Below are 70507 nucleotides of genomic sequence, written 5' to 3'. Positions count from 1 at the left end.
CGTAGTATTGGGCTGTCTCATCGGGTGCTATGCGAGCTTAGGTCACCCACCAAGGGCTGTCCCTTGGCCCTGGTGATGATGGAAGATCCCGATGTATGATTCCTGTTTATAATAAAATTCACCTCGATTGAATGTCCGATTATTGCCTCGATGCGTTTCTTTCTTTCTCGATGTGGATATGCCTTGTTGTGTGTGTATACTTGAGATTGACCTCGATATATTGTGTCTTATTATGAATGCTTAAGACTAATCATGATTTATGATTATTTGTTTAGATATCGATCTATTAAAGGTTAACTTGAGTGAAAACGTTCATTCAAGTACCATACAACCTAATGATTGTTGAAAAAAAGCTTAATCCGTAACACTTACCTTGTATCTTGTTTCAAGGCAGAGGTAGAAGCAGCCAATACCCAGTAGATCCACCACCACCAGGTTCAATGATTTTACTTCAGCCTTTGCCTCTTTGGTAAAAGTGAAAGCTTTGTTAACGTACAAATATCCCAAAACAGAATAAGAAAAAATAAAAACTTAAAACTGTGAGAGTAGAGACAAAACCCTGGCAAAGACGACAGCAGCAATAGTAAAAGGTTAGATCTAGACGCGAGGTGTGAGTGTGAAGGTGGTTTGGGCACAGAGCCTATGGTTTTGTAATGGGGGAGCTACTCGGTAGAGCCCAAAATGGTCCCACAATGACCAGTGACCAGCCATGACAACCCTGTCCCAACCGTCACTCTCCCGGCCACAGCTTAGCTTCCCTTTCTTTTTCCCTGTTTTTTATCTATTCATTTCTTTAATTCAATCGGTTGTGCTCGTGCATTTTATAATTGGTGATGGGTGACGAGTCATGATGTCGCATTGGCACCCAACGGCTGTCTCGTCTCTCGCTCTTCCCAGATGGCATGACAAATTTCCTAATGTGCAATCTTCCAATTTACAATTTGCAATCCAATACTATAAAAATATGGTAACAGAAAATCCGTATTAGGTAGAACTTCAATTTAATCAACTAGGCCAACTCGCATTTTTATAAACCCAATTTTATGTCAATGCTTGTAACATGATCCATGAATTACAAGCATTGTTCAAGTTTAATTTGTCTAAACAGCTGGAAAGTAATTTTATAGATAGATCAAAATTATACCATATAAATAAAATTAAAAATATACATTATGTGATCTGTTGATAGGTTATTTAATTTTTAATTTTTTGTAATTATAATAGTCAAATATCCATAACAAATTTGATAGTGAAAAATATATATATAAGGTAAAAGGGATTCAACTTTTAATTTTAAGTTAAATCCTTTCAAAGACGAGTAACAACTAATTAACAAAACCCAACTATATTTTAATTAAGAAAGAATCCTATGTTTGGAAGAAGTGTGAAGATTATGCTTCCCAGCATTTGTGGAATTAATTTGTTAAAGTGTTTGTCATCACTTTTAGCATGTTTTTTAAAAGGCTCCCAATTTGTGAATCATGTTCTTTACTAATCTGAACTTAATTTTTATAAGTATTGATTAAACTCGCGGATGAATTTTTTTTTTTTTAAGTTAATGTTTGATGCACTTAAAAATATGAGTATTATAGACTGTTGATAATTTTATAATAATACTTTATTAATGAATTAAAAGTAATCAGGCTCTTAAAAATAAATATTAAAATTTTTATTTAATTTTAATTAATTAATAAAGTAATTTATTTTTAATTAAAGACTTGATTGTAAGATTATTAAAAATGTATAACACTCGTGTATACCGTCAGTGCATCAATTATTAATTTTTTAAATATGGGTTATAATTGTATTATTATATTGAATATAGTCTTATATAATTGAAGCAATCACATGTACGTAACATGATTTTTAAGCTTATTTACCTATTCCAAAAATGTTTCACTAACAAGTTTAAAATTTAAATTTCATTATTTACAATCTTTTTTGATTTAAACTGCAACTTTTCTTTTTTTATGTTAACAAAATTGTTTCACTGGCTGTTGAATTAATGTTAATTAACTTTCTTCATTAAAATTTACTTGTATATGAGATAAAAGTTATTGATTTAATGATCAGGATATTTTACCTTTTAAAAATCAAAGTTTCAACCATCATTTTATAACACAAAAAAAAAGGGTACACAATCATTTTTAATTTTATTTAATTACGTCATTTTTTTTTGTTTAATAATATGAATTTAGAAGCATAATTTTGGGGTTAATTTGTTAAAGAAAATCATGAATAAAAATTAGGAGCATTTTAATATACTTTACGATATAATGGGGCACTGAACTCAAAATTTATTAGTGTTTTTTTTTATTTATTTATTTAAGAATTTCTAACTGAATATTGTAAGAGAATATATAAATTTATTTAAGAATTTCAAACGGAATTTTTTTTTTTTTTTTGTCAAAAGCTTGATTTATAGGCAACAAACAAAAACAGCTATGGAGATACTTTTGCAATCAAAACCTGAAATTATTGAAAAATTACAATTTTATCTTTATAGTTTTATTTTTTTTTATATTTTAGTTGATTATAGTATTTTTTTCACTAAAAATTTCAAATATTTAAAGCCTTCAAAACACTTTTCTTCATCACAATTTCGAACACATTTTTTTTCAATTTTATTTTTTTAACACTTTTTTTTTTACCAACGAAGTAATGCTAATCTAAAAGATTAAACCATAGTTTGAAATAAGAAAGATACATGAAGAAAGAAGTAGGGATCATTGGTGCAAGAAAGTTTACTCTGAGAGTGGGTCCGTACGAGGTGCTTGATGTTAGCTATAAGGCTGCCATCCACTTTTGGGTGAAGGGTCCTGATCTCATCTCCTCGTCTTATTAATTTTATGTTCAAAGGGCCCAATTTTTATTATTATTTTTTGGCTCTTTTACGTTACTTACATGATTGAAACATCATGCAATCCAAAATCCAATGCACAAAAAAAAAAAAAAACGAAATTCCATCTCATAAATTTATCCCAATATTTTTTTTGAAGTTTTAATATTTACCCTTCCCCAACCAAAAGGAGAAAAATAAAGAAAAAAATATTTTTTGTTTTAAAGAAAGGAAAAGCCGATTAAGCACGCAATGCCCGAATTTAAAAAATGTTTCTTCCGTAGCCATAACTGCATTGCGTTCATTGGCAATATTCGTTGGATACACGATGTCGTTTTCATTGCCTTGTATTGTTCGAGTCAGATATTCCCTTTGCCATAGGAAACTTCTTTCCAATCATAAATATCTATTTTTCTACATTTGCTCCATAATTATTGTAATTTTGACAATTATATACTTTTAATTTCAATTCAACGACTAAATCAAACACCTGTTTTTCCCTCACTTAAATATAATAATTTTAATTAGGAAATTATTATTTATGTACAATAAGTTCACAGATTTCATGCACACGTAATAACATAAAAACTAAATTAAAAAAAAAAAATGCTCCATACCCATATTTCATACATATCACATTTTTTTCTTTTAAATTTTATTTTTTTTCAATTTAGTTCTCTAATAATCAAATTTTTATGTATGTGTATGCAATATTCTTCAATAAAAAGTAATATATATGCATATAATTTATGTATATGAAAAGTGTTTATATATATATTTTGCAATACTCTTTGCTAGCCCAGACAGACCATCCTAATGTATAATGACGTGGAAGTTATAGTTTTGTAAAAAGATAGAGAAAAGTCATAAAAAATAATTTTTTTTGGTACATTTTTTTTTTTAATTGTAAAGATCTATACCTAAAAAAAATTACACATGTATTACACGTAGATCACACTTTTTTTTATAAGTATGCCAAAAGTCAAATGCACCCAATTGTAATTATTTTCTTTTTTACTAAACCTTTACTCTAATTTTTATCTACCTAATTTATAAAAAAATATTATGCTCAGAAATCCTTTTTAATTTATAATCTTTTGAGAAATTATTTGATATATTGTTAATGAAAATTTTTTTAATTTCATAAGTAAAATTTATATGATGACACATGTCTATTTTTTTAATTAAATATTTTATTTTTTAAATATATTTTAAGAGTATATGTTACTTTATTAATTTCGCTTATAAAAATAAAAAATTATACTGATAATATATTAATAATTTTTTAATTTTTAAAAATCTAAACAACATACTATTTAAGTAATTAAGCTAACACTCATTTTCACACATAATAATAATTATTATATAATATATACATATTATTATTATTAAAATGTACGTAAAAAGATATATATTTATATGATTGCACGTCATTCCAATGTGTCAATCCAATCCAAATATGAAGAAGAATGTTTCAACGGAATTTTTTTAATATACATAATACAGTATTAATTAATATTATTTTCTATTTTCCAAAATCACCAGTATCCATTTTCAAAACAAATGTGCTAAAGTATTTGACATTATTTGTTCTAATTTGCCTTTATATATAAATTTAGATACTCAAATCAAATACTCAAATGCATGACTTTTTTTTTTTTTTTACAAAATGCATGAACTCTAATTTTAAAACAAAATATGTATGCATCATTAAATCCAATACTAAAATTTAAAATAATTTATTATTTTCTATTTTACACGTACATTTTAATCATCTTATCCAAAAATAATTAACATATTCTTTAAATAAAACAGACACATTACCAAAAAAAATGTAATTCCTAACTTTTTGTTGATTTAAATAATATAAAATTTTGTATTTGATTCACAAAATATAAGATTATTTATAAAATATTTTATCAAATTATTTTTTATAACAAGTGACATTTATAATACTGAAATATCGTCTTTTAAACAAAGGTGAATTTTTTAAATTAGTGTTCTCATCTCTTTTCATTTTTATCTATAGGAAAATTAATTTTTATGAATACTAAAATATCATAGATGAACTATATAATTATTTTATAACAGAAATTAAAATCATAGTTATTTATCAATAAAATGCTAATAATCTCAATTATAAAAAAGAATTATACAATTATTTCCAAGAATAGTTTGAAAAAAAAAAGTTGTCAATGTTATTTATCAATAAAATGCTAAATTTTTAATTTTAATAAACATTATTTAATTATAAATAATCTTAATTATAAAAAAGAATTATATAATTATTTCAAAGAATAGTTTGAGAAAAAAAAAGTTGTCAATATGTTTTTTTTTACATTTCCAAATAAAAATTGAACTGGTAAAACTTTTTTCCTAAATTATTTATTAGTTAAATTCCCTATCTGACCCCAAAAAAAAAAAAGTAAAAAACAATACTTATTTGCGGTAAACGGTCGCTGTAAAACTTTTTTTGTCTCTCTCACACCGTATTTGTCTTGCCCCACCACCAACTCAACAGATCTGATTCTTCCATTTCTAATAATTAAAAGAAAAGCGAAAAAAAAAAATTATTTTCACAATTTTTTTTTAGTTTTCCACCGCAAACTTTACCTGTATATAAGCAACTCTCATTTCTCCCCATTTTCCTCTCATTGACAAGAGCTCTCTCTCTCTCCCTCGTCAGTCGTGGCTTGCATTTCGTGGCCTTTGGAAGGGTGGTTAATATGGGGGCTTCGATTTTGCCAGATCTCGGAGCCGAGATCCTGATCCCGGTTTGCGCCGTGATTGGAATTGCTTTTTCTCTCGTACAATGGGTTCTCGTTTCCAAGGTGAGGCTCTCTCCGGGTCGAGACTCGGGTTCTCCCGTGAACAATGGTGCGGGTGGGAAAAACGGCTACGCGGATTACCTAATTGAAGAAGAAGAAGGTCTTAATGACCATAATGTTGTTCTTAAATGTGCTGAAATTCAAAGCGCCATCTCTGACGGTTGTTGCCCTTTTCACTTTTTTTTTTTCTTTTTGGTTTTTGAGATTTGGGTTTTCGCAAAGTCTATACTTTAGTTCTTATTTTAATTTTTTGATGTTGGGATGCCTTGATTTTTTTTTATTGTTTTTGTTCTTTTGCATGCCTGAATTACTTTAAATGGTTTTTGAAGAGCGAGGTTTTACTTGTAAACTTTTTTGGTTTTTATGTTCTGAAAGTTTAGATCTTTTGTTTTTCGTTGTGGTTTTTTGTATGTTTGGTTGGTGGAGTTTTTTGGTTTGTCTGCATAAATTTTTGTGTTGTTTTGTGAATTATTACAGGGAAGAAGGAAGAGTTTTGGAGCACGAGGCTTGTGTTTCTTTATGTTTTCCTATGTTAAAGTGTTTTTATTTTCTTTTTAAACTGTCGGATATTTAATTTTTATATTGAAAAGCCATGAAAGACTACAGCATGTGCAAGCTGTCTTAATATAAAATATGTGCTTCTATGAATGTTTTCTTCAGATCGAAGTGTATGGTGATGGGGGCAATCTGGAGTTTGGACCCACGTGTATTTATTAATTATATGTCTCAAGCAACATTGATTTAGGTTGTTGTGTTATTTTTTTCTTTTTGCAATTGAGAACATAATTGAGATCTGGGCTTTTTTTTTATTTTAGGTTTTTAATTTTAAGTTTTGTAGCACATGAAGTATGCATAATGGCATTGAAAGACTTTGGACATTTCCTTATAATTTCATTCTTACTATGTGAAAATTTTATTCCTACTGATTAATCTGTAGATTTGGAATATATGGAAAAGTGAATGTTGATGCTTCCCAGATTGGATTGTTGTTGTTTCTATAGACAAGATCTTGTACCCTTTTTGTTGAATTTGTACCAGATCTGGAAGTCTTGCTTTACATTCCAGTGGCCAGAACTCTTCAATTTGTTTACTGTGGAAGCCATACTTAACAAAGACATAAAAGTTGGATGATTTAATTACTTAGTCTGAAATAATTGTTTAGATTCTTTTTTTTTTTTTTTACTGCTTCCCTAAAATTTAAGTCGTATCATACGTGAATGACTGACATGGTAAAAGCCAATTTGAGCATATGATGCACTATTTCATGATATGATATGCTTAACCCTTTATTTCACTTTTGGAAAGTGAGATGGTTTTGAATCATTTCTATGCTTTAACATACTGGGCTATTTTTTGGTGGACCATTTCCTTGTTCGTTTCTGCTTTTTGAGAAATTTAATTGCTTAATACATTTTTTTTTTTTGTATTTTTAATATTACTGTTGTTGAAATGCAAAAATATATTTAGATCTAATACTTTTTAATTTGCTGTCAACAATATGTTATATTACAAAATGCTATTACTTTTCTGTTGAGATGAATTATTTCAATTCTATCTGTTCTGTAATTGTTTGTGATAATTTCTTGAAGAATCGAGTGAGGACTGTAATAAGGACACTCAAGCTTGTTCGATAGACAATGTTCATGACAATATGCTTTGTTACCAAGATTACTAGTTTATATATAGTTGCTCTGTTTGTTGCCTTTTCTCGTAGTGATTTTCGGAAAGACTTTCCCAGTTAGCTAATTTTTGGATTTATGAGCTTACAGGAGCAACCTCATTTCTTTTCACCGAGTACCAGTATGTTGGCATTTTCATGGTTGCTTTTGCAATCTTGATTTTCCTTTTCCTTGGCTCAGTAGAGGGTTTCAGCACAAAGAGCCAGCCTTGCATGTATGACCAATCTAAGATGTGCAAGCCTGCTCTTGCAACTGCTGCATTCAGCACAATATCTTTCTTGCTCGGTGCTGTCACTTCAGTTGTTTCTGGCTTTCTTGGGATGAAAATTGCTACCTATGCAAATGCTAGAACCACCCTGGAGGCTAGAAAGGGAGTTGGAAAAGCATTTATCACTGCATTTAGGTCTGGTGCTGTCATGGGCTTTCTTCTTGCTGCAAATGGCCTTTTGGTGCTTTATATTGCCATCAACTTATTCAAGCTCTACTATGGTGATGATTGGGGTGGTCTTTTTGAGGCTATCACTGGTTATGGGCTTGGAGGTTCATCCATGGCTCTTTTCGGCAGAGTTGGTGGAGGTATCTATACTAAAGCTGCTGATGTGGGCGCTGATCTTGTAGGCAAGGTGGAAAGGAACATTCCTGAGGATGACCCTAGAAACCCAGCTGTAAGTAACGTGCATCTACGAATATATTATAGCACTTTGAATATTGAAACTGAGTTGTGGTTCCTCCTCCTGGGTTGTCACTGAGTTGCTTCCATGTTTTCAGGTGATTGCTGACAATGTTGGGGATAATGTTGGTGATATAGCTGGAATGGGATCTGATCTTTTTGGGTCCTATGCTGAATCATCATGTGCTGCACTAGTTGTTGCTTCCATCTCTTCTTTTGGCATAAATCATGAGTTGACTCCAATGTTATTTCCTCTCATCATCAGTTCCGTTGGTATCATTGTTTGTTTAATTACCACCTTGTTTGCAACTGATTTCTTTGAGATCAAGGCTGTTAAGGAAATTGAGCCATCATTGAAGAGGCAACTTATCATCTCTACTGTTCTTATGACTATTGGAATTGGGGTTGTTAGTTGGATAGCTCTTCCATCTTCCTTCACCATTTTCAACTTTGGAGATCAGAAAGCTGTGAAGAACTGGTAAGCTCTTGATGGTTCTTTTATTGAGAAATATCAAGAGTCGTATGTTTGCATTAGATTGAGTGCTTAACATTAAATTTCTTCTGCAGGCAACTGTTCTTATGTGTTGCTGTTGGACTTTGGGCTGGCCTAATTATTGGTTTTGTAACTGAGTACTATACTAGCAATGCGTACAGGTAACTAATCTTGATGGCATTATTTTTCTCCTTGACTCATCCTTTATTATCATTGATTTTAACACTTTCTGTACTTTCTGCAGCCCTGTACAAGATGTTGCTGATTCCTGCAGGACTGGAGCTGCAACTAATGTTATTTTCGGCCTTGCATTGGGTTACAAGTCTTGCATTATTCCTATTTTTGCTATTGCAGTCAGTATTTTTGTTAGTTTTAGCTTTGCTGCTATGTATGGCATTGCTGTTGCTGCCCTTGGAATGCTGAGCACCATAGCTACTGGATTGGCTATTGATGCTTATGGTCCCATCAGTGATAATGCCGGAGGCATTGCTGAGATGGCTGGCATGAGCCACAGAATACGAGAGAGAACTGATGCTCTTGATGCTGCAGGAAACACCACTGCTGCTATTGGAAAGGTTTGATTTGTTTTTTCTTAGGCATGGAGCTTACTTTTTCTCCTTTTATCTGATTTATGGCATCTCTGTGTTGGTTCAGCATAACAAGTTCTAATGCAGGTTTTAGTGTTTTGGTTGGCACTGATGTCTGTGGTAAAATGTTGCATTGGTCCATTGAAGCAGCTCATATTTGCTTTTCTAAGTCCTAATATTTTGACTTTAATGTAAATTCAATTTTAAGAGTTATTCAGTATCTTGATTACATACTTTTTTTCAATGAATCCTTTTTTTCAATAAATCCTGTCTCCTTTAAAATTATTTGCACCATGCTTAATTTTACTCATTGACCAGCTTTGGTTTTTTCTATAGTTTGTACCTTTGAGAAGCAGTTTTCGTACTAAGGCTCCAAGTGTAGTTGCAATTTTGCTAGATGTAGCATTTATGTGTTTGCTTGAAAGATTGTAATCTGTATTGCTGCATTAGTGAGTTAATAGGTATTCATTTGAACATTCTGCATTTATTTCCAGGGTTTCGCCATTGGTTCAGCAGCCCTTGTGTCCCTTGCCCTCTTTGGTGCCTTTGTGAGCCGTGCTGCTATTTCAACTGTTGATGTATTGACCCCTAAAGTTTTTATTGGTTTGCTTGTCGGGGCAATGCTTCCTTACTGGTTCTCTGCTATGACCATGAAGAGCGTGGGAAGTGCAGCTTTAAAGATGGTTGAGGAAGTGCGCAGGCAATTCAACACGATCCCAGGTCTTATGGAGGGCAATGCTAAGCCTGATTATGCTACCTGTGTTAAGATTTCTACTGATGCTTCCATCAAAGAAATGATCCCACCTGGTGCCCTTGTTATGCTCACACCCCTTGTTGTTGGTATCTTTTTTGGTGTGGAAACTCTCTCTGGTGTCCTTGCTGGGTCCCTTGTCTCTGGTGTCCAGGTAATGTTAACAGGTCTTAATATTGTGTATTACCAAACCTTATGATTTGGAATTGCATGTTAAATTCTTGGGATACTGCTTGAGATGTTTCCTATAGAAGGTTCATCTTAATGTTGTTTCTGTCTTGGTAATTTTTGCAGATTGCTATCTCTGCATCCAACACAGGGGGTGCTTGGGATAATGCCAAGAAGTATATTGAGGTATCCATGGTTTGACTGACTTCTATGAGCCACTCTTATGATTGACGTTTCGAAAGTAACGGTTTTGTTGTGGAATGCAGGCTGGTGCTTCAGAACATGCAAGAACTCTTGGTCCCAAAGGATCAGATCCACATAAGGCAGCTGTTATCGGTGACACCATTGGGGACCCTCTAAAGGATACATCTGGGCCATCACTGAACATTCTCATCAAGCTAATGGCTGTTGAATCACTTGTCTTTGCTCCTTTCTTTGCTACACATGGTGGACTGCTTTTTAAGATATTTTAAGTGAAGACAAACATCGGCTAATGGTCCAGCAATTCCAGCAACTGCTGGTTCGTCTCCTCTGATTCTCCTTTTGAAGTGTATTCGGTTTGTAGCACGTTTTGACTGTAGAGACCATATCCTCTTAGGGTCAAATCGACAGTGAAAATCTTCCCAATGTAAAGGGTCAACAATGACATTGATGATGATGATAATGGTCAACCTAGATAAGAGTTAAGACTGCATTGTTACTATTATTACTTTTTGTTCTATGAAGAATGTTTTTGTTGCACTTGCCCAACTCTGCTGCATCGCTCTGAAATTCTATCTTGAGCGGTTTTAGGCAAAATTTTGGACCATAAGTGATCAAGCATCGATTATTGAACATTGCAGGAAAAAGGGTGCTCTCTTGATTAGTAATTATATTAGCACTGAATGTTCAAGCAAGGGGTAGGAAGAACTGGAGTTGTCTGGCAGCAAGCCAGCAAGAGCTTTAAGCTCTCTGCAGTTCCTCAATAGGACCATGGCACTCAGCTAACCAGTTTTCATACTTTTTAACACAACAGCAGTCTTTACCCACCAGTTATCATGGCCAATGAGGGATTTACTTGCACAAAAATTGTTGGAAAATTAACATTTAGCTCCGACATAGGTGGAGCTAAAACTATATTTGGTGTAAAATATAGTTAAACAGTCCCACCCATCTCACTAGAAATCTCAGCCATCAGCAGAAATAACAATAATATGATTTGTAGAACTCAAACGTGTTACGCATCAACATTTGCTTCAATTATAAGTGCATTTGCTTTAATGGGATGTGCCTGTATGTTTCGTTTACGCAAGTATTTGGCTTATTTCCTCGACTTTCATAGAATTTCTTTATAAAAAATAATAATAATGATAAATACATGTAATTTTCTCTTATTTCTCTTGACTTTTCGAAACTTGAATTTTATTTTTAAGAGTTTTTCTTTTAAATAATTAAGGTTCACTTATTTCTTGAAATACATAGTTGTTCTTTATTTCTCAAAAATAAACATCCACTTATATTAATATAATTCATATATATATTTTATTTTTGAATCAAATTAAATTTATAACTCATTTGAATCAAAATAATATTTTTAAATTTAATAATTTTGATTCAAAAATATAAAATATAAAATTTGCGTCGATGTAAATAGATCCTTCCTCTTTAAAAAAAAAAAAGGTAAATTTTAGACATGTGTTTGGATTGTACAATTAGTTAAATGATAGAATTAAGCATGGATAAATCTAGGGGAACCCTTTTCCCTTAAAATGTCAGGCTTTTGCTTTGGGCTACCATATATATTCAATCATGGAAAAAAGGGCCTTTGTTAGGCATCGTCAACCGCATTAAAAAAAAATCTTTTTAATCTTTGTTTTTTCTCCAAGAAATAAGCTTAGCCCACCAGAATAATTAAAAAAAAAAAAACAGTAACACAAATAGAAAAGTAAGAAAAGAGCTATTGAAATGAGGGTTGACATTTACCAAAGGTGGAAAATATGAAATTCATGGTCTACCATATATTTCAATTTGAATTTCATATATATATATATATATATAATTTGTTCAAGCCATATAAATGATAGAAGTCTAAGAGAAGTACATCTACACAATTAAACAATTTCACAATAATGTAAAATGGTCGAATTACATTTGAATCAAATACAAATTATTAAGATATAAAAGAGTTCAAAGGTACAAATAAGGATAAATATTTATCTAAGTATAGTTACGTATAAAATGATATAGTAGTAAAATTTTTTTTGTAAGTCGATCTTCAACTACTTTTTGGTACATATTTGATCCTCAAATTGGGTTTAATTTAAAAAGCTTCAAAAATAAAATCAAACCGAATTTTTTCTATTCAAATTTAAATTAATTGAAACAAATTAAATTAGCATGTTTTTTAGCACATAAGAGAAAATGTGGAAGTGTTTTAATTCTTTGAAACTTTATAACCAAAAAAAAAATTTAAAAATTAAATTATAAAAAAAAACATCCTTTAATTATTTTTAATATGAACAAAAATTCATTTACTTTCTCATGATATAAATATACATATCATAACACTAAATGGAATAGGTAGAACATTTGTTCTTTATAAATTTGTTTCATAGTATTAGAGTGGCACCTTTTTTTTTTTTTTCATCTTTAATTCTGATACAAATATTTATCTTCTTCTCACATTTAAAACAATTACTTTTTATTATTTTACTCCAACAATTTTTTTTATAATATATTATTTCTTAAACTTTCTAATGGCTTTTAACAACCAATCCTCTTTCATATTGTCTTTTTTCTTTCCCAATATTTTTAACCTTATCTTCATTAACTGGAACTCAAAAAATTATTTGCTTTGGCATGATCAGATAACATTTTTTTTTATTATGCAGTAATTTAATGAAGCATGTTGATGATACCATTGCACCTCCTCCTAAAACAATAACCAAAGATAATGAAACCTCATCCAATTCTTCATATACAGAGTGGGTGAAGAAGAATAAATTTGTTCTCTCCTATTTGAAGGCAATATTGTCTCCAAGTGCACAAGCACAGGTTCTGAGTTTGTCATCTTCTCACTAGGTTTGGATAACTATAGAAACTATTTTTCATTACCAATGTCAAGCAAAGTTAGATCTGTTACGTGTTGAGTTGTAGAGTTTGAGTAAAGGAACTATGTCTATTGAAGAATATCTTACCAAGAACAAATCTATTTATAATAATTTAATAGCCATAAATCATCTTATCTCTGATTTAGAATTGGTCACTCGTACTTTGAATGGACTATCAAATTTCTTTGAATATCAACTAGTTGTTTTTGCTATTGAAAATAGAGAGAATCTCATTTTCTTTAATGATTTAAAAGCACGATTATTAGTTCATGAGTAACGCTTGAAAATAATACAAGTATTGTTATCATAACCTATGAATGCCATTTTTAGTTCCCATGAGACAGTCATGGTAACTCACCCAAATAGTTGAGGTCAGCGCTTTAATAATCCTTAACATGATTTTAAATGCACTGGACAGATTAATCAAAGGTATGATTATTGTGATTCTCGATCTTTTCCTCACATAAATTATATGCCTCAACAAGACTTTCAATCAAATAACCAAGATAATGGGAACTTTTCATGTTCTCAACATGTAACCGTGTCATAAAGTGACAAATTTGTCACCAATTCAACCATACTGCTGTAACATATCAATGTCGCTGCAATAAATTTGACCATAGTTTGAACAGTTCTTTTACTGGTTTTTATCTTTTTACTACTACTTCAAATGATTCTCCATTGAATACTCCAATGGACAATGACAATGATGCCTATTGGCTAACAGATTCAGCTGCTACTAGTCACATGACTTTCATTCCATCATTGGTACATCAGTCCACTCCTTATGCTGGCAATGAATGTGTTTTTATTAGTGATGGTAATTCTCTAAACATCACTAGTATTGGTGATTTCACTATATGTCTTGGTTCTACAAAATTAGCATTGAAAAATATTCTATTACTAAGCTAACCAGAGATAATAACTATGGTTTCTATTATTTTTCTTAGGGTTTTGTTATTAAAGATCTTCGCATGGGAAATGTATTTTTGGATAGACCATTTAAAGGCAACCTTTACATGATTTCTATAAGAGATATGGAGTGATTCATTAGTGTAAGGCAATGCAACCAACAAGCTTTATTCAATGGCAGTTCTTTTTTAGTTTATGGAATAATTTGGCATCGATGACTTGGACATCCAGCTAACAAGATTATAGCACAAACTAAATCTAATAAGTTTATCTACTTAAGGATTTTTTTTTTAACTTAACTTGTATAGCTTGTCAAGCAGAAAAAAGTAAACGTTTGCTTTTTGCTTTATCTACTAAGATAACTTTTAATGTTATTGAATCAATTCATTTTGATTTTTGGGGGCTATTGCCCACTGCTACTATTATTGGTTTTTGCTATTATTTATTTTTATAGGTGATTTCAGTCGTTATACTTGGTTTTATCCATTGAAATACCATTCTGATAGTGTTACTTATTTTAAGAATTTTAAAACTATGGCTGAAAATTAATTTGGCAATAAAATCAAAATTTTTCAATGTGATGGAGCTAATAAGCTTGTTAAGGGTGATTTTAAAAATCTTATTAATCACTATGATATTTCTCTTTGAATTTCTTATCCATATATCCATGAACAAAATAGTTTAGTAGAACGAAAACATAGACATATTGAAAAAATGGGCTTGACTCTATTGTTTCAAGCTTCTTTACCATGATCTCTTTGGCTTAAGGCATTTTCTATAGCTGTTTATCTTATCAATCGGCTTTTTACATTAGTTTTAGGTAATCATTCTCCTTTTGAGGTGTTATTTAACTCTGTGTCATACTATAATTATTTGAGAGTTTTTGGATGTGCTTGTTATCTTTATTTAGTTCCTTATAAAAAAAATAAGCTTTCCTCAAAATCCACTCGTTGTATCTTCTTAGGTTATAGTTTAGTCCATAAAAGATATCGTTGTTTAGACCTCTTTAATGGTTGGGTTTATATCTCATAGCATGTTGTCTTTAATGAAAATTACTTTTTTTTTTTGTAAAATGTTTTGTTTCTACAGCTCTTGAGATTTTTTCTCATCCCATTGACTTTTTTATATCTCCTGAGGTATTTCTACCTATACCTCATACTACAATTATGTAAGAACCATTACTAAATGCTTTAATTCCAAACACAACTGTTTCTTAACTTGATACAACTGTGTTGGCATCTTCTGCTCAATTATCATATGAACTTTCCACTTTTTCTAGTTTTAGAACTATACATTCTATGGTTATAAGAGATCAAGATTGTACTTGAGGGCCCAAAATACCATACTCTTTATATGCTACAAATTATCCATCTTTTGAGCCAAGATCTTTAAAAGAAGCATGTCAAGATGAAAAATAGATTTTAGCTATGAATGATAAATATTCTATTTTGATGCAAAATAATACTTGGTATTTAGTGTCTTGTAATTCATCCATGAATGTTGTTGGTTGTCATTGGATCTATAAAATCAAAAAGTGAGCTGATAGTACCATTGAGCGATATAAAGTAAAATTAGTTGCCAAAAGCTTCACACAATTAAAAAATATTGACTTTGACACCACCTTTAGCCTTGTTGTTAAGGCCATCACTATTCGAATTGTTCTTTTTATTGCTATTAGTAGAGGATGGTCCATCAAGTAATTAGATGTTAAAAATGTATTTTTACATGGCAAGTTGCATGAAGAAGTTTATATGGCATAAACACCAGAGTTTGTGGACCCTAATCATCTTCATCATGTTTGTAAATTACATTACTCTCTTTATGGTCTTTGCCAAGCTCTACAAGCTTGGTTTCAAAGATTTAGTTTTGTTTTTCATGCCTTTGGTTTAAAAAAGTAAAATAGATCCTTTTATATTCATATGGCATTTTCATCTGACATGTTATTACTTTTATTTTATGCGGATGACATCATTCTCATTGGCTCTTAATTAAGTGTTATTCATTCATTTCATAGCTTTCTTCATAATTTTTAATGAAAGATCTCAGTGATCTTCATTATTTTCTTGGAATAGAGGCACATTGTACACCTAAATATTTGTTTTTGACACACACAAAATATGTGTTGTCTCTACTTTTACGTTTGGGTATGAAAAATTGTAAACCTACTTCTACATTAGTAGCTGCTGATAAAAAGCTTTTTTTCTATGATGAAACTTTACTTTCAGACCTATCACAATATCATATTATTGTTGAAGCTTTGCAATATCTTACCTTTACTAGACCTGACATTACCTCTGCTATGTAACAAATTTGTCAATTTATGTATGCGTCTTGTGATATTCATTTTTAGGCAATGAAACAAATCTTAAGATATCTTAAAGGAACTATTAATTGTGATATTTGTTTACTTCCTTACACCATACCAAATTTGGTATGCTATGTTGATGCTGATTGGATTGTTTGTCTAGACACTAGATAGTTGACAATGGGTCACTGAATTTTTTTAGGTTCCAATTTTGTTTCTTAGTGTACTAAAAAGCAAGTTTCTGTTACTCAAACTAGTACTAAAATAGAGTATATGGCTATTTCTATTGCTTTTTAAGATATACTTTGAATTTCTTATATATTGAATAAGGTTGGATTTTCTTTTACACTACCTTGTTCTGTATATTCTGACAATATGGGTTCTACTAATTGCTGTCAATCTAGTCTTTCATGTTCGCATAAAATATATAGAGACCTCTTATTACTTTGTTCGAGATCTTGTTTGAAAACATTTTCTTCAAGTCTCTTTTGTTTGTTTTCAATCACAACTAGTTGATATATTTATCAAAAGACTTTCTTTCTTAATTTTCATCCATTTAAGAATAAGTTTTTGTGGAGTTCTCCCCGATTGCTTGAGGGGGTGTATTAGAATATGTTATCAATAGTTGTATATTTAGTTATGTGTAAATGTACTTATACTCTCTCATGATATTAATATACATGCTATAACTTTAAATAGGATAAGATAGAATATTTTTTCCTTATGAATTCATTTCATTTACATTTTTTCAAGTCAGGTGTTTTTCCTCCTCATTCGCATTGATTTTAGAACCTACCCATGACCCTGCTTGACTAATTGCTACTCTTAATCCAACCCATAAGATTGTCATCATAGGCTTTGGCATCTATGGCTAGTACCTGGCTAAAACCTTAGTAGCTCAAGGTCACACGATTTTAACCCACTTGAGATCCTACTATTCCCATATTAGAGTTTTTTTTTCGAACCTCAATGACCTTTATGAATAACACCCAGATGTCATCCTCCTATGTATTTCCATTGTCTCTATCGAACAAGTCCTAAAATCTCTTCTTTTATAAAGACTGAAGTGACCCATATTGTTTGTCGATGTTTTATCCCTTAAAAAGTTCATCGAAAACCTCCTCCTCGATGTCTTGCCTAATGAAATTTCCACATCATTTGTTCTCATCCCATGTTTGGACCACAAAGTGTCAAACAAAGATGAAAAAATCTCTTTTTTAATTTGTCTATGAAAAGTTTAGATTTGGAAGTGAATCATTCAGGTTCCATAGATGTAAAGATTTTCTATCAATATTTGAAAGAAAAAGGGTGTAGAATGGTGGAAATGAGGTGTCAAGAGCTCGACAAGTTGGCGGCTATATGGTCACAAGCAAAGTTTTCAATTTTGGACATGCTGGGGCTGGAGTAAGGCTGTAAATGATACATTAGTACTCGTAAGCTACTCGGATTCGATTCGATTAAAACTCAAATTTGATTTGATAATTATCGAGTCAAGCTCGAGCTCGAGTTGCTCGATTTATCGAACGAGTCGAATTTGAGTATGTTAATACCCAGCTCGAATAAGTCATGAGCTTAATCGAGCTTTTCTATTATATATATTTTTTTATTATTTTATTTATAAAATTACTATTTTACCCTTAACCTAAAAAACCCAAAAATTTTATTTTCTTCTTTCCCTCTTTTCATACCCCCTTTCTCCTTGTCTCTCTCATTTCATGCGACACCTTTTCCTCCTACTCTCTTTCAATATTTCGAAGCTAGTTGCTAGAGTCAACTCAAATCTAAGACAAATTAAAGTTAAAAAATTCAAGATAGATAAAAGTTGGAGCAAGTTGCTACCTTTTTGCATAACTGTAAAAGGATTTTTCATTGTAAGTGAACTTTATAGATGTAGCCATAGTTCTTTCTTGTGTTTGATTATGTAGTAATCCATGCAATTTTGTACAAAAAATGATGATGAGAAAGTCTTTGAGCGTGATCCACTTGCTCTGTTTGTCTTATAGTTTTCTAATAGTCATCCAACCCCTTGTTGACGTTGTTTGATTTTTGTTGATTTCATATGCCCTTCTGCCATTATTTCAGTGAATCACAGAGCTTTCTTCAGCTCAATATTTTTAGTTCTTGAGAATGGTTACCACCTCTCCCAAGAACAAAATGATTATCCCTGCCTGATGGGTCTACATCTATCCCTGAATGTCATAAGGTACTATTCACTTCCCTACCATTCTTGTAACCATCACTTGTAATCTGCGCAGATCCATCACACAAAAAGTCAACTATGAACCAAAACAAAATAAAAAAATAATTAAAAATTACTTTCATTCAGCTCAACTCAGCATTAAACTTCCCATCAGAATGTCTAGGGGACGTAATGTTCGATTATGAATCATAATCAGACCTGTGAATTGGGTCTCAAAAAATCAGCCCATTTGTTAATTTAGTATTTCTTTAAGTTTATAGGCTTGACCTATCCACTAGAAATATAAATACAGTTTGGCCATGCATTAGATTGTAAACTTGTCCATAGAAAAATGAATCAATTTTAGGAAATGTCCACTGCATAATTTCCTTGAAAAAAAATTCATTTTGCTGTATTCCAAATAGCTTGTTACATATGCCTATCCTAATAGACAAACCTTGATGGACTCTTTTTCATTTCTTATCAATGTTATTCATATAGGGTGCTTGCTGACTAAAGGATACATTGAAACTGATTTGGTTTATTCTATCTATGCTTTGTCTGTATACATCATTGCATTTCTTTCCATCTAGCACTTGTGATCAAGAAATTATAAGACATTGTAATAACAATTGTCATATCTGGCAAAAACTATGTATATTATTGCAATTCCCATATATGGTTATCATTTACTGCTAAATTTCATACTCATCTAATAGCTTGTTTCTCGCAACTTGTTTGGTATGTTTCTCGTAAAAGAATTTATCGCACATGTTTCTAACAATTTGTTTGATATTATTGTTTGATCCCAAAATTGAATTATTATTTTGATTTATCTTTTTTTTTTGTTATAGAGAACTAAACATGTCATCAATCATATCAAATATCTTCTCTGTACCAGTTCAACTAATGACAATGATGGCAACACAGATAAAACATCAATAATTGATACCAATGATAGAGAATGTGATGATGCTGACCCTGAAGAGTGTGAGAAAGGTAATAAGAAAAAGAGGCAAAAGACATTTGTTATTTGATTGGAGTTCAAAGAAGTCACTCTTTCTGATGGTTCTAAAAAAGGAGAGTGTGTCCATTACAAGAAAAAGTTAGCAATAAATGCAAGTAAAAGTATAACTCAATTTAAGAGACACTTGATAACTTGTGTTAAGTGAAAAATTTTTTAGAATCAACAACAAATGATCAATTTTCAGTCAGTAGAGACATATGGTGATGCACAGATACTACCTGCTCTCACAGATCATAAGTTTGATATGGTAAAAATGAAAGAGGCAACTGTACATTGGATACTCATGCACAAGCATCTTTTTTCAATTATAAAAGAAGAAAGTTTTAACATGATGCAAAAACATGGGATGTAAAAACATGGGATGCCTGAATGGGAAAATGTATCACAGTACTATTAAAAAAGATTGCATGCAAGTGTATGAAGCAGAAAAAAAAAGTTAAAGGCATTGTTGAAGACTGTCAGCAAGATTAGTTTGATGACAGATTTGTGAAAATCAAGTAATCAAAAGATTAAGTACATGGTTCTTATAGCACACTTTATAGATTCTAATTAGAGTTACAAAAGTGTGTTATTAGCTTTGTTCACATACCTCCTTCTCATCACGGTGTTGAGATTATCGATTGTATTTTTAAGTGTCTAAAGGAATGGGAAATTGAAAATAAGGTGTTTACAATTTCTGTAGACAATGCTTCAAGCAATAATGTGGCTATTAGAATTTTTAAAGATATTTTTTCAAGAAATAAAAGGTTACTTTGTGAAAGAAAATTATTTCATGTTTGGTGTTGTGCACACATCTTAAATCTCATGGTTCAAGATGGTCTTTCTGATATTAAGAATATAATTGATGATGTTCATGAAAGTGTCAATTTTATTAATCAGAATGAGGCAAGACTTAACTAATTTTCTGACATAGTATAGCAGTTACAGTTGTTTGATAGGAAACTCATTCTTGATTATAAAACATGTTGGAATTCAACATTCGAGATATTATCCACTGTAATCAAATTCAAAGAAGTGTTTCCAAGACTTAAAGAATAAAAATATCATTATGAATGTTGTCAAAGTCATGAAGATTGAGAAAAGGTAGAGAAAGTTTATGAAATTTTAGAAGTTTTTAATTTAGTCACTAAAATCATCTCTGGGAGTGATTATCCAACTTCAAACCTATTTCTAAATAAAGTTTATCGTGTGAAAGTGTTGTTGGATAAAAAGATGAATGATGAAAATAAATTTGTTCAAGCAATAGTTCGCAAGATGAAGAGTAAATTTGATAAGTATTGGAGAGAATGTAATTTGTTAATGGCTATAGCAGCTATCTTGGACCCAAGGTGCAAAATGAGGGTGGTTGAGTTTTACTTTCCTCGAATGTACCTTGATAGAGAAGCAAGAGAAAATATTGCTAGAGTTCGAGATGTTCTTTATGAGATTTATGAAAAACATGTTCTTGAGTATCAATTTAGCAATAAGCATGTGCTAAAACTCAAGTGCATGATAATGGTATTAGTGGTATGAATATAGAAACTTCTTTTTTTGGTTGGTTTAAATTTGTAAATTATATAAAATCAGTTGAAACTATTCAACCACAATAATCTGATCTAGATGTCTACATAGTTGAAGGTTGCTTTATCTGTAAAGAAGATTCCACTAAGTTTGATGCTTTAGAATGGTGAAAAGCGAGCATTTTGAAGTGTCATATTCTATCCAAGATGGCTCGAGATATACTTGCTATTCCTATCACTACAGTGGTTTCAGAAGCTACTTTTAGTATGAGAGGTAGAGTTATTGATACTTATTGTGCTTATTTAGCTCCTGACACAGTGCAAGCATTATTTTGTGAAAGAGATTGGTGTCGAAATCTTCATGAAGTGAAGAAGAATAACAAAGTGAGTTTTTTTTTTATTATTTTGTTATTGGGTGATTATCATTATTTTAATCTAATTTTTAACTATTATTTTTCTTTACATTATCTAAATAGAAAGAGAAGAAATCTATTGAGATTGCACTCAAAATCTCCTAAAATAAAGATATCTAATGTCTTCTATATAGGTATGAAATATTATTGCTAAATACCTTTAATTTGTTACAACATTACTAAAGAAAAATATGTGGTAGCTAGTCTAGATTGAGTTTTTTGCATTATAGTTTACGAACTATAGGTTAACTAATGATAGATACTCATGTTATGGTAATTGACAAGATAATATCCATATTTTCTGCTTTGATTATAAGGCAATTGACAAGATACAATCCATGTTAATGTTAATGTTAATGTTAAAATTTTAAAGTTATTGATCATTGCAATGATATCACAATCTCTTTTTTACATGGGTGCTTCTACTAGTATTCTTATTGTTAATTATAATTTGTTTGTTTTGTAATTATTCTTTTGTGTAAGTTTGTTGAAAAACAATATGAGCCCAATGTTCATTTGAAGACATAATATTATGAAGGCAGCATATGTATTGTTGTTGGTTTGTTGTAACTTATTTGTGGACTTATTTGCTTGGATATTTAATTTCTTTCAATTAGGACTTTAGTTTCTAAGTTTCATTATGTCTTTTATTTGTATGTTGTATTTGAATCATTTGATGAGACTTTTATTTGTTTGAATTTAGTTGTTGTGTAAGTTATTATTATTATTATTGTTGCTATTATTATTGTTATTATCTTGAAAGTATAATATTTATTAGGTTTGATTAAAAACAGTTATAAAAGATCTTGAACTCGAGCTCGAGCTCAAACTCGAGCACCAATAATTAAGTTTTTATCAAATATATGAATCGAGTCTTATCAAGTGAGCTCAAGTAGCTTGATTTTGATCACGAATCAAGCTCGAGCTAGGAAAATGAAACTCAATCGAGTTCGAGCTAAGTATCGAGCCACGAGTTGGGAGTCAAGCTTGAGCTTTCACTGTATTGGCTCGACTCGACTCAATTACACCCCTAGGTTGGAGTTAAGGCCAATCAATACAAAGAGTTATAAAACATTACTGGAATTGATGGAGAATACTTAAGGGGACAGCTTTGATTTTTATATATTACGTGCTTTTAGTATATAAATAGGTGCTTTGGAAATACTGGAGAAGTAGGATTTGGGTTTTGATGAGCTGAGGATTGAGCTTTCTTGTAGATTACATGATGTAATGAAAAAGCAATTGTTTCAAAAAGCTATGAAGGGATATAATTTGCAAGATAAACCCTTCCAAAATGGTGCTGCAATGGTGTCAACCTTAAACTCCTTGAGGTAAAATGTTACAATTCATTAGAATTTCAATTGGTTTGGATTTTCGAAATTAAGTTGACTTGGTTCATATTGCTAACAAATCTTACAAACTTTTTTTTCTTTCAGTTCATAGTTTAGATTTGGATTTTAATTTTTATTTAATACAAACTCTTCTAATTTGATTTAAAGAATTTAACTAAGTTTTACTTTACATTTATAATCTTATTTATGAAATCTATTATTATTGTTATTATTATTATTAAAAAATAAATTATTTATTAAATGTTAGTTTCCCACTTTGGTTAGAGAACCTTAGAATAAAACATGCATGCCAAAAAATAATAAGAAAGGCAAAATGAGGTATCCTAACCACTCTTTATACTTTTTTGACAATAGATGTCCTAACTTAAATTTAATTAAAACAAGTAGATTGTTGTTATTTTTTAATAAGAAAAAAAAAACAGAGTATTACTATAGTAAAGGCAAATGGAAATTGAGAGCAATGTATTTTGGAGCAAAAAAAACTTAATTTCACTTAACATAAGAAACATTACAATATAAAGCTTAATTAATAATGACTTACTAAAATTATGGTCCTAAGATTACGCCATTACCACAAACATGAATAACAAAAAATTAACTAACATAAAAAAACAGGAACAATTTAAAACATTCAAGTAAACAACATTTATGAATCTATATTAACAGTCCTAAACACATCTTTTAACACTCTTCCTTACTTTAGGAGCTGCAAACATCAAGTTTTATCCTTAGAAATTCGAACTTGCTAACGACAGTGGCTTGGTGAAAACATCTGTAACATGATCTTCTATTTTGCAATAGACAAGAACAACTCTATCTTTCTATACTTCTATTAAGAAGAATAACTTAATATTTAAATGCTTAGTTTTTCAGTGAAACACAGGATTTTAAGAGATAGCAATAGCAACTTAGTTGTCAATAAGAATCTCCATGTTTTTCTTCTGCTCTAAGTTAAGATCGATTAAAGTTAAGATTAATTAAAATCTTTCTCAGCTACAAAGCTTGATTAACAGCAGCTGTTGTAGTAACAAACTCTGCTTCAGCTGTGGATTAAGCTATAATTTCTTATTTTTTTGAGCTTTATGAGAAAATACTAAAACTAAGAGTGAAACAGTGACCTGAAGTGCTCTTCATATCTTTAATAAAACCCTTTCAATCACTATTTAAGAAACCAACCGACTTGAATTCTTTGCCCTTTGTGTATTTAATGCCAAAATCACATGTGCTTTTCACATATCTAAGCACCCTCTTTGTAGCTTTGAGACGCCATTCATTTGCATAGTGCATAAACTGAGACAAAATGCTTATAACATTCAAAATATCAAGCTGAGTTACTATGAGATACATTAAGTAACCAATTAAGCTTCTAAAATATGCTTGATTAATCTTTTCTGTTTCATCTTTTTTATAGAGCTTTTCTTTTGAATTAATTGGTGAGCTCATTTTTTTACATTCTTCAAGTTTAAACTTCTTCAAAATCTCATTGACATATATTTTTTTTTATAGATGAAGACTTTATGTTCATTCTATTTAATTTCCATTTTAAGAAAAAAGATCATTAATCTGAGATCTATCATCTCAAAAAACTCTATCATCTCTTGTTTAAACTTTTCCACAATACTTATATTATTTTTTGTCACAAGCAAGTCATCCACATATAGTGAGATAATAATAATGTCAGCTCTATTGTGCTAGATATATAATGTTGATTTAGATAAGCTTTTAATAAATCCCAAGTTTTGCAAATGTTTATCAATCTTGTTGTACCAAGCTCTTAGAGCTTGCTTCAATCCGTAAGTGCCTTTTTAAAAAGATAGACCTTGTCTTCTTCTTTTTGTTTTACATAGCTTTTTTGTTGGTCTACATAAATCTTCTCTAGCAGAAAACCATTTAAGAACATTGACTTGACATTTAACTAGTATACCTTTCAATTCTTTGACGCTGCAATGATAAGTAAGAGCCTGATGGTGTTAAGTTTAGCAATTGGTGCGAAGGTATCTAAGTAGTATGCACTGAGTATTTGAGCATATCATTTGATCATGAATCTAGCTTTATACTTATTGATTGAGCCATTAGCATTAAGGTTGGTTTTGTACACCCACTTGACTTAAATTACCTTTTTGTTTTAGGGTCGTTCAACCAACTCCCATGTTTTATTCCTTTCAATCATGAACAGTTCCTCTTTCATTATAGCAATCCAATTTTGATCCATCTTAGGTTTTTCATAATTTGTAGGTTCACACACAACAATATTGCATCTTTGATAAACATCAGAAAGTAGTCTTATGCCTCTGATAGGACTGTCATCCATCATTTTATTCTCTCAATCTCTAATACTATGTTTTGCTATGTCTAAAACAAAAAACTTGAGCTTGGGCTCTTTTGATGTTGGATCCATGTTCTTTGCATCATCCCAGTTCCACTCTTCGTCTTTCATAATGTGTACATCCCTACTTATAATATTTTTTTTAGTTTATGACTGAAAAACTTTATAAGCTTTTGCAATCGAGCTATAACAAATGAAGATGCCTAAAAAATATTTTTTTATCTAGTTTATCTCTCTTAATCTATGAAACATGAATGAAACATAAACATTCAAATATTTTAAGGAAATTCAAAGATGGTTTACAACCATACCATGCCTTAAAAGGTGTTTGATCTTTTACTGTTCTTATGAGAAGCTTGTTTTGTAAAAAAATAACAGTGTTTGCTATTTCAACCCATAATTGCTTTGGCAGGTTCTTCTTATGTAGCATACATCGTGTCATCTCCAATATGAATCTATTCTATCTTTTTACTTACTTTATTTTATTGTGGAGTGTATGGCGCGGTTAATTGATGTTGGATGCCTGCCTCTTTACAAAAATGATTGAATGCTTTAGAGGTGTATTCCTTGCCATTGTCTAATTTGAGAGTTTGAATTTTATAGCCATTCTCACTTTCAACTTTAGCTTTAAAGTTCTAGAAGACTTGAGCCACCTTTGACTTGTGCTTTAAAAAGAAGATCTAACACATATGGGTGAAATTGTCAATGAATGCAACGTAATAAAGACTACCTTTCAGAGAAGGCATTTTTTGTGGGCCTACAATGTTAGTATGAATTAATTATAGTTTCTTTGATGCTCTTTATGTTGTCTTGAGAAATGGTTTCCTATTTTGCTTTTGAAACTGATATGCTTTGCAGTTTGGAATATGATCATCAAGTTTTGAAAAATCATTTGCTATCTTCTTAGATTTCATCTGTAGTAGCCTCTGATGGTGATAGTGTTGAGCCTCTTATGCCATACTTCAATGATATATTCTTTGATTGGAAAAGCAGTTTGCTCATTCTCTAATGGATTTAGAGCAAAGCTTTTTCCTTTCATTTTTACTTTAAAAATATCTTGGCCAACTGTATCTTTAATCAAGCAACTTTTACTTCAAACATAACTTTATAACCCACATAAATTAGTTATCCAACACTTAACAAGTTTTGATCAATTTCAGGGACATACAACACATAAAAAATGACTTTGTACCTTAATAGGTTGAAATTGTAACTGTTCCTTTTCATTTCACAATTATGTACTTGCCATTACCAACTCGAACTTTCGATGAGTTTACATTGCTTAGTTTCTTGAATAGATCTTTGTCATGTGTCATATGGTTAGTACAACCACTGTTTATAAGCTAACTCTCACTTGATTCGATGCCAGAGAAACATGTAGCAATGAACAGGTGATCCTCATCTTCTTGATTAGTAATTTTTACCTCTTCACTTTGTTGTTGATTTTTATTTTTACAGATAACAGTTTCATGCCCTATCTGATTTCATTTAGTGCATTTAGCATCAGGTTTTCTCTAGTATCTAAATGGAGGATGACCTTTTTTTTCTGCAGTGTTGGCAAAGTGGATCGAATTTCTTTTGATTTTCATTCTTTTCTTTTGCATTGGCTGATGATGTACTTACCCTAAGTCTTTCAAAATCATTCTTTTTCTTCTTTTTGTTTTTGGCCACGTTTTGATGCTTGGCTGTCAAAGCTCCTTCGATTGTCCTCCTTCATCAGTCTCTTTTGTTTTTGTGCTTGCAATGTGTTAAGCAATTCTACTAAAAAAATTTTGATAGATCCTTGGTATTTTTCCAAGGTAGTGATGGTTGCTTCATATCTTTCAGGTACTGTAACAAGAATTTTTTTTACAATTCTTGAGTCAGTAAATTCAGATGCAAAAAGCCTCACTTTGTTTGCTATACTAAAAAGCCTGTCAGAGTAATCTTTAATCATCTTGGAGTCTTTCATTCTTTGAAGTTCAAATTTTTTGATCAAGTTCAAGACTTGCATCCTTTTAATTCTTTCATCTCCTTCATATTTGTTCTTGAGATAATCCCATATCTCTTTTGCTGACTTCAGAGACATGATACGAGTGAAGATGGTGGATGAGACTGCAGCAAACAAGCAAGCCTTTGCTTTTGATTTTTTTTGTCTTTCTTTTCTTTCTACTCTTTCATCTGTGCCATGGTGGGATTGTTCAAAAGTGCAAGAATTTGATGGTCTTCTTCCACTACTTCCCAAAGATCCAAAGCTTCAAAGTATATCTTCATATGTACTATCCAAATCTAGTAGTTGTCTCAATTGATCACCAACGGAGTAATTGCAAAGAGACTGACTTCGGCTTTCATGATGTGTCAAATTCACACACAGATCCCTTAAAAAGAGAGCTCTGATACCAAATGTTGTTATTTTTTAAGAAGAAAAGAAAAACAGAGTATTACTATAGTAAAGGCAAATGAAATTGAGAGCAACGTATTTTGAAATAAAGAAAACTTAATTTCACTTAACATAAAAAATATTACAATTTAAAGCTTAATTAATAACGACCCATTAAAATCATGGTCCTAAGATTACGTCATGACCACAAACAAGAACAACAAAAAAATAACTAATACCAAAAAATAGGAACAATTTGACACATTTAACTAAGCAACGTTTATGAATCCACATCAATAGTCCTAAACACGTCTTCTAACGTAGATCATAAAATAATAAAAACAATGTTTACATTGTTACAAGAATTGCAAAAAACTACTTGGATAGAGTGCAAGTTTTGATACAAATATAATAACCACTAAGCAAAATCCAATTAGACATATTTAGAAAATTTTCTTGCAATTTTTAGATCTCAAAATGCTATTTATGTTAGGTTAAAAAACCTCAATCCAATCATATCAATGAAAGCAAAATCAAACAATTAATCAAGCATACAAGAGATAAGAATTTAACGTAATTCGACCCAAACAACTTATGTCCACAAATGAGAAAAAAATCCATTAGTTGTAAAAAATTATAAACATACAACTCATATCAATCAACACTCAATAATCAATACCTATAGGCATTTTCAATCTCTTCTAGTCTTATGGAGTATAAACAACTCAAACAAACACATATCTATACATCATACCTATGTAGACCCTTTTAATTTTCTCTAATCCACTCACAAATATTCACACCACCATACTTATGTGGATCATCTCATTCTCTTCTAATATGCTTAAATATATACACCTATAAGAGGTTAATTCTCAGTAATTTTATAAGGTGTCTATCTCAGCTTGAAGTACTTCCAGAAAGGGGAAATCAATTGGTGGAAATGCAGCGAATCAGTTGTGCCGAATGGGGCTGCAATGCTTGCATCTCCAGAAAAGAAGTTCCAAATTTTGTTGGAGAAATCGGTACTGACAGGCACAGCCCCAGAAAAGAAGCTTGAAATTTTTAAGGAGAAGTCTGTTGGGAGAAATGGTGCTGCAATTGCATCTTCTCAAGAAAGTCTCAATTAGAATCAATTAAAGTCAGGGTTCTTCAATTTCTAAGTTGGATAGCTACTGCTTAAATTCTTAACAGCAGAACCAAGATCAACATGGAATGGACGTGGTCATGACCAAGAACCACAATCAACATATTCTAATAATTAAGTTTGAATCAGAGCTGATCGATACCATTTGTAATATAATAAACGCATGTAATTCATAAATACTAGCTTAAACCAAACTCAAACTGATAAATAGGAAAAACTTGCATCCTTTAATAGGAAACAAATTGCTTGAATTATCCCCCTACTTTTGCAACGTGTGCAATGGATTGTTTATTGCAGTCGGTTGCCATTTGCTTCCTTTGACCATCCTCTAATTCCCTCTTCCAATGTTTCTTTTAAAATTACTTCTTTTTTCGGAAATTTGTGATTGAGGGATCAATTAGTCAACGTAAATGGTAGAGCAGACAGCTTGTGCCAATTACTTTCTTTTTTACTTTTGTTGCTTGAGAAGCTGTTGGAACCTCAGTTACCAGATTTAAGACCTTAATCTGACAAGCAAATTTTATATGCTTTTCACTTTGTGAATCCTTTGTCGGTGAATAATATATACTTCCATGCACAATAGAAATGACAGGGAATGAGACATGTCAAGCACCACAAACAAAAAAACAAACAAAAATAAAACATCAATAATTTTATGTTTCTTAAGTTGAAAATATTGGTGCACCATCCATATTTGATTCAATTATAAATGTTTATACGGTTTGCCTAAAGGACACTTTTGATTTAGATTTCATTAGTTGTCGGTGGACTGATGTTTAATCAGTTGATATAATATCGAAATTTGCACTTCAAAAAAATTTATGCCTGTAATGTTTTCTAATAAATATAAATGTAAGAGATTTAAAATTACAAAAAAATCTAAAAAAGTTTAGCCGATTTCACTCTTGTCATAATTTCATTTAACATGAATAAATAATAGATATTTATAAAATAATATTTTACGTGAACAAATAAAAAAATTTCATTTAATCAAAACTCAATTGATGCATAAATTAAAAATTAAAAATTAATTTCTTATAATACAAACCGATAACTTATACCTTTACAACATGTTCAAACATGAAAAAAAAAATAAGATTAAGATATAATAATATGAATTTAATTTATAAATATTTATACTATTCAATATATATGTTAAGCTTAAATTACACAAACAATTAAATACATTTATTTACAATTAATTAAATTTATAAATGCCATAAATTCATAAATAGATAAATTTATGAATAGTTATATTCACGTAATTTAAATTTAATTCATAATTATTTATATTATTCAATGAATGATATATATGAATATAGAATCAAAATATTAAATTTAAATGAAACTAATCTCGAAATACATGCATCCACAAAACATAGCCTCGTTGGGTGATGGAATCTATTTGTCCAACCGCGGAATGTCCGTTCGACTAATGTATCTCCATACGGTTGGATTTGGCGTAACTGCATTGGAGGGCTGGAAGCTCTAGTCAGCCCACCGCACTGGAGCTTTCCTTTAATGCCCCTGATTTTTTTTTCAGCTTTGTCCTTGCTAGTCTACAATATTACAATAGAGCCCCCTCTTGATATTAAAATTTTGTGGATTTGTTTTGTCCATACCATTTTTTTTTCTCATTTTTAATCTTATTAATTATTGTAAATAAAAAATTACAAAACCAAAGCCCTATCTTATATAAATAAATATTATATAAGCAAGTCAAGTTTTTTGTTTAAGGAAATAAATAAATGAAACTTATGTTAATTATTAATTATTTGATTAACAAAAATATGTAACCTTTTACTAATTTTTAATATGTACAAATATAGAAATTATTTTTTAATTATTTTTTCTTTATGCTTATCAAATGTAGTATAAATGCAATACACATTAAAGTTTGAAGAATTATATTCAACTCAATAATTAAATTTTGAATTAAATCTAAGAGATTTAAAATTTAAGTATTATAAAAAAGAGAGGTAACAATCATGAAGTAAGAGATAATTTTCTTTATATATATTAGCTCAATAAAAAATTATAATGAAATAATTATTTGATAAATATGATTCAATTAATTTATATAATCATATTTTAAAAAATAACATCTAATAAATTTCACTACTTTCCACTTTGTCACTTATTCCCGGTATGCATTATCTTTTATAAAAGAAAAAAAAAAACCCTAAACAATAATAAGATTATTAATGTAAAATGAATCAAATTAAAGTTTCAAAAAAATATTTGACAAGGAAAAAAAAACACAAAACCATACAATTGATTAATAGAACTCAATCAAATTGTGTGCAAAAATTCTCCTCCCGTGCAACTTCGGAAATAGTAAACATAACATGCATTTCGTTTTTTTTTTTTTTTTTTAATTTACAAGTATAAAAAAATTATAATCATATTATAATTATAATAAGATGTTTTATTTACATATATATAATTATTAAATAATCAATTAAGAATATAATTAGATAATTTTAATATAAAATCGAATTAAAATTATACATAATAAAATTTAAATCTAAAACTTCTTTTTTATTGAGTCAACATTTCATTCAGTTTCATTTTTTAATACTACTTATTGAAATGATAAAATAATAAAAAAAAAAGTTCTAAGAAAATCCTTGTTCACAAGAATGATAAAAAAATATTAATTAATTTAAAATTATAGTGTTCGATTTAATTTAAATCGATTTTTTATTTTATTTAAAATAAATTTAAATATAAAATATATATATAAAATTTACATCAACTTTCAAATCGAAAAAAAAAAAATCAAATCAAATTAAATTATATATTTTTATTAATTTTATATATATTTTAAATTTTTATAAAATAAAAATAATTATTTTATACTTACATTTATTTAAATATATTAAAATAATATATAAAAAAACAAAAAAATTAAAAATTGATTAACCAAAATGAAACCAAATCAATAAAACTCAAATCACATAAAAATTATATTTAAATTCAAATCAAATTTTAAAAATTTATAATATTATCCATATAAAAAATTGAAATTAAATTCGATTCCATTGGATCCATTGTCACTCTAATATTCATTCTGTCCCTCGTGTTCGTTTTCAAAGACGCAAGAAAGGGCAAAGGTTTCCGCAGCCGATTGCTATTTATGCCTCAATAACCAGAGAATTCCTCTCTGCAAAACTCCCAATGATCTCTCTTCCTTCTTTCCATCATTCTCTTTCAAAGCCCTCCCTTTTCCTTCTTTCCTCTTCCTTTCCACCTTTCCTTCAATCTATTTCGTTTGCCCCAACAGCACCACCAAAATCCATCTTCCTTCACGCCTCTAAACCACTCCATGTCAATTGTTCCTCGACCGCCCCCACGCCAACATCGGAACTCGACCCAAACCATACCCGACCCCTTTCCACCCTCAAGATTGCCATCATTGGCTTTGGAAACTACGGCCAATTCCTAGCTAAAACTCTTGTATCTCGAGGCCACAATGTTATAGCCCACTCGAGATCCGACTATTCTCACTTAGCCAAAAGACAGGGAGTTTCCTTCTTTCTGAACCCACACGACTTGTGTGAACAACACCCAGATGTTATCATCCTTTGTACTTCAATTATCTCAACCGAACATGTCTTGGAATCTCTTCCTTTACAAAGACTGAAACGATCCACATTGTTTGTTGATGTTTTATCCGTCAAAGAGTTCGCCAAGAATCTCCTCCTAGATGTCTTGCCCCCTGATTTCGACATCATTTGTTCCCATCCCATGTTCGGACCTCAAAGCGGCAAACGAAGCTGGAAAGACCTCTTCTTTGTCTACGAAAAAGTTAGAATCGGTAATGAATCCTCCAGAGTTCGAAGATGTGAAGAATTTCTTGGAATATTTCAAAGTGAAGGGTGTAAAATGGTGCAAATGAGCTGTCTGGAGCACGACAAGTTTGCGGCGGGGTCACAGTTTATGACTCACACTGTTGGAAGAGTGTTGGACATGTTGGGATTGGAGTCAACGCCGATTAATACAAAGGGTTATGAGACTTTATTGGATTTGGTTGATAATACTTGCGGGGATAGCTTTGATTTGTATTATGGCTTGTTTCTGTATAATAAGAGTGCTCTGGAGATGGTGGAGAGGTTGCATTTGGCTTTTGATGCTTTGAGGAATGAGCTTTTTGGCAGGTTGCATCATGTTGTAAGGAAACAATTGTTTGAGAATGGAGGGAAGGGGAAGAATTTGCAAGAGATTAGTTACCAAAATGGTGCTGTTTTGGCTTCAAGCTCAAATACTTCGAGGTAATTCTTGAATATTACTTTTGTTATTTTAATTGTTCATTCAATTCAACTTTCCTCTTAGCTCTCAAAGACTAAAGACTTTGCGTTTCAATTGAAGGTAAATATGAAAAATTATCGAAATAGAATTTAGAATCTTTCATCGTTTTACTAGTTGTTTATGTTTAATCCTTTTCCTTTGAAAGTTGTTTAATATTAAATTTGTAGAATTTGTTTAGCAGTAGAGATAATTTATTTTTCCAATTTAGTTATTGGAGTAAATGTTGCTTTAGGAATACTTATCAAGATCATGGTCTGAGTTGTTGGGAAGGAAGGATTTCAATATCAATTTTTTCCATAACTTGTTTAATATCAGATTTAATTCATAATCTTTGGAAAGTTTATCATAGATCTAGGATTAGCAGACCTCTAAAACTGCTTGGGAGAGAGTAAGTTGAGATTGCTGTGCTGCAAAATCTATTCGAATAATATATTTACAGGCTCTTACTGGAACTTTCAGATCTGAAGATTATATTATACCTTATGAATTCAAAGGAAAGATATCCGAAAGTGTTGATGACAGTTCAAAGCTCAAGATTGCAATTGTTGGATTTGGAAATTTTGGCCAGTTCCTTGCAAAAACCCTGGTTCGACAGGGCCACTTACTTTTAGCTTATTCAAGAACTGATTACAGAGATGTGGCTCAGAAATTGGGGGTTTCTTTCTTCTCTGATGCTCATGACCTCTGTGAAGAGCATCCAGAAGTTATTCTTCTGTGTACCTCAATTCTTTCAACAGAAAAAGTTCTCAAGTCATTGCCCTTTCAGAGATTGAGGAGAAGTACTCTGTTTGTTGATGTACTATCTGTGAAAGAGTTCCCAAGGCATTTGTTTCTTCAACATTTACCATCAGATTTTGATATTTTGTGCACGCATCCAATGTTTGGACCAGAAAGTGGTAAAAATGGGTGGAATGGGCTTCCATTTGTTTTTGATAAGGTGAGGGTTGGAAGTGATGAAAGACGAGTAGCTCGGTGTAATAGGTTCCTTGATATTTTTGCACGAGAAGGATGCCGAATGGTGGAGATGACTTGTGCAGAACATGATCAGCATGCGGCAGGTTCACAGTTCATTACCCACACGATGGGCAGGGTTTTGGAGAAGCTAGAATTGGAGTCTACACCAATTAACACAAAAGGGTATGAGACTTTGTTGAGGCTGGTGGAGAATACAGCTGGAGACAGCTTTGAACTTTATTATGGGCTGTTCATGTACAATGTAAATTCAATGGAACAGCTTGAGAAAATGGATTTTGCCATTGAGTCATTGAAGAAGCAGCTCTTTGGTAGATTGCATGGTGTTCTTCGAAAGGAACTGTTTGGAGATTCAGAGAAGTTTGAGGTTTTGCAAGAGAAATCTGTTGAGCGAAATGGTGCAGCTCTTTCATCTTCTGTGGAGAGTGTTAAAATCCATTAGCTCAATGTTTTTGTTTTATCTGTAAGTTGTATGGCTAATTATTTCTATATCTTATTGTAGGTTGCACAATTTTTTGGCCATTATAATAGTTATTTAATTGTCAAAAGCTCAAAAGGCTTTTTATGCCAAAAGTTCTAAAATCAAGGCTTTAATGTTGATGCTTAAAGATTATGCTTGCTGGAGGGCATGGTGGGTTTGCACTTGGCAACTGTTTGAGTTTGCAACTATTTTCTTTTCATATACATGAGATTAATAATTTTTTTGTCTGTTGCACCAATTGCATCATTTGAATCTGATAATTCAGGATTTTTACTAGGACACAAATATTTTATGCACTATTGCAGACTAATCTTGTTTGCTTCATTACAGCTATACTGTGAGTTGCTAAACAATAAATTTTGCCCCATTAACTTAATTTCTTTCTCTCTCTCCCCTTTTAATTAGTATAATTCTGATTGATATAATGTATACATATGTATCTACGTATGTGTGTAATATTTATATATGTTAATTAATTTATTTATATATCTGTCTATCATTCTGATATTGATTTGGCATTGTTTGGTTATTCTTGTGAAGGATTTCACTTGATGTCTTTTTTCTACATTATGGTGATTGGATCTCCCGCAGTTCTCTAAAATCAGCAGTGAAGAATATCGGTAGTGTGCCAACCTCGTGCACATCGTCATGGCTGCAAAATTTTATGTTCTTTGGGAACCGAATTCCAACATAAGGTTCTTTTTGCCATTCGGTTCCTTTTCTGAATAAATTAGAAGGAAAGTGTAGACTAAAAAATAACATGAGCACTGAGATAGGACAAGAGAAATTGTCACAAGCAGTGGCCTGAGGAAATTATTTGATTTTCTGATTCTGAGTAGTTCCTTTGGTTTTCAGATTTCATGACTTGTTAGAGTATGTTGTATCGGTTTGCTTTTTTGTTTTTTTTATTCTTCGGAAGGGAGATGGGCGATTGTTGTATCATTTATTCTGTAGCAATTTTTGGTTCTCCATTTGTTGATGGTAGGTGCTTCAAATAATTGTCCACATCTGATTGTTGGCATTATCATACACGAGAAATGCGTTGATCCGGTCTGCTTTTCACTCAAAATACGTGCACAACCTATCTGAATCAGCAATTCTCTTCAGAACCTTGCGATTTCCAGTCTTAAAACCGCCGGTCAAGGTCTCATTTAAAGTCAGTTATGCTCTTCTCCTCTCTTCATCTTTCATGCCGTGTCATTGATTGGTTGTTGCAATGAAGCATTGGCATTCAGTAGGCATACGCTAGGACCCCTCTTTAAAATTATTCTTATAGTAGCATTTCTAATCTGCGGCAATGTCTGATCATATCTTTACTGGAACTGGTTGAAGCAATGGACTAATGTGACTTGTAGACAGAGGCGAACCCAGGGATATTGGAAAGGTCCCTATTTAAAGGGATTAATCTGACCATTTAGATAGTAAGGAGCCTCTGCCCTACAATTTATAAGCAGTATCCTGGACCTGGAAAAGAAAAAAAGGACAAAGGGCAATGTGAAGTTCCTTTGTTTCCTTAAAATTTCACCCATATTGGCTTTAATTCTCAATGTTTTGGATGCCACTTCCAAGTGCAAGCCAAAAAAACAAAAAAGAAATGCCAAGAACATCAAACTAGCGCTGCTACTATAGGTCTTCTTCCTTGATGGATGTAATGAAAGTAGTGACTGACATAATCTTTCACTTTCTTGTATAATCTGGGACTTGTTTCATTGATGAGCTCTTCCACTGGCTGAATCTCTTGATCAGGATATGGAAGGCAGAAAACAGCCAGAGTAATCCTCTCCCTCTGAGAGTTTGTCACCACTCGGTGTACTGGGCTCTTGAATATTCCATTACTCAATTATCTGTGTGAAGTTCATATATGGAACCACTAATGTAAGTCACATTTCAATTATCCCTATATTCTTGATTTATAGCATCAAATTTATGCAGCAGAAACTGACATATCTTTTACAAAAGAACTTCAAATTGATAGACTAACTAAGTGGTACTGATCATTCCATTCTTATAGAGGGTTTATTATTAGATCATTGGGGCGATTACCTCTACTTGATCACATACATTGATCAGGAAGGCATGAGGAATTATTGGAACCTTAAACCATTGATCATCTTCCAGGATTTGAAGACCTTCTTGCAACAGTATGGTGATTCCTGAACCATCTGCGTGAGGTTTGACCCCAAGAACTAGATTAAGCCTTGGACATATAGGATGGAAGCTGAATCTTGCATGTATTGTTGGTTGGTCTCCGTATTGGTGCAAGAAGTGGTTCTCCTCCAAGTTTAGTAACCTTGCCATTGCCTTTTAAGAGGACTTCAGCGACCACTTTGTAATTTCATTGTATGTTCATGTAAAATTCCCGTGACAGATATGTCAAATATATTTAAGTTGAATAATTGCTGACATTCACCTTGGTGTGTTTTTTTTTTTTTTTTTAGGCAGCAAAATAGTGTGCAAGATTGGAAATTTGGATCCTGGGGACATATAGAACAAGAACAAGAATACCTAAAAGGTTCAGGGTTTTCAGGCCAGAACTTGAGTGTTCGCTTATCTTCTGGGCTCAGCGTAAGATACAATCGATCAGTCCAATCAAGTATCTGATGCTTCCAGAGGATCCTGTCATTCCCGTACCCTTCAATGCTGCCAATTTCTCTGGAGTATTTCTTCTTTTCTTCCGTTGGAAGAGCTAAGAATTGCTGAGCAACTTCTCGCACTTTGTCCAGAAATTCACTTGTAATTCCATGATTGATTGCCTGAAACTCGCAAAAAAAAAAAAACAGTTTCGAAGTAAACTAATTTTTTTTTCTTACCCTTACTTTGGGGTGAGTATTCCCTGCATTCTGAGATTGCTAATGCTTTAAGGAGTTGATGATCGAGTTTTAAAAAGATGCCATAACCAGCTCAAATCAGGTGCTTAATTTTAATCATTCTCTCAAAGCTTTATGATTTAAATATATGTAAAAGTCAGAATTGTATGTTTATTGGACTAAGTTGTCTTGAAGAGATTTATGCACTGAAGTTGCAAAACAGCAAAATTGACTGTCATCTGAAAGTCATGGAGTTTGACAGGTAACTTTTTACGTAAGAGTGTGAAAAAATCCAAACCTGAATGCAACCACACGAGGTGAGAGCTGATCTAAGTTTCTCGAATTCTTCTCCACTGGCGGATGAAGATGCAAGGAGATCAAGATCAATAGTTGGTACGTCAAACACGGGAAAAGAAGCATCAAGGGCTCCAGTATTATTACCTTTATGGATGTATCTTTCTTGGGACTTCTTTACTGTTGATAGCAGCCAGTTCCTGCACAGTTTTGGCTTGTCGTTGAAGCTCGATAGAAGGGAGAGATTCAGCCATATTTCCTCAGAAAGTAGCTGGGAATTAAAGACCCTTTTCAGTTGCTGTAATGTTGATGGTGTTACCTAAAGGGAGCAGGCAAAGCAAAGGCCCGAGGAATTTGCTAGTTCAAGAGCCTGCCGGAGCCTTTTTTTTTTTTGTTCAAATCTTTGCTGCAATATATATATATATATATATATATATATTGAGAATTAACTGCACTTCTATACCTTATTTGGAATTTATCAAATTATATAATTGATCCTCTACTTATCCAAAATAGTAAATTCTGTCCCTCTACATACTTCTTTGGTAAAGAGTCAACAAAATTCATTAAATAAGCAAAAAAGGTTAGCACATTATCACATGAAGACAAAGAAAATAAAACATGAAAGGCCTTAAGATAAGAGACACGTCAAAAAAGTTTTCTATCTATGAAAATTTGCCGAAAATTGTGAATAGTGATATTTCATAAACTTTATGGATTAAATTATAAAAGTTTTAAAATTGAATTGTCAAGAAAAAATAAAAACTTTTAAAAATTTATGTGACAAAGTAAAATTTTTTTTATTTTTGATTTCTAATTTTTTTCAAAATTTATAATATTAATTTAATAATGTCATATGTCAGATGATGGAACAATGACATATGGTGATAGATGATATGATATTGTTAAAGATTTTCGGTCGATGATAAAAAAGTTATATATATTAGTGATTAAATACTAATTTTTCAAAATTCAATGACAAATAAAAAATCAACTAAAGTTTGGTGACTAACGTATAATTTACCCTTCCATTTATCGGAAGTCTTCTATCTTCAGTTTATTTTAAAAGTCTTCTCTGCTTTTGTAGTTTCTGCCTCACGTCATTCATGACTCTAAAATTGTTTTATGAAAATTTCTTTTGGACTAGAATTATGATTGTCCGCAAAGGGTTTGGGTAGCTTCATTATATAATAAGCCTCTATCCCCCCATTAAGGCTATTCATACTCTGCAGAGATTTGAAGCTTGGTTTCCTCTATTGGCTTTGACAGCTACAATTGGCAGGGGATAAAAGATTACAACATGGATCTAAACCAATTAAATATTGGGAACTATAATCCAAATTAGTGTTCCCTATTTATAATAACGTCAAGGTTATCTAAATGAGGTTTGTCGGTTTAGCTGCATATATACCTTATATCTATATGAGGTTTTCTTGTTTTATCTGAACTCGGATGGTATTTTTGCAAGCAGATGATCGAAATATATTTGAATCTTGCACGCAGTTTCAAGCCTATACGAGCCAACTATTGTCTGCATACACCTCATGCTTATAGACGACGAAAAACAAAATCTCTCGACCTCCTTTTCTATCACAATTTTGATTAATAGTAACAGGTATCCTTCTGTGCTGAAAAGTCTCCTCAGAATTAACATGAGGTGGTAGCAGTGGCTGAAATTTAAGGTGACAATGCTTAATGGACTTAGGTTCTCTAATTTTTGCAACGGGACAGTTAAGAGTTTGAAAAAAAAAAAAAGGCCAAGATAGCAGTTTGCTGTATCAAGGGTATTTGTTGTATCAATAAGAATAATTTTGCTTTGGGCATATCACTTTTTTTTTGTCGTATCCTTTATTTTAGATAGCAGTTTTGAGAACCTCATTTTGTTGACTGGAAATTTTTTATCTCAAATCTTCCTGTTATCATTGACATGATGAATAAAAGAAACTGCAGTAATTTTTATCTCTAATGTTCCCCCCTTTTTTTTTTTTTTCTATATATTGAAAATATTGTATTTAATCATTTGCTTCAACTGATTTCTGCAATGAGCCATCTACTTTCTTTTGGCATCCATTTAAGTATTCTAAGGATAATCAGGAACCTCTTCATATTGAATTGAACGGTTTCGTGTTGAATAAAGATGATAAGAGGGACTGAACGACCTTTTCTGAAAATGATAGAAGGGTTGCTGAGAACAGAGACATCCTTGATCTGACTAATTATGGATTGCTAAGGTGGAAAACGCTTAGCAGGGGGAATTGAATTAGACACCAGCTCGAAGTTGCAGCCATGTATTTGGACAGCCTGTGGCATAATTCAGACTAGCTATGTTTATATCTTAAACAATTAAACTAGGGATGATGGTGACATGAAGACTTGATGTCTATCATTTAAAGGGCTTAATCTGACTAATTTGATAGTGGGGAGCCATTGCCCTAGAAATTGTTCTCAGTATTCCGGACCTGCAAAGAGAAAAAAAAAAAAAAACAAACAAACGGCAAAGTGAAGTTTCTTTATATCCTTAAAATCTCACCCTTATTGGTTCCAATTCTCAATGCTTTGGATGCCATTTCTGAGTACAAGCCAAAAGCGAAAAGGAAATGTCAGGAAATATCAAATTAGTGCTGCTTCTATAGGTCTCCTTCCTTGCTGGTAGTATTGGAAGTATAGACTGACATAATCTTTCACTTTCTTGTATAATTTGGGCCTTGTCTCATTGATGAGCTCTTCCGCTGGTTGAATCTCTTGATCCGGATGTGGAATGCAGAAAACAGCGAGGGTAGTCCTCTCCCTTTCCGAGTTTGTCGACACCCGGTGTACTGGGCTCTTGAATATTCCATTAGTCATTATCTATGTGCAGTTCATGGAACCACTAATGTCAGTCACATGTCAATTATCCCTATATTCTTGATTTATAGCATCAAATTTATACAGCGGAAACTGAAATATCTTTTACAAAAGAACTTCTAATTGATGGATTATCTAATTGATGGATTATCTAAGTGGTACTGATCAGTCTATTCTTATAGAGTGCTTATTATGAGATCATTGGGGCCATTACCTCTACTTGATCACCTACATTGATCAGGAGGGCATGAGGAATGATTGGAACTTTAAACCATTGATCATCTTTCAGGATTTGAAGACCTTCTACTTCTTTGTCTTGCAATAGTATGGTGATTGCTGAACCATCTGCATGAGGTTTGACCCCAAGAACAAGATCAGGCCTTGGACATATAGGATATAAATTGAATCTTGCTTGCATTATTGCTTGGTCTCCATATTGGTGCAAGAAGAGGTTCTCCTCCAAGTTTAGTGACCTTGCCATTGCCTTTAAGAGGACTTCGGTGACCACTTGCAGTTTAATCGTATATTCATGTAAAATTCCCCTGCAACAGATATGACAAATATGGTTAAGTTTTATAATTGCTAACCTTCCTTCTTGGTGTTTTATTTTCTTGTTGTATAGGTAGCAAAGTAGTTCATAGATTGGATGTTTTAGGTTACGGGGAAGTAAGGGCAAGATCAAAATACCTTAAAGGTTCAGGATTTTCGGGCCAGAATTTGAGTGTTCGCTTATCTTCTGGGCTCAGCGTAAGATACAATCGATCAGTCCAATCAAGTATCTGATGCTCCCAGAGGATCATGTCATTCCCGTACCCTTCAATTCTGCCAATTTCTCTGGAGCATTTCTTCTTTTCTTCCGTTGGAAGAGCAAAGAATTGCTGAGCAACTTCTCGCACTTTGTCCAGAAATTCACTTGTAATTCCATGATTGATTGCCTGAAACTCTCAAAATAATTCTCAGGTTTGAAGTTAGAGTGGTGGAAGTTGTTTTATTTGTGACTATTCATGTATTCTGAGATTACTAATTGATGATAAAGTTTTAAAAGATGCCTTAAACCAGATCAGATCAGATGCTTAATTATACTCATTCTTTCAATGCTTTATGGTTTAAATATAGACTGATGTCAAAGTCATAAAAAATTTTGTTTGATGAGCTATTGAATCCCCAAGAAATTTGAGCTACTCTTAGTATTTTATGTTGTTGGACTATGTTGTCTTGAAGAGCTTTACGAACTGAAGTTAAAATACAGTAAAATCGACTATGTTCTGAAAGTCACGGAGTTTGAAAGGTAATTTTCTCCAGAATAGTGCCAAGAACCAGACCTGAATGCAACCACAGGAGCTGAGTGCTGATCTAAGTTTCTCAAGTTCTTCTCCACTTGTAGATGAAGATGAAAGGAGATCAAGATCGATAGTTGGAACGTCAAACACGGGAAAAGAAGCATGAGGGGCTCCACTGTTATCCCCTTTACGGATGTATCTTTCTGGGACCTCTTTACAGTCGATAGCCGCCAGTTCCTGCACAGTTTTGGCTTGGGGTTGAAGCTCGATAGGAGGGAGAGGTTCAGCCATATTGCCTCAGAAAGTAGCTGGGGATGTATAGACCCTTTCAGTTTTCGGGTTGAGCTGCTGTTATGATGTCTGTTACCAGAAGGGGTTTTTATTAGGGCAAAGCAAAGCCTAAGGATTCTGCTAGTTCAAGCCTGCTAGAGAGATGGAAATCAAGGTTAGATTCTTGAGCTGGCGCATAGACTTGACCAGATACACAAAGGGGTAAAGACCTTTCTTCCCTGCTGATTGGTGAATAAGAAATGGATAAATATTTCCAAGCTAATATATAGCCCCTTTTTTTAAAATATCTTAGCTTTTATAGTTTCTGCCTGACATCATTCACGACTCTGTCCACTGCTTTTAAAATTGGTTTTTGGACTGGAATTATGTATTCAGCGAAAAAGTTTTCGTTAGAAGTGGGAGCTTGTCAAAAACATCCCAGGAAATCTTAGGTTGGTTTGTAAAATTCAAAAGTTCGATTTCTAATCAGCCTCTATTTCCTCCAATTAAGGCCCTTCAAAAACCGCTTCCTTTGGAGGGGTTTGAAGCTTGGTTTTCTCTATTGGCTTTCACAACTACAATAGCAGGGGAAAGAAGATTACAACGTGGATCTGAACTAAGTAAATATTGGGAAATAATCCAAATTGATGTTCCCAATAACATTAAGACAAAGCAGCCAACTATTGGACAAAATCATGAAAAAGAGCGATTCAACTTGCTTCATTTTTTTTTTTCAAGATTTTTATATATTTTGATGAAGTAAACAGGTAGTTCGGTTGGAGAGATATCATATCCTGTCACATCTCAAGCTGGTGACAACCGGTGAAGGTGATGCCTTTGCAGGCAAAGGTGTATTATTATTATTATTATTATTATTATATAATACATTCTTGCCCAACTTGGAAGTTCGACGGAGTACAGAATAATCTTCAACTATACAATCAGGGAAAACTCGCGATGTGGCTTGTACAGCTTCTAACCAACATTGCCTTGTTAAAGTACAAAGTTTAACCTTGACTTGCCACAATCAGGACATTTGAGCATTTCCTTGGTGACAACTATTCATTCAGTCGGAAAGAGAGGAAGAATATGGATCGAAATTGTGTTTCTTGGTTTCTATATCATTTAGAAGATGATGCAAAGCCTTTTTCTGACCATCACAAAGAGGAAGAACAAACAATAGACCTCCACAGACAATGCAGTCGAAGTGATAGCAGCGAAATCTCTGAGTGGCCTGTAAGATTGTGGTCTTTTTTCTTGTATCATATTCAGCTGCTCCTATCTCCACATAGTTCTGGAGAGTAGAACAGGGCAAGAAATGCCCTTTTATTTCATTCAATTTGATACCGTCCTGAATGGTTGCCCTTGAAAATTTTCATTAATAAAGTTAGAAAATACATTTTATAGGGCCATTTTATGACAATTTATGACATTTCAGGAATTGGTAAAAAGAGTCAGATATTAAATATCATATGAATTCTTTGTACCTATAATCTGCTGCATAGAAACTAATATCAATGGCTAAAATTTTTTGTATAGCTTCAACGTCTTTGCATGAAAGCTTGCTCCTACATTTAGACTAATCATATATTTTCATTATTTATGTCAATTACATAATGAAAAATCATATGATTAAACTACATGCTTCATTAATAGGCTTAAATTCTCAATTGATCACTGTCTCAATTTTAAGCTTCAATTATAATTCTTTCTTTTCCTGCTTCAGGATTATCATATAGAGCACAGATGAAAAATAAATAAGCCTTAATGAAGTTACCTTCAAAGCAAAACAACAATAACACTAAATTTAGTTATTACATTCTGGTAGATGAAGGTACTCCACAAAGCATGCATCAGAATCTACGGAAGAGCATTAATCCTTGTATGATCCTATAGTCAAAGCATGAAATTTTACTTCCTCAAGTGCAACTTTGCCTTTCTGAAAGCATTCATAGTTGAAAGAAGCATAATTTTTCACGTTTCTATATATAACCTTGGCCTGTTATCATCTATCAAGCCTTCAACAGGTCCTATCTCCTTCTCTGGCTTTTCCGTATTAATCATTGCCACAGATATCCTCAACTTATCTGTGTTCGTCACCACCCTGTGTACTGGGCTCTTTAATATTCCGTTACTCATTATCTGCATCAATTAATACAAATTAAACGAATTCCTCACAGCTTTTCATTTGCTGCTCACTTCTATAGTGTAGAGATTTTAGATGCAAGTAGCCAAGTATGGTTAATGTTATAATTTCTATTTCTTTTGATGGTCAATGCCATGGTTTCTGTTAAGAAATCTTACTTATTTCCAGGAAATTACAAGTTAGATTAGAGCAACTTTGCTTTGTGTTTTGTTTGTTAGGAGTGAATACAGGCAATAGAAGCTGCTCAAACAATGAATAAAGAAAACCAGATTATTTCATCCAAAATTTACCCTGGTTTCTTCTCCGTTTTCCTAAAGCAAAACTGCTGCTTGTATCCTTCTTATAGTTGATGCAGCACTCTCAAAACTTAAACCGTTTTTAGGGCGATCACCGATTATTCTCAAAGCCACAAAATAAATTCCATGTTATGTAGTTCTTATGAGTTGTACCTAGAGGGTAAAAGGTACTGGGTGAAAGACCAGCCAACGTATTTGTCGGAGGGAATATGTTCTCTCCATAGTCCATAGTGTTCAAAATTTTGGATGCTAATTAGTATATTTTTTTAATAAAAATTATACCTGCAAGTTACTCTCTAGGCTGATAAACTATCCTCTATATGTTAGTCTCTAGGCTTGACACCAAAGCCTAGGATTGAAAGCGTCTATCATTTGAAATCCAGGGTCTTAAACTGACTAGTGGCTAGTGGTTAGCACTAGCATTTAAAATGATTGGAAATGCATGCAAAGGTAATATTCATGCATTCCTGTTATACAGTTGGAGCATACCCTCAACTTTCTTGTATCTACAGAATGTTGCAATCATACATCAAAGCATACTTTTCCATGAATTACATCGAACGGTTATTTCCTCAGATTTTCCTTGTAGGGTATTACCAACACTGTCGGAGCAGTGCCTGGAATTGTAGGTTTTGCCTTTACCGGTTTTCTTCTTGATTCAACTCATTCATGGAGTGTAAGTTTCATTTTCTAATTGGAAATGATGCCTCTCCCCTCCCCGAATAATGTAAAGAAATAACTCTGCACGGTCCATATTTTTCTAATTGACTGGTGCCATTGTCTGGTTGGCATTCGCTAGCAGTAAGCCTCAAAGCTCTTCGGTGATTGATTGACCTTGTTTCTGTGAATTATAGCGGTTTTCCTGATTGAAGCATCGAAACTGATAGACACAGTGTTCGAGGTGTCCCAAATTTGACCCTCTGAACAGTGCCTAAGTGAAAGTTGACCATGTCCGATATTCGTAGTTGGTAGTTGTTCATATACCTGCATAGAAAATATACATGTATGATTGAAACTGTGATTTGCTTGATATAATTTGTAAATTAAAGTAAAAGGTTTTGGCCACCAAATTGTACTGAAAATATTTGCGGTTCTAAAAATCTTTGCAGATGCTTACTGGAGCTAGCAATCAGTAATAATCCTAGGAAAGTGCAATACATCCGTGCTGGATATCTTATCCTCTCCTCTCTCTTCCGAACAATAACAGACACATTCCCTCATGAATAAAAATTAGGCCAATCTATATGGTGGTTTGTTCTCGTACCGCCTGTTATATGACAAATAACAAGTTTGTCGTACCAGGGATCGACTTAGTGGTAGGCAATTATATTAACTCACATGCAACCTACTGAAAGCTGTTAGGACAACAGTTAGGGCAAGTCCATGCTCTTATGGACCCTGTCAAAAGATAACTTTTGCAGGTGATTTGCACCAGAATTTGGCTCATTGTTAGCTAGAGCGGTAAGGTTGTTTTGCTTCTTATGTATCAATTCATCACATCTATACACTCATCTTTACCATAGAAACTGGGATGAAGAAAGGGATTACGAGTGTTTATGGAAAAAATATGTTGCATCATATGATTCACCATGGGCAAAATGAAATATTAGCAATATGTTCTATTTCTTATTTGACCGATCACTAAAAGGAACCAATTTTTTATACCTTGCAAGCAAGGAGAATAACATCTGGCATGTGAGTGAACACAATGGATAAAGGAGCAACCATTATTGGCTGTGATGAAATTACATGTAAGGGCTCCAAAGGAGGTATGATCCCAGACGAATTTACACTTAAAATGTTTCCATTAAGTAGCATGGTTTGGCTGTGTAAATTTCCATCTTTTGCTGTTAGATGGTATTCCTCTCTTCTGATTCCAGCATCACTGCCTTGAGGCAGCTGGATAATCAATTTTTTATGAAAACTGTGCTTGTGGTGCGAAACCCTAGACCTGTGCTTGTGTTGCACGGTCACTCTATTGTTGAATGCAAGATTTGCCTGGACAGTGGTGCTATTGTCAAGGTTGATCAAAAGTAGCGTTATGCCATTCTGCAAGATAGGAAACTTCGGTCAAATAATTAGAAAGGGAAGATTACCTGCTCGTTAACTGCAATATGAGACCTACTGATTGTTTTGCACAGTGAGTGTAAGAGCGTATCTTTTTAGTCCCAGCAAAGCTTGTAGACAGAACATTTCTTCCCATTAATCGGTGCCAAAGAAGAGCACTGCAATGAAAACAGAGTATCATGCACATGAGGCTTAGATAACCTACTGTAGATTCTTCATTAGGACAAAAGTATGAATATCTCAAGCTCAGCCTCAGCTTCTGATGTGAAATGGCAAATAGATAGGTTGACCTAGTTGTGCAAGGCATAAATGAAGTGTCAATGGGGTATCAATCTGTTTCAGGGAAATTTATTGTCACTGATTACCATGATAACCATCTTTAGAGTTTTGCATTTCCCTTTCTCTTAACACAAATAATCGAAAGCTTATTTTGAAGTATATGGAAATAAACGATTGCAGTCATAAGGGCAGAAAGAAGAATCTTATGTTTCTTTTTCTTTATGGGAAAAATGTAGTAATGAATTCTAGTTCCGTGTCTTCATAATGAAAGAATTTCGCAAAGAAATAACCTGTAGTAATCTGGATTTGGTACAAAAGTGGTAGTGTTTAGTAAACCATAATTTCCACCAATCAGTGATTGTCTGCAGTAAGTTTTGGTATCATACTTTGATGCCATGCCAAGTTGATCTTACCTGCATTTCATGTCCAAGGTAATATCACTTAAAATCAATCACAGCAAAAGGACTAAGTTTCTTGATAGCAAGTTATTGCCAATTTACCAGAAACTGAACACAAATGCATTTGTTACAAGATTATGGCCACTGTTGTATGCTCCTCCTGCCTCACTCACCCAGGCAGTTGCTGAAGTTGTAGAATTCTTGATGATGTTGTGAAGGCCACTGAATGTTCCGGACTCACCATCAAGAACGGATGGATTAAGAATCTTTTCAACAAGGTGCTCATCGACTCCTACGCAGAAGAATATGATTGTCAAGTAAGAAACTTCTTTCAAGTCTTAAGCTCCTATAAGATTCGAATACTGGATTGTACAAGATGAATTACACCTGGTCCAAGATTGTATATATGGTGAGTGACCACATCTAAGGATTTTGTTGTTTTATTGATGAATTCTTTGAACCAATTTGAGTCATAGAACCCACCAGGTGCTATAACTAATGGCTTCAAATCAACATCCCTGTATATTTTTTGCACTATAATTCGTAATGATTCTGTGTCAGCAGCATACTGATTTGCTTTGACCCTAGTTCCGACCCCACTCCCGCACAATTCATTTCCTGACAAGCAAGAGATAACAAACATACATAAGCTGTTCCCCCTACCACTGGAAGTATCTTCCATCATGATTCAAGAAACAGATTCTGTTACTTACCTAGCTCCCAACCACATATGGTATAGTTCTTTTCAACGGTATAACGCATGAAAGATTCAGCATTGGTGTAGTTCCATGCTCCAACAGCTGAACCATCAGACTTCATAGATCGTCCAACAAGAGCATTTAATCCAAAAATAATCTTAGCCCTGAATTGTGAAACATGAGTTAAATTAATGGCCAAACATTCATAATTTGAAGCTCAAGGAATACAATGGCCAAAAATATGCTGCTATTATTACCCTGCTTTTTCAAAGAAGGCATTAAGCTCATCCCATCTATTCATGGGCAAACATCCTTGAGTAAAACCAAACATCTTAGAAGCGTTTTTAACAAATGAAGTACAGGGTTCCTGATTGTCATTTGTATCATATATGACCTTATCTTGCAATGTGCCGCCCAATCTTATCTTCAATGGTGAAAAAGCTGAACAATATAGGGACTAAAAAATAATTAAGACAAAATATTTAGTGATTGAAAATATCCACCAAATGAAAAAAATGCCTTACCTTTCACGGCATTCAAGAATATATTATTACTAAGATCCTGCAAAAGGAAAAGAAGGATGACACAATCTCAGCAAGCACTTTTAAACTGGGAAATTGGCTTTCCGGATTGAAAAGAAATACCTTTTTATAAGTATGAAAAGACCAGCAAGTAAAAAAAGTCCAAATTCATCATTAAAAATATTATTATAATTAAAGTTAGAAAATGAAAATTCTTATTTAGCAGAAATCCCTGGTTGTCCAAAAGGAAAAAATGATAAATAATTTTTCTATACAAAATTTGGGGAAAAAGAAGATGAGAATAGCAATTTCATTGAAACAAGGCGAGTATGGTGGAGTGCATCATTTGTACACATAAACCCAAGATATAAAGATTGAACAAAGGAAAACTATATCAACCATCAAAGAAAACATACTGGATAATTCTTGACAGGAAAGGAAAGTATTCAAAAGAACAAATGCAGCTGGAAAAAAAAAAAAAAAAAAAAAAAAAAAAAAAAAAAAAAAAAAACCCCATACCAGATTGAGCAGTCCAGCGTGACCCCAGCTGCATGTCCCATAATCACATTTTTCAGGAGGCCACCAGTCCAAAGTAGCACAAATAAAATCATCATCTATGGTACCAATGGGAGCTTTCCCATCAATAAAAACAGTTCCTTCAACAGTCGCATCCCCTTCAGTTTGTGAACTTAGAAAACTCAAGCTGTAGCATAACAAACTAAAACAATCTCATAAACAAAACCCCATTTGCCAAATCTAAAAGCCCATCTTTAGATTTCAATAAAAAAAATGTTCAGATCTTGAAATCCTTTAGTCTTCTATAAATGAACAAAATTAAGGACGTAATCGAATTAACCCGAGTAAATTCATTTAAAATCTCAGGTTTGAATTCGACTTTACACTCAAGGCTTTGAAGCTCGATTTGAGCTCTATCAAATTTTATTCTTTTACCTAACTTGAGATAAAAATTGAGCTTGCTCGATTAGATTTTTTTAATAAATATAAAATAACTTGATTTTTTTTTCTGATTTTTAAACTCAGATTATTAGTGCTCTCGAATTGAAAATTTTTACAAATATTTGTATTAATTAAATTAAACAAAATAATAATAATTAAAAAACCTTAGACAATAAACAAATCCAAAAATTTTAAAAATTCCCAACCAAATTCACAAAATACAACACTACTGTATAGATCAAAACACAACTTACGATATCATAATTCTTATAGAAACTATGAAGGAAATAGCTATTACTAATGCTTTCTGCTTTTGTTTCCACTCCATCTTTCTTTGAATTTGATCGACATATTTAAAGCTTTCTGCTTTAATTTGTTTCAACTTCATCTTTCATTGATGTGAGCTGTTGATTAAGAAAAATTCATCAAATAAGTTTTGCCCATTTAACAATATATCCTAGATTTGTCAACGAAACAAAAAAAAATCCAAGATGTTACTGTCATGTTTATGAAGTAGCAAGGAAATCAAATAACACCAATTCCAAGTTATTTACCTTCCTTCGGGGGGCACCGATGGGGCCTGGGTCTCCTGGGATCGGGGGGACTGAAAGATTGAGCCAGAATTGACAAGGGCGGTTGGCTGGTTGGTGTTGGAAATTGGGATGAAGATCGGGATAGAGAGGAAGGAGAGCCACTGGCCTGGGTTTCCTGAGATTGGAGGACTGAGACTAAGCCATAAGCAGAAAGGAAGGCTGACTGGAAGGTGTTGGGGCTTGGGTTATTGATAGGGATAGGAGGAAAAACGCCGCGCCTAGCCCATTTTATTTGGAGTGAAATCCGAGTAGCTTGCCTTTAGGCAAGAGAGCCAGGAAACTGAAGATGTGAACTTTCAAACAGGGTTTGCCATTGGAGGCAAAAATAGAAGATAATAAAATAAAAAAATGGATTTTAATAAAAACATTGCTCAGAAAGTGAGATATGAAATGCAAACAAAAGGGCATAACTGGATTATTAAATGGGAGGAATGCTAGCGGTTGTAACATGTACAGTCGCACGTCAGCACTTGTCATTGTATAAAATCATATCTTGTCAATGTATAAAATCACATCATCTTGTTTTTTCATTTGAACCGGTTGCTTGTTCAACCGCAAACTTTTGTACCGATCACTAAGACTGACTTGTGCACAGCATATGTTCACATGTTCTCGAATATTTGATAAAAGCTAAAATACCCCTATGTTTTATTGATTTTTACCAAACATAACATTTCTTATTTTTCCTGATAATGCTTTTAATTTTTTTATCCTAAAAAAATTGAGCATAATTAACCAGTCTAAGCTAAAATTTGAAAAAAAAAAAAATTGGATTACATCCAAATTTAAACTTCAAAGGCATAAATTAGTAAATTATCTAATCAAAATATAATCAAAGTACATAAAAGCAAGCACACAAATATTTATAAATAATTTTCTGATTTTTACAAAAATACCATCTTTATTTTTTTTCTGATGGAATGAAAAAAGCCATAAATAAAATAATTTTACTTTTTAATATATTTAATTTTTATATATATACAGCCATGTTATATATATAAGGAAAGAGATAATCATGTTTAAATAAAAAATTATATAGATCAAATAAAAATAAAAAATAAAAAAAATCATAACCTCGCATATCTTATTTAGCAATGACAGATCTAATTTTTTAAAGTGTTCATTTATAATGTATATAATATTATTAAAAGATTTATCAATTTTATCAATAAAAAAAATATTTAGAAGACAATTTTGAGAGCATCAAAAGAAATTTTTTTTTTTATGTTCAAGAGTGTCCAAAAAAATTTTTTAAATATTTGGAGAAAAAATTTTTATTTTTTATCTTTCAATTTTTAAAAATTTTATGAACGTCCCATTACATTATTTGGATTCACCCTTTACATTATTTGGATTCACCCTTACTAATTAGCAAGGAAGATTTAAGTAGAAAAAAAAAATTTCCTGCTAATCTCAATTGAAATGTGGGAGGGGAGGAGTCAGACTTCTAAACTATGAGCTTTCCTTTTCTTGTTTTTTTTCTTATTTGTAGTTTTAAAATAGAAGCCACACAGGTTTTATCTATTTTTCATAATTTGATTTATTTATTATTTACGAAGTCTAGCAACTGGTAATAATAAGTAACCAGTTTTTAAGGTAAAAACTGAGTGACGTGGCCTTTTAAAAATCACGAATGCTGAAACGCGCCTGAAAATGTCACTACCGCTAGCATTCCTCAAAGTAACAGCCCAAAAATGGTCCCACTTCTGCCCCAAAGCTCACTTTATTCTAGACGTCTAGGATAATTAACCATAGCGACATTGACTGGATTCTCCCCTCACATATAATATATATTAATATATACAGGAAAGCAAGCAGCAGTTAACATCTTTCAACGCACACCAAAAGCCAAGATATTCTTGGGTCAACCATTTCAATCTCCCTCTTTCTCCCTCTCCTTCATTTTCCTCCCCGTTCAATTTCTTTTTCTTTTTTTTTTTACAAAGTGAATCGGTTTCCACTTCTGATTTTCATGAATGAATAATGCATAATGATCATGTGATGAAATACGGAGACAATCAAACAATTCGAGGCTGCATAGATAATTTTGTTTATAGTTAATACTTAAAATTATCTATTTTTAAAATATGCTTATAGAGATATGTAACTTAATTAATTAATTAATTAATTAAATTATTCTACAAAAGTTTTTTAAAAAATAGTGCGATGTTGAGTAGGTGACTTGATATTTATTAATTTATAAGGGTCGATATCAGAATAAATTGACTTCCACTTCAACAATTTACTTCGATAAATGTATTAGAAAAATCATTCTTTTACTTGCATATTTTACTTATTCTAAGGGGTTCTAAAATTAAGATTAAAAATGCTGATCGTCTCCAATAAAAGGAAAAGAGATTCAAAATGTTGAAGTGAAATGGAAGAGGAACAAGATATTGAAGCTTGTATGTAAATTACTATATGTTGAAGCATGCATGTACTAAATTTAATATCTTCCAAATTAACCCTATTATTATACAAGGCCATTCCCACTATCCATCATCATGCCAATTAAGTATTACATATTTTTATTATTTTTTTATGTATTAAAAAATCGAGAAGTGCTTAATTTTGTGTAAGAATATGAATATTGATGATAATTTTTTTTTAATTACGGGTTTATCATTTATGTTTGAAAAAGTCTAAAAACATTATTGGTTTTAATTTCCCGAGTCATGTCTCTCCCTCTGGTTCCGGCTTCTCCGACTAATCCCACTGTCTTCCTTTTTGATCGCCACCACCATCTCTTCATATTATAAAAAAATGGAGTGCAAGTTTCACTTATATTCCATTTTCATAACAAGTACTGTTTAATGAGCTCTACGACGAGTTTGATGGAAAAGAGCAAGAGCTGCATGAGTAATGTTATGGCAGAGATTATGGTAAAGAATGAGAAGGAATTATTGAGAAATAAGTTGAAAGCTGACAATAAAATGAGGAATATGAGAAGAAAGACGGTGATGTCAATTATTAATATATTGTTTAGGAATATTAATGGTGATGTCAGTTATTAATTTATTGGCTAAAAATATTTTAAAATTTTATATTTTTTGCACTTTTGTAGGACAATTGCATGATAGTTTATTTAAATAATTCATTGGCTGTAACTTACTTTCATGGAAAAAATATTTTCTCTTTTCAATTATTCTCTATTCTATTTTCTCCTTTCAATTCTTTTCTATTCTTTCGTTAGTCTCTTTATTCTCTAAAATCCTAACCAAGTCACAATTGAGTAGTCACAAATTAATATCCAAGCTCGTTGCGATCCAAGATCTAGGAAAAGTAGGAAACCATGGATTGAATACATGAACAAGTCCAGAACATTTTGACATAGTTGGAGGATATGAAGGCAACACAAATTTCCATGTCAAAGTTGTGAAAAATCAAAAGAATAAGATTGAAAGGCAAATAGCAAAAATGTTATCTTCCTCTGTCATACAAACCAGCAAGAGCCTTTTTGCTTCTCCATGTTTGTAAGTTAATAAAAAGCATGGCACCTAAAAGATGTGTATCAAACAATTGAATGAAGTCATAGTGAAAAATAAATTCCCTATACCTATAATGAAAGATCTCTTAGATGAGTTGAAAATAGCCTACTATTTCTCAAAAATAGACCTCAGATAAGTATACTGGCAGATAAGAGTGAAAGAAGATGACATTTAGAAGACAACTTTCAGAATTCATCATGGCTATTACAAATTTAAGGTAATGCTATTTGGATTTACTAATGCACCTGCAATTTTTCAGTTTCTCATGAATGATATATTTGCTTTTGAAAAAATTTATGCTGGCATTTTTTTGATGATATTCTTGTTTATAGTTCTAACTTAAGAGAATATGTAGAACATTTAAACATTGTATTTAAAACACTAAGAAAGAACAGACTATGTGCAAAAAAAAGCAAGTGTTTCTTTGGTCAAAGGCAAATTGAATATTTAGGGCATATTATATCAACTGGAGGTAGAAACAATGCAAATTAGCCATAGCCTAAGAGCCTCAAGTCTTTGAGCGGATTTCTTGGGTTAACTGGATATTATAAGAAGTTTATAACAAGCTAAAGGGAGAACAATAAGTCACTCACAAATATGCTTAAAAATAATAAGTTCAAGTGGACACCCGTAGTAGAATAAGCTTTCAATCGACTTAAGGAGGCCATATGTTCTACTCCTATCCTGTCATTGCCTGATTCAATAAATCTTTTTATATTAGACACTGATGTTAGCAACAATGGTGATATAGTGGCACAAGAGCAAATTAAAGCTTTTATTATCTATCCTTTTTATAATTATCACTATTCATTCAGCAATAGAATTTTTAGATTTAAAAGGAAAATTTTTATAGGTAATAGTGGGTTATTAAGGGAGAAAATTTTGCAAGCCTTACATGATTCACTTCAAGGGGCATTTAGGAATTCAAACCACTTACCACAGACTTAAATTAAATTTTTATTGGTTTGGGATAAAGAAAAAAAATCCCATGAGTATATCCAACAATGTGATACCTATCAAAGGAACAAAGATGAGCGTGTTTGTCTTTTACGGCCAATTTCTATATCACAACAAACCTGAGATGTAATCAACATGAATTTTGTTGAAAGGTTGCCCTTATATGAAAATTTTAGTTGTATTATGGTGATAATGGATAAATTCACTAAGTACAATCACTTTTTTCTTTTGTTCTATCTTTTTACAATTATGGAAGTAGCTAAAATATATGTCAGTCAAGTTCAAAAACTCATGGGACACCTAGAATTGCTATTTCTGACAAGATCTAGTCTTTACTAGTATGTTTTGACAGGAGTTGATGAAATTATTAAAAATCAGAGTTAATTTGAGTATAGCTTACCATCCAGAATCTGATAGGCAAATCGAGAAGGTTAATAAGTGTTTGAAACAATATTTATGGTGTATGTGTTTTCTTAAGTCTAAAAGTGGGGTTCAATGGCTACCATTAACCTGGTATAAAACAAGCTATCACATTTATCTGGGAATGTCTCCATTTTAGGCTTTGTATGGTTATAAACCACTAGCCTAAGAATAGGATGCAAGTAGTCAACCAAAAGTGGCGAATGTGAAAAAATTACTGAAAGATAGAGAACAAGTCAGTAGGTTGATTGTTCATCAGTTAAATAAAGCTCAATAGAAAATGAAACGATATGCTAATAGGAATAAAATTGAAAAAGAGTTTCAAGTGGGAAATGAAGTGTATTTAAAACTCCAACCCTATAAACAAACCTTTTTGGCCTTTCAAAAGAGTTTAAAACTTTCATCCAGATATTATGATCCGAATACTATATTAGCCAAGGTTGATTCAGTTGCTTATAAATTATAGTTACCACCTACTTCTAAAATCCATCCAGTGTTTCATGTCAGTTTATTAAAAAAAAAGTTAAGAAACAAGATAGTTCCCAGTCTAGCTCCACCAAAAACTAATGAGAATGAGCAACCACTTATATATCCTGTTGCTGTGATTGATAAACAAATGGTTAAAAGGCATAGGGATGTTACTCAACTCCTAGTATGGTCCAATTTAGGGCTTGATAATGTAACCTAGGAAGATTATAAAATATTGAAATCAAAGTTTTTAGATTTTGATCTTTGGGATAAGAATCCGATGAAGATGAGGGTATTGTGATGAGTTTGATGAAAAATAGCAAAAGTTGCATGAGCAAGACTATGGTAGAGACTATGGCAAATAATGAGTAGTAATCGTTGAGAGATAAGCTAAAAACTGACAATTAAAAAAAGAAATACGAGAAGAAAAATAGTGATGTCAATTATTAATCTATTGATTAAGAATATTAATAATTATGTCAATTATTAATCTATTGGTTAAAAATACTTTAAAATTTTATATTTTTTACACTTTTATAGAACAATTGCATGATAATTGTATTTAAATAATTCATCGACTATAATTGACTTTCATAAATGAAAAAAAAAATTTTCCTAAATTCTCTAATTTATTTTTTCCTCTTCATTCGCTTTTATTTTTTAATCTCCCTATTTTCTAATAATCTAAACTCTCGCATCAAACAAACTTTCATTAGCCACTACCGCCATTTTCATCCTTTTATCTTTTACACAACAGTGTAATTATTGAAGATATCTATTATTGTCCTTTTTCGGTCATGCCATCCACCCCTTGTAGTTTTTGGCTTCCTCTCAAGCCTTCCATTTTCATGATTGGAATATTGACCAACAAAACATTTTGATGAAAATGTGTATTGACAAAACTGAGAAATGGAAAACTTGGAAAACAAGACAAAAATGTAAAGACAATAATAACAATAGAAGATAATTTTCCTTGGCAATAACCGTCAAATCAATCCAGCATGTGCATTGACTTTAGTTTTGTTTGTATATGGCAATTAAGATAATTGTGCTTCTACGCAAAGGGCTCAATGGCCTCCACTTGCTTTGGTTTGTTTTTATTCCTTTTCCACATGGTGTGGTGTCAATCATTTTGATGTTTTTCTTGGTGAAAAGTCAAGCTTTGTTTTCGACCCCTTTAATTTAAGGGAAATTTCTTACCTGGTTGGCTTGGAGATACCCAAAATTGTTATGCCACTGTTTTTGTGCCACATTGACATATTGGACTGCCTTATGTTTTGAAATTACAATAAAATATTTGACATCTAATTTGGAATCAAAATATTATAAATTTTAATATATTTAATAGTAAATTATTTAATATAATAACTTTAAAAAACATCTTTAAAACACATATTAACAAGTAAGATTAAAAACGCATAAAATACCCGTTAATTTTAAAATATTAATACATGAACCTAATTATTAAATACATTATTCATACCCTATCTGAACTTGATTAGTAATATCCCATTAAGAGCCGAATTCACTTATTTAGCTAAAAATGGTATGGGTTCCCATTAAAAAAGCTAACCAAACTCAAATTCAATAATAAAAATATAAATTCAATTACTTTTATTTATTTCATTAAGCAAAATTAAATCAATAAATTCAAAAATAAATTTTATTTTAAAATAATTTATAAATTTTAATAATTTATTTTTAATTATAAAATAATATTTAAACTAAAAGTAATATAAGTATTAAAAAACTCATTACTTGTAATGGAATTTAAGTATATATCCTTATCTTACTTAATTGGGTTGAGTAGTGTTCCATACCGGCCCATTGATGCCCTATGCAGTACTTACCATCCTATAACTATGGTTTTGATTAATTACCAAGCATCGATTACAATTGTTTTTGTTATTATTATCAATCGATTACAATTGTTTTTATTATTATTATCAAACATGATGGGAAAAAATGCATTTCTTTTTTTTTTTTTAAAAGAAAAAAAAAACGTTTTCATTTCTTTTGTAATAAAAAAAAGGCATTTTTTTCTCTCTTGCTCGAGCAAACTCATGATAAAAGGCAAATATATATGTGTATATATGTATAAAATGCCACTTATTCAGAGCTGAAAAAAGATCATTTTGCTATTAAGATGTTACATAGAGTATCATATATACTTTATCTTCAACAAGATGGGTTTAATTTTACTTTGTTATGAGTTTGGAACATGGGATCCATCTTTCCAACTTTTCAACATTTCAGGATTGAAAGAAAATAAAAGATTATCTTTTTGAAAAAAAAAAAGAAAAATAAAAGGTTTCAGTTTTCACTAACCATAAGTACTTACTGTCTTTTTATGCATTAAATTGAAACCCATAGCGGCTTATCTTTATTAGTAAGTTACACAAGATATCCCAATTGCATTTATCTAATCAGCTTGAAATTTCATAATCTTAGCTGATATCCCTATGTTCTCCGTAAAAAACAAAAAGATTTTTTTTAATAGAAAAGATTATTCTTTGTTTCCAGATCATGCAAACTTTTTAAGTTTTTAACCTTAATTTCCAACACATCCTTGAAAAAAAATAGAAAACAAAGAAGATATAAAGAACAATAAAAAGAATGAATCATACTCAAATATCAAGTCAGGGAAACCAAATATATAAAACACGAAAAAAAATTAATGAATCAAACTCGTACATTCTTATGTCACTCTGCCAGTAATTTCTAAAACTTTGTCTGAATGCTAAAATATCATGAACATATTTATCCAAAAATATATGTATCATGAACATGGTAAATCCCTCGTATATATACATGTAACTTCACTATTAACGTTTCTATAAAGGAAAAAGATACCAAGGGAAAATTCTTGCCACTAAACCACCAACATGTGATCAGGAAACTGCAACCCCAAACCCGTTTCTGTTGCCATTCAATAAACAAAACCTGGAAGGCTTAGGCTGGAAATTCCTTCTTCTTTGCAAGTCATGGCGCGATGGCTTAATGATTTGAAGCAGAATTGCTTTGATGGAATTTGCCTTGGCATTCACGGCTAATTCCCAGTGATCTGGTGAGACACGAATCACCCTTGTCTGATCGGGTGGCTTGTTGAAATTCCTGTGCAGGTTGCACCTGAAGGATCCTGTGTGTGAGGTAGGGGAACACAGGCATGCACGGGTTTGTGACTTGGAGTTTGATGATGCATTTTTGGAGGCCATGGGAATCGTTCAAATGCTTGACCAACCAGAAAGATGGGGATGTAGATGCTGATTTCTCTCGTTTGTGTGGCAAACTAATGGGATGAAGTTGGAGAATATTGGGGTATTATCATCTATCATCTATTTAAGTGTGAACTCAAAAAAATATTAATAATGACAGATTAAAATATTTTTAATATAATTTTAATTTTTAAAATATTAAAAGTGAATGATTAAAATATTTTGCATAAAATTTTTAATAATTTTAATTTAAATATTTTTTATTTTTAACTTTTTTATTTTTAAATTTTCATTTATTAAACTTTTAGTAAATTTTAATTTAAATGATTTTTATTATTAATAACGCTTTTCATATAAAATCAAAATATTAATCAACCATAGTTGATTTCTCATTTCTGGCATGCTTAATTAATTAGTCGTCATTTAAAATATTTCTTTCACATTTTTGTTATTTTCTTCTTCATTGCTATAAACAATTAATATGCAGGTAAAACCAGTACAAATTTTAATTTGGTAAAAATACTTGAAATCAAAACGTAAAATTTTAGTTATGCTTTCAGTTTAATTTTTATAAGTAAACAAAATACTAAAACAATATAAACATCAATGTGTGATAAAACTTAGCATTGTTATTTTTTAATTCCATTATAATTCGTTATTATGGTTTAGAAATAATTGAATATGCATGTGTACTTTATTATTATTATTATTCTTCTTATTATTAATTTATTTATTGATTTTCATTTCATATTAAATTTGTAGGAATTTATAAAAAAAATAAAGTGTATCCTACAATTAAAATAGAGATTTAATGAAAAATCTACTTTTAAACAGATTTTTGTTTCATTATTTGTTCTTACTTTACAAATTTTTTTATATATATAATTAAATTTATTTAATTTAAACTTTTAAAAAATCAAAAGTTAGTTACATTTTTGTATTAAATTGTATCTCTAAATCTTAAAGGATATACATATATATAACATATTTATTGTACAAGATTTTTCAGTCATACAGTAATAAGCTTTTAACTAATATAAACTATTGGGATCGAAACTAATTAATAATATTGACATTGAATTTGTTGTTTCTTTCAATATAAGTAAATATAATTATTTCCTAATATTTAAAAATGTAAACTTCAAAAATGTTAAAAGCGATTGACTTAAATATTATTATAATTTTTAAATTAATAAAATTATCTTTAAATATATATAATTTTTATTAATTTACTTAAGTTTAATTTAAATTAATTAAAATTAAAAATAGAGTATATGTGAAATTAATTAAGTTAAAATTTTAAAATTTTACTTCCAAAAGTTTTAAAAGCGATTGAATAAAATCCCATTAGTAAATTTTTTATAATTTTAATTTAAATGAAACTTCTTTTTTGTTATTAGGCTTTTTATAATTAGTCTAAAAAATGCTAATAGTGATTTTTTTTTTGCCATCAACTAAAATTGATTGATTAAAATACTCTTTATAAAATTTTAAATAAAAAATTATTAAAAGTAATTATTAAAATACTATTAGTAATTCTTTTAAAAAATTTTACTTTAAATGATTTTTTTATTAAACTCATATTAAGACACAAAATATGATTTTCATATCAAATAAAAATAAAAATAGAACGAATAAAAACTTGTTAGTGTGCATAGCAATAAAACAATTATATGGAATTATTTTTTATTGTTGTAAAAATAATTGCATATATAATTTATGTCGATAAATAAATTCATTAAAAATAATCATAATTAAGCAATTGAAGTATTTTTTTTTCTACCTTTTACCTTTCAATTTTTTGTTTTAATTGATTTGCTAACTATATATATATATATATATATATATATGTATGTATGTTAATGATTTTATTATTTGTATGTTTTATAAGTTGATCATTTAATCATTTTTTTTTTGTACAAATCATTTGATTATTGAGAATATAATGAAATTTTTTTGGTCACTTGAAATAATTTTTTTTTTATATATATCATTCTTATAATTTAACTTAACCTCTATAATTAATTTATCTTTTGTATTTTTTCTCTTGCTATGGTAAACATTTTTAATGAATTTGTTTCAAAGTAGGAAAATGAAGTCTTCAACTAATTCTAGTATGATGATTACATTTCTTTGTAGAAGTGTTAATGTCATGATTATGACTTTTAAATTATATTAAAATATTTAATATGATATTCAAATTTAAAAAAATTTTAATGTTGTATTTGAACTATAATTTTATTAATTAATATGATACTTAGAGGTAAAGGGATTCATGGGCTAAATTAGATTTATACTTAGTATTAATAGCTTAAATGCTTGTCTAGGTTCAGCTCGATATTTCATATCTCAAATTTTTTTTCAAGCCCATATTAAATTGAAAAAATAAATCTCAGATCCATCCATTAAACTTAATTTATATAATAAAAATCTTCAAAAGAATTCTTTTTATCAAAAATAAAAATATAAAAACTAAAAATTCATATATATATATATACTTATATAATTATAATATTTTAGTTATATATAGTTTATTCAGGCCTCTTCTAGCTCAAGTTTTAATTTCTTTGTTCAAGACTTGGCTCAAAATTTAAATAGACTTAAAATTATACCTAAACTTGTTTAATAATTTTTAATTTTTTGTCAAAACCCTCTTAAAACTGAAGGAAGCCTTCAAGCTTGAGCAGATAGGCTAATTCTTGAGCAGAATCATTTGGAGGGTTGTTATTTTGTTATATGTTATTATTTGAAATTAATTACATTTGGAGTGAATATCATATTAATTAATAAAATAATATTTAAAATATCACATTTAAATATTTTATTATAATTTAAAAAATAATTCATGACGTTAATCCCTTGCAAAACCAAAGCCTGATTAAGAACTGCGAAAATATCAAGAAACAGAAGCCACATGACAAAGATCTCCTAAAAGCCTGTCCAAAATTAATTATTTGCGTCAGTTTGGACAAGGAGCAAAGTTCTTATGGGACATTCAACAGTCGGGGTAAAATTAAAGGAGATTAAATTTCTACAGTGTCAAGCGCTATGATCCCTTTCTGATAGCTTTCATAGTTGATTGCACCATAATTTTTCACATTTCTATATAACATTGGCCTGTGCTCATCCACCAACCCATCCACAGCACCTATCTCTTTTTCGGGCTCTGGTTCATCAAACAAGGCCACTGATATCCTCAACTTCTCCGAATTTGTCACTACCCTGTGCATTGGGCTCTTGAATATTCCATTACTCATTATCTGCATGTATTCAAATAGCAAAGACTTTTTTTATCTTTGATTCTCAGCACTGTTACAAATGAAAAATATGCCAATTTGACTATAACATATATACCTGCATTTGATCTCCAAGATTGACTACAAAAGCATGGGGAATTATAGGAACCTTGACCCATTTATCATCTACAAAAACTTGAAGACCTTCCACTTCTCTATCTTGCAAGAGAACTGTAATTCCTGATCTATCTGTATGAGCTTTGACACCAAGAACCAGATCAGGTCTTGAGCAACTTGGGTAGAAATTGAATCTTGCTTTCATTAACGCTTGGTCTCCAAACTGGTTCTAGAAGCTGTTTTCTTCCAAATTTAATGACCTTGCCATTGCCTTATATAGAATGCTAGTTAAAACCTTTATATTTGAGGCATACTCCTCTATGATGTACCTGTAAAGAAAAATAAATTGAAATTGACTTCTCAATATTTGTGGCTCAAATGCAACCTAAATTTATCAAATGTTGTCCCTTTTACATTAATGTTGATTGGAAAAGCTTTCCCTGATATATCCTCATCTTAAAATAAAAATAGACGGTAAGATTAATTGTGATAAAATTAAAAACAATAATAAAATTTATTGTAACGACGATTAAAAAAAAATTGCTATAGCTGCGATTAAAAAAAATTAACGAAAATTTTATATTAATTTAATTTCATTGAAGTTGATATTTAGATTCAACTGGAGGTGTGATGAATTTAATCCGGTGCTGTAAAATTCGAACGGGTACTTAGTTGATTATTTTGGAAGTGATTTTGTTCATTTGAAGAAAGAGAATGATAATTGTTTTTCAGACAACCTTTGAATTAGAGTATGCAGTGCAATATGAAATATATATACCTGAATTCATTTGGATTCTCTGGCCAAAGATTGAGCCTTCTTTTATCTTCAGGACATGTCGTAAGGGTCAAACGAAGCGACGAATCAAGAACTTGCTTGTCTGAAACTATTCTGTCACTCCCATATCCTTCAGATTCATTAACTGCTCGGGCATATTTCTGCTTCTCATTCTCTGGGAGTGCAAAAAATTGCTTTGCAACAGCACGCACCTTGTCAAGGAATGAGGTTGAGATCCCATGGCCAATTGCCTGAAATGTTGAAACAATTCCAATCCAAAATTGTGAAAACCATTAAAGCTTCATTCAAGTACAAGAAGAATCGAGCTAAATTATAGCTATTATAAATCAGACATAAGCGTCTTTCTTTTCTATCACGTGCACTTTTGTTGAAATATCAGAGCCAAACAAAGATCAAGATCGCAAACAAAGTGTAGATCATACACCAAAAGACAAACTCTCAAGAGAAATGCTAATATATCACTATTTTCATATATTAGCAAAAGCTCAGCGCAATGTGGAAAGAGAAATATTGTTAAAAACAGAAGATGTTGTGTGTGCCTAGTCTAGTCGTGAAATGTTTCTCACTGTATTATGTAAAGGATCAAAAACCTGGAAGCACCCGAGGAGCTGAGGGCTGATTTGAGCTTCTCTATTTCCTTGTCTACCTCTCTTTCGGACAAGGAAGACGAAGGTAAGGAAAAGAGGCTAATATCAATAATTGGAAATGGAGAAAGTGATGAAGAAGGGTTTGCAGTCCCATAACAGGAATCCTTAACTATGTAATGGAACGGTGGCTCATCGCCGTCAACAGACATTTCTCGGACACTCTTGGACACTAGCGAACCCGACTCTGAAGGAAGGAAAGCCATCTCCGATCAACCTCACCGATATGCAATGTCAATAGAGTAAGCATTGGATGCTATATATTATTATATAGTATTGTAGCTTTTGGTCTGGTCATTGTTGACTATATCATGTGCTGGAACCGAGAGGATTCATGGCACTGCTCCAAAGGCATAAAATATTTTCTCAGTTTTTTACGTGAGAAATTATTTGATAATTTTTTCCTTTTATAAGTGAGATTAATTTGATAATATAAGCATTATTTTTTTAATTAATTATTTTTATTTTTATTTTTAAAATATATTTTAAAAAATGTTTATCATTTTATTAATTTTATTTATGAAATTAAAAAATTACATTATTAATTTATTTGATAATTTATGATGAAAATTTCTCAATGTCGGTTTTATGTCCTCAAAAAACTAATTTTGATGATAAGATCCACAAATTACGTGGCATGGATCAAATAAAAAATAGCTTAAATTAAATTTGGTAGGTTGCTTTATGGCTTTTTGCAAGGCATAAAGAATAGAAAATTCTTGCTATTGCTTTTTGTTCGTTTCACGTTTTTCACGATAAATTTAATAATCAAAATGACAGGATATGCGCATTGATACACAAGATTTCCGGGCAAGCTTGCTTAAAATAATTAATTAAAAACGTATTGTCGGATACCAAGCTTGCAACTCATCGTGCAAATCTTATCTTAGAAATTAGGATCATTAACCTATGGATTTGAAACCAAATTTCTCTCTTATTCTTTTCTTTAGAGTCTAAAGCAATTTGCTGTAACACGTTGGCCTAAAATATTTCAATTTTGGCTCCTTGCGGGGACACAAAATCCAGTCCTGATATAGTATCATTGAAATGCCTTCGTTTTCAAGAAAGCCAGGAATTCTAAGGTAGACTGAACCTGTAATCGAGCCTATGGGCTGGGACTGGATCCTTTTCTGAAGGCAGTTTCTTAAACAACCGTTCCGCTTTCTTCAGCTAGAAGTATATAATGGTTTGGGCCCAAAACTATGGTGGCTTCTAGTTTTTGGTTCGAGTGACCAGCGTCCCTGCCCTACAAGTTTGCCCAATAAATGCATCTCTTGGCCCTTGAAGGTAAATTCTCCTGCCAATGATGCTTCTCTTCCGAGTCCACGGTTATTCTATTGTTTTCCTATGTCATAGAATGCAAATAGATAAAGTTATCAAGTTGTTTAGGAATTGGTCTCTTGAATGCAGTTACCAGCTCGCTTGAAACTTGGAATTTGTCTACCGCTTTCCTAGCTTATATATATATATATATATATATATATATATATATATATTTATATGCATAATTATGATAGGGTTTATCTTACAGGAAAACATTTTAATTATCTTTTTCTAATGTTGATAATTAAAATGTTTTCCTGTAAGATAAACCCTATCATAATTATGCATATAAATATAAATATAAATATAAATATATATATATATATATGCTGATTCTTTCTCTTCCCCTGTTTGTAGGCTCAGTTTTTTACTGAGGCAGACGAAAGTACCCTGAACTTGTGTGTTAATCGGATGATGACAGACTGTGTTTAAAGGCTTCAATTAAGCTCCTTGTATTTTGCCTATAATATGTGGGAGGAAAAACGGGTTGCCCTTCCATCACCTGCCTAAAACGAGAAGAAAGAATTCAGTACATTTCAATTTCAACAGATATTCACTTGTGTAAGTATCTCGACGATGAAATCTTCGGTTGCTTAATCAACCGGTAACATGCTTAAAACTCAAGTCAAAGAATATGCTGATGTCAGTCTTCTTGTATTTTATATTAAGGTCAACCTGTAATTTCGTGCCATTATCAATACATGGACTGTTTGAATTATTTTGATTTAGCGGCAAACTTCCTTGAAGGGAAACCAAAAGCATTTGTGCTCTGCATCAATAGACTTAGTGTTTTTGTTCCTCATCACCTCTGTCAGCAGTCTGGTTCTAACTGGAATATTTAGCATGATGTCAAGTAGTAGAATTCAACTATTTTGTACAGTGGTTCCACTCCCTTTGCGAATGATTTGTGACAAAGTGGTGACTGCATTTGTTTTTTACAGAACTCTGCTAATTTTTACCTGATAAACTATCCTCCATATGTTAGTCTCTAGGCTTGACACCAAAGCCTAATATTGAAAACGTCTATCATTTGGAATCCAAGGTCTTAAAATGACTAGTGGCTAGTACTTTAAATGATTGGATATGACAGTTACATCAAACCATAACTTTCCATGAATTGCGTTGAACGGTTATTTCTTCAAATTTTTCTTGTAGGGTAGTACCAACACTATTGGAGCAGTGCCTGGAATTGTAGGTGTTGCCCTTACCGGTTTACTTCTTGATTCAACTCATTCATGGAGTGTAAGTTTCATTTTCAGATTAGAAGTGATGGCTCTCCCCTCCCCCAAAACTGTAAAGAAACAATTGGACTTCTGTACCATGCGGATGTCACTATTTGCACGGTCCATATTCTTCTACATGACTGGTACCATTGTCTGGTTGGCATTCTCTAGCAATAAGCCTCAAATCTTTTCGATGATTGATTGACCTTGTTTCTGTGCTTTATAGCAGTTTTCCTGAATGAAGCATCCAAACTGATTGACACAGTGTTCGAGGTATCCCAAATTTGACCCTTTCCACAGTGCCTAAGTGAAAGTTGACCATGTTCGATATTCGTAGTTGGTAGTTGTTCATATACCTGCATAGAAAATATACATGTATGATTTAAACTCTGATTTTCTTGATATAATTTGTATGTAAAAGTAAAAGGTTTTGGCCACCAAAATTTACTGAAAATATTTGTAGTTCTAAAAATTTTTGCAGTTGCTTATTAGAGCTTGCAATCAGTAATAATCCTAGAAAGTAGAATACATCCGTGCTGCTGCTGGATATCTTACCCTCGCCGCTCTCTTCCGAACACAGTCACGGACACATTCTACTCATGAATAAAATATTAGGTCAATCTATATGATGGTTTGTTCTCCTACCACATGTTATATGACAAATGACAAATTTGTTGTACCAGAGATTGACTTAATGGTAGGTACTTATATTAACTCACATGCAACCTACTGAAAGCTGTTAGGACAATAGTTAGGGCAAGTCTATTCCCTTATGGACCTCGTCAAAAGATGATTTTTGCAGGTTATTTGCACCAGAATTTGGCTCATTGGTAGCCAGAATTTTGCAGGTTGTTTTGTTTCTCATGAATCAACTCATCATATCTATACACTCATATTTACCATAGAAACTGGGATGAAGAAAGAAATTATGAATGTTTATGGAAAAAGTATGTTGCATTATAAATTCACAATGGAAAAAATGAAATATTTGCATTTTGTTCTATTTCTTATTTAACCGATCACTAAAAGGAACCAATTTTAGTTCCCTCTAGCACTATACCTTGCAAGCAGGGAGAATAACATCTGGCATGTGAGTGAACACAATAGATAAAGGAGCTACCATTATTAGCTTTGGTGAATTTACATGTAAGGGCTCCAAAGGAGGTATGATCCCAGACGAATTTACACTTAAAATTTTTCCATTAAGTAGCATGGTTTGGCTGTGTAAATTTCCATCATTTGCTGTTAGATGGTATTCCTCTCTTCTGATTTCAGCATCACTGCCTTGAGGCAGCTGGATAATCATTGTTTTATGAGACCTGTGCTTGTGGTGCAAAGTCCTAGACCTGTGCTTAGGCTTGGGCTTGTGCTTGTGTTGCAAGGTCATTGTACTGTTGAATGCAAGATTTGCTTGGACAGTGGTGCTATTGTCAAGGTTGATCAAAACTAGAGTGATGCCATTCTGCGAGATAGGAAACTTTGGTCAAATAATAAGAAAGGGAAGATTACCTGCTTGCTAACTGCAATACGAGACTTACTGATTGTTTTGCACAGTGAGTGTATGAGCGTATCTTTTTGGTCCCAGCAAAGCTTGTAGATAGAACATTTCTTCCCATTAATCGGTGCCAAAGAAGAGCACTGCAATGGAGAAAGTAAAGTATCATGTACATGAGGCTTAGATAACCTACTGTAGATTCTTCATTAGGACAAAAGTATGAATATCTCAAGCTCAGCCTCAGCTTTTGATGTGAAATGGCAAATAGATAGGTTGATCTAGTTGGGCATGGCATAAATGAAGTGTCAATGGGGTATCAATCTGTTTCAGGGAATTTTATTGTCATTGATTACCATGATAACCATCCTTAGAGTTTTTCATTTCCCTTTATCCTACACAAATAATCGAAAGCTTATTTTGAAGTATATGGAAATAAACGATTGCAGTGATAAGGGCAGAAAGAAGACTCTTAGTTTTCTTTGTCTTTGTGGGAAAAAATGTAGTAATGATTTCTAGTTCTGTGAGTTTCATAATGAAAGAATTTCACAAAGCAATAACCTGTAGTAATCTGGATTTGGCACAAAAGTGGTAGTGTTTAGTAAACCATAATTTCCACCAATCAGTGATTGTCTGCAGTAAGTTTTTGTATCATACTTTGATGCCATGCCAAGTTGATCTAAATACCTGCATTTCATGTCCAAGGTAATATCACTAAGAAATCAATCACAGCATAAGGCCTAAGTTTCTAGATAGCAAGTTATTGCCAAATTACCAGAAACTGAACACAAATGCATTTGTTACAAGATTATGGCCACTGTTGTAAGCTCCTCCTGCCTCACCCACCCAGGCAGTTGCTGAAGTTGTAGAATTCTTGATGATGTTGTGAAGGCCACTGAATGTTCTGGACTCACCATCAAGAACGGATGGATTAAGAATCTTTTCAACAAGGTGCTCATCGACTCCTACACAGAAGAATATGATTGTCAAGTAAGAAACTTCTTTCAAGTCTTAAGCTCCTATAGGATTCAAATACTGGATTGTACAAGATGAATTACACCTGGTCCAAGATTGTATATGTGGTGAGTGACCACATCTAAGGATTTGGTTGTTTTATCGATGAATTCTTTGAACCAATTTGAGTCATAGAACCCACCAGGTGCTATAACTAATGGCTTCAAATCAACATCCCTGTATATGTTTTGCACTATACTTTGTAATGCTGCTGTGTCGGCAGCATACAGATTTGCTGTGACTCTAGTTCCAACCCCACTCCCACACAATTCATTTCCTGACAAGCACGAGATAACAAACATGCATAAGTTGTTCCCCCTACCTTTAGAACTATCTTCCATCATGATTCAAGAAACAGATTCTTTTACTTACCTAGCTCCCAACCATGTATGGTATAGTTCTTTTCAACGGTGTAACGTATGAAAGATTCAGCATTGGTGTAGTTCCATGCTCCTACAGCTGAACCATCAGACTTTATAGATCGTCCAACAAGAGCATTTAAACCAAAAATAATCTTAGCCCTGAATTGTGAAACATGAGTTAAATTAATGGCCAAACATACATAATTTGAAGCTCAAAGATTACAATGGCCAAAAATATGGGGACATGATTACCCTGCTTTTTCAAAGAAGGCATTAAGCTCATCCCATCTATTCAAGGGCAAACATCCTTGGGTAAAACCAAACATCTCAGAAGTGTTTTTAACAAATGAAGTACAGGGTTCCTGATTGTCACTTGTATCATATATGACCTTATCTTGCAATGTGCCGCCCAATCTAATCTTCAATGGTGAAAAGGCTGAACAATATAGGGACTAAAAAATAATTAAGACAATATTTTGTGATTAAAAATATCCACCGAATGAAAAGAATGCCTTACCTTTTATGGCATTCAAGAATATATTATTACTAAGATCCTGCAAAAGGAAAAGAAGAATGAAAAAAATCTCAGCAAGCACTTTTAAACTGGGAAATTGGCTTTACGAATTGAAAAAAAATTCCTTTTTATAAGTATGAAAAGACCAGCAAGTCAAACAATGTTCAAATTCGTAATTAAAAATTTTATTCTAATTTAACGTTAGAAAATGAAATTTCTTATTTAGCAGAAATCCCTGGTTGTCCAAAAGAAAAAAAAATGACAAATCATATTTCTGTACAAAGTTTCGGGAAAAAGAAGATAAGAAAAACGATTTCATTGAAACACGGCGAGCATGGTGGAGTGCATCATTTGTACACATAAACCCAAGATAGAAGATTGAACAAAGGAAAACTATAACAACCAACAAAGAAAACATACTGGATGATTCTTGACAGAAAATGAAAGTATTCAAAAGAACAAATGCAGCTGGAAAGGAAAAAAAAAAAACCATACCAGATTGAGCAGTCCAGCGAGACCCCAGCTGCATGTCCCGTAATCACATTTTTCAGGAGGCCACCAGTCCAAAGTAGCACAGATAAAATCATCATCTATTGTAGCAATGGGAGCTTTCCCATCAATAAAAACAGTTCCTTCAACAGTTGTATCCCCTTCAGTTTGTGAACTTACAAAACTCAAGCTGTAGCATAACAAACTAAAACAAACCCATAAATAAAACCCCATTTTCCGAATCCGAAAGCCCATCTTTGGATTTCAATAAGAAAAAAACAAAGTTCGGATCTTGAAACCCTTTAATGTTCTATAATGGGCAAGATAGCCAAGAAGCTGAAGATATGTGCTTTCTAACAGGGTTTGCCATTGGAGGCAAATATAAAAGACAATAAAATTAAAAAAAATGGATCGTAATAAAAACTTTGCTCAGAAAGTGAGATATAAAATGCAAACAGAAGGGCATACTGTATTCCTGTATATATGTGTGTGTATGTATATATGGGGAGAATCAAGATGAGGTAGCCATGGTTGCCATCTTGGTTAATTATCTTAGCAGTTTAGAATAAAGTGAGATTTGCTACAGAAGTGGGACCATTATGTTGCAGACACTTTTGGCCTTTGCTTTCCTTGAGGAAAACAGCAAGGATATTTTTTTGTTAATTTTTCTCTTAACTATCAAACAAGCTTTTTTTTTCTGGTAAATAAGATAAAGTATAACTTAGGTTTAAATTATAGTGCTGGAGACCCCATAACACAAAATTTCATTTGCTTAATAGTATCTTTAGTTGTATGAGATAGAGCATTCAAACTGCACATGTCTTATTGTATTTCTTCAACACTATATTTTATATCTCAATTATTATTATGTTAATGGTGAAAACAATGATTAATTAATAAAATTAAAAGGGG

General features: G+C 31.8%; 8 protein-coding genes and 2 pseudogenes across 16 annotated transcripts; 2 read left to right on the top strand and 8 right to left on the bottom strand.

Annotated features, from left to right (window-relative positions):
- The first annotated feature begins 5492 nt into the window (after nt 1-5492).
- Nucleotides 5493-10756, top strand: LOC149518531 (pyrophosphate-energized vacuolar membrane proton pump). Its single transcript, XM_089762536.1, has 8 exons — nt 5493-5827; nt 7437-8011; nt 8115-8494; nt 8584-8670; nt 8754-9084; nt 9591-10001; nt 10142-10201; nt 10282-10756. Exons 1-8 carry the CDS (start codon nt 5566-5568, stop codon nt 10486-10488), a joined length of 2313 nt encoding a protein of 770 aa, XP_089618662.1. The 5' UTR covers nt 5493-5565; the 3' UTR covers nt 10489-10756.
- A 16000-nt stretch (nt 10757-26756) lies between these two features.
- Nucleotides 26757-27185, bottom strand: LOC111284409 (uncharacterized). The gene has a single exon (XM_022873078.1). The coding sequence runs from the start codon at nt 27183-27185 to the stop codon at nt 26757-26759; it is 429 nt and encodes a 142-aa protein (XP_022728813.1).
- A 4489-nt stretch (nt 27186-31674) lies between these two features.
- LOC111285339 (arogenate dehydrogenase 1, chloroplastic) lies at nt 31675-35225 on the top strand. The gene is made up of 3 exons (XM_022874734.2): nt 31675-32897; nt 33394-34369; nt 34928-35225. The coding sequence occupies exons 1-2, from the start codon at nt 31804-31806 to the stop codon at nt 34346-34348; spliced, it is 2049 nt and encodes a 682-aa protein (XP_022730469.2). The 5' UTR covers nt 31675-31803; the 3' UTR covers nt 34349-34369; nt 34928-35225.
- Nucleotides 35226-35475: 250 nt separating this feature from the next.
- On the bottom strand, nt 35476-38017 carry LOC111285340 (protein LATERAL BRANCHING OXIDOREDUCTASE 1-like; annotated as a pseudogene). Its single transcript, XR_016342977.1, has 3 exons — nt 37493-38017; nt 36427-37140; nt 35476-36226 (listed from the first exon to the last, which is right to left on the bottom strand). The product of XR_016342977.1 is annotated as a protein LATERAL BRANCHING OXIDOREDUCTASE 1-like (transcript).
- Nucleotides 38018-39978: 1961 nt separating this feature from the next.
- LOC111285308 (protein LATERAL BRANCHING OXIDOREDUCTASE 1-like) lies at nt 39979-42281 on the bottom strand. Its single transcript, XM_022874681.2, has 4 exons — nt 41655-42281; nt 41020-41267; nt 40547-40874; nt 39979-40335 (listed from the first exon to the last, which is right to left on the bottom strand). Exons 1-4 carry the CDS (start codon nt 41901-41903, stop codon nt 40099-40101), a joined length of 1062 nt encoding a protein of 353 aa, XP_022730416.2. The 5' UTR covers nt 41904-42281; the 3' UTR covers nt 39979-40098.
- A 2430-nt stretch (nt 42282-44711) lies between these two features.
- Nucleotides 44712-47077, bottom strand: LOC111284618 (heparanase-like protein 3). Its single transcript, XM_089762535.1, has 4 exons — nt 46961-47077; nt 46450-46549; nt 45990-46373; nt 44712-45308 (listed from the first exon to the last, which is right to left on the bottom strand). The coding sequence occupies exons 1-4, from the start codon at nt 47065-47067 to the stop codon at nt 45120-45122; spliced, it is 780 nt and encodes a 259-aa protein (XP_089618661.1). The 5' UTR covers nt 47068-47077; the 3' UTR covers nt 44712-45119.
- LOC149518530 (heparanase-like protein 3) lies at nt 46961-50227 on the bottom strand. 4 transcript variants are annotated; one of them, XM_089762532.1, is made up of 9 exons: nt 49799-50227; nt 49499-49648; nt 48807-48990; nt 48291-48327; nt 48024-48207; nt 47782-47930; nt 47456-47686; nt 47171-47360; nt 46961-47083 (listed from the first exon to the last, which is right to left on the bottom strand). In XM_089762532.1, the coding sequence occupies exons 2-9, from the start codon at nt 49630-49632 to the stop codon at nt 47080-47082; spliced, it is 1113 nt and encodes a 370-aa protein (XP_089618658.1). In that variant the 5' UTR covers nt 49633-49648; nt 49799-50227; the 3' UTR covers nt 46961-47079. The 4 variants fall into 4 exon arrangements, with proteins under 4 accessions (XP_089618658.1, XP_089618659.1, XP_089618660.1 ...); XM_089762533.1 differs by having other exon boundaries at nt 48807-49005; nt 49543-49648; XM_089762534.1 differs by having other exon boundaries at nt 49543-49648.
- Nucleotides 50228-58061: 7834 nt separating this feature from the next.
- On the bottom strand, nt 58062-58385 carry LOC149518529 (uncharacterized). The gene has a single exon (XM_089761588.1). The coding sequence runs from the start codon at nt 58383-58385 to the stop codon at nt 58062-58064; it is 324 nt and encodes a 107-aa protein (XP_089617714.1).
- Nucleotides 58386-61249: 2864 nt separating this feature from the next.
- On the bottom strand, nt 61250-63394 carry LOC111284617 (codeine O-demethylase-like; annotated as a pseudogene).
- A 2466-nt stretch (nt 63395-65860) lies between these two features.
- LOC111284616 (heparanase-like protein 3) lies at nt 65861-70263 on the bottom strand. Of its 5 annotated transcripts, none has more exons than XM_089762528.1 (10): nt 69602-70146; nt 69110-69146; nt 68845-69028; nt 68603-68751; nt 68373-68507; nt 67992-68181; nt 67778-67903; nt 67263-67362; nt 66785-67186; nt 65861-66080 (listed from the first exon to the last, which is right to left on the bottom strand). In XM_089762528.1, the coding sequence occupies exons 1-10, from the start codon at nt 69848-69850 to the stop codon at nt 65892-65894; spliced, it is 1761 nt and encodes a 586-aa protein (XP_089618654.1). In that variant the 5' UTR covers nt 69851-70146; the 3' UTR covers nt 65861-65891. The 5 variants fall into 5 exon arrangements, with proteins under 5 accessions (XP_089618654.1, XP_022729118.1, XP_022729117.1 ...); XM_022873383.2 differs by having other exon boundaries at nt 68277-68507; nt 69602-70144; XM_022873382.2 differs by lacking the exon at nt 66785-67186 and having other exon boundaries at nt 67234-67362; nt 68277-68507; nt 69602-70148.
- Nucleotides 70264-70507: the final 244 nt, after the last annotated feature.

The sequence above is a fragment of the Durio zibethinus genome, chromosome 6 (assembly GCF_047325235.1).
Source record: "Durio zibethinus cultivar Kanyao isolate XHJ-2024 chromosome 6, ASM4732523v1, whole genome shotgun sequence".
Lineage (NCBI taxonomy): Eukaryota > Viridiplantae > Streptophyta > Magnoliopsida > Malvales > Malvaceae > Durio > Durio zibethinus.
This window is presented reverse-complemented; position numbering and strand designations above follow the sequence as displayed.

Bases quoted from the DNA above. Each gene is read 5' to 3' on its own strand.
- LOC111284409 (XM_022873078.1), bottom strand. From the start codon at position 27,185: ATGTCTCTGAAGTCAGCAAAAGAGATATGGGATTATCTCAAGAACAAA.
- LOC149518530 (XM_089762531.1), bottom strand. From the start codon at position 49,632: ATGAAGTTGAAACAAATTAAAGCAGAAAGCTTTAAATATGTCGATCAA. The intron at 47,931-48,023 runs GTAATAATAGCA...TTCACAATTCAG, and splicing joins GCCTTCTTTGAAAAAGCAGG to GGCTAAGATTATTTTTGGAT. The intron at 47,687-47,781 runs GTAAGTAACAGA...CTTGCTTGTCAG, and splicing joins CATATGTGGTTGGGAGCTAG to GAAATGAATTGTGCGGGAGT.
- LOC111284618 (XM_089762535.1), bottom strand. From the start codon at position 47,067: ATGGCATCAAAGTATGATACCAAAACTTACTGCAGACAATCACTGATT. The intron at 46,374-46,449 runs GTAGGTCTCATA...CCTATCTTGCAG, and splicing joins CTCACTGTGCAAAACAATCA to AATGGCATAACGCTACTTTT. The intron at 45,309-45,989 runs GTATAAAAAATT...TTTTCTATGCAG, and splicing joins TTATTCTCCTTGCTTGCAAG to GTATATGAACAACTACCAAC.
- LOC149518529 (XM_089761588.1), bottom strand. From the start codon at position 58,385: ATGGCCTCCAAAAATGCATCATCAAACTCCAAGTCACAAACCCGTGCA.
- LOC149518531 (XM_089762536.1), top strand. From the start codon at position 5,566: ATGGGGGCTTCGATTTTGCCAGATCTCGGAGCCGAGATCCTGATCCCG. The intron at 8,012-8,114 runs GTAAGTAACGTG...CCATGTTTTCAG, and splicing joins ATGACCCTAGAAACCCAGCT to GTGATTGCTGACAATGTTGG. The intron at 10,202-10,281 runs GTATCCATGGTT...TGTGGAATGCAG, and splicing joins ATGCCAAGAAGTATATTGAG to GCTGGTGCTTCAGAACATGC.
- LOC111285308 (XM_022874681.2), bottom strand. From the start codon at position 41,903: ATGGCTGAACCTCTCCCTCCTATCGAGCTTCAACCCCAAGCCAAAACT. The intron at 40,875-41,019 runs GTATTTTGATCT...TATCTGTTGCAG, and splicing joins GAAAATCCTGAACCTTTAAG to GGGAATTTTACATGAATATA. The intron at 40,336-40,546 runs GTAATGGCCCCA...AACTGCACATAG, and splicing joins ATGTAGGTGATCAAGTAGAG to ATAATGACTAATGGAATATT.
- LOC111285339 (XM_022874734.2), top strand. From the start codon at position 31,804: ATGATCTCTCTTCCTTCTTTCCATCATTCTCTTTCAAAGCCCTCCCTT. The intron at 32,898-33,393 runs GTAATTCTTGAA...TGGAACTTTCAG, and splicing joins TCAAGCTCAAATACTTCGAG to ATCTGAAGATTATATTATAC.
- LOC111284616 (XM_022873383.2), bottom strand. From the start codon at position 69,850: ATGGGCTTTCGGATTCGGAAAATGGGGTTTTATTTATGGGTTTGTTTT. The intron at 69,147-69,601 runs GTATGGTTTTTT...TTCCTTTTGCAG, and splicing joins TCGCTGGACTGCTCAATCTG to GATCTTAGTAATAATATATT. The intron at 69,029-69,109 runs GTAAGGCATTCT...TATATTGTTCAG, and splicing joins ATTCTTGAATGCCATAAAAG to CCTTTTCACCATTGAAGATT.